The sequence below is a fragment of the Eptesicus fuscus genome, chromosome 4 (assembly GCF_027574615.1).
Source record: "Eptesicus fuscus isolate TK198812 chromosome 4, DD_ASM_mEF_20220401, whole genome shotgun sequence".
In the NCBI taxonomy this organism is placed as follows: domain Eukaryota; kingdom Metazoa; phylum Chordata; class Mammalia; order Chiroptera; family Vespertilionidae; genus Eptesicus; species Eptesicus fuscus.
In genome coordinates this window covers 12,737,512-12,794,475 of record NC_072476.1, presented here as the reverse complement: position 1 = coordinate 12,794,475, position 56,964 = coordinate 12,737,512, and the positions used below count along the sequence as shown (strand labels likewise).

Genomic DNA, 56,964 nt, shown 5'->3' with positions numbered 1-56,964 from the left:
ATGTTGAAAAAAGAGATAGAGGAAGACATAAACAAATGGAAGCATATACCGTGTTCATGGATTGGTAGAATCAACATCACTAAAATGTCCATACTACTCAAAGCAATCTATAGATTCAATGCAATCCCCATTAAGATACCAACAGAATATTTCACAGACCTAGAACAAACTGTCCAAAAATTCATCTGGAATAAAAAGAGACCCTGAATAGCTGCAGCAATCCTGAGAAAGAAGAACAAAATTGGAGGGATCACAATACCAGAAATCAAGCTATATTACAAAGCCACTGTTCTCAAAACTGCCTGGTATTGGCACAAGAACAGACATATAGACCAATGGAACCAAACAGAGAACCCAGAAATAGACCCAAGCAATTATGCTCAATTAATATTTGACAAAGGAGGCAAGAGCACACAATGGAGTCAAGATAGACTTTTCAATAAATGGTGTTGGGAAAATTGGACAGATAATGCAAAAAAATGAAACTAGACGACTAACTTACACCATACACAAAAATAAACTCAAAATGGATAAAGGACTTAAATGTAAGACAGGAAACTATAAAAATCTTAGAAGAATCCATAGGCAGCAAAATAACAGACATATGTTGTAGCAATATCTTTAGTGATACAGCTCCTGGGGCAATGGAAACCAAAGAAAAATAAACAAATGGAACATGTCAAAATAAAATGCTTCTGCACAACAAAAGAAACCATCAACAAAACAACAAGAAATCCCACTGCATGGGAGAACATATTTGCCAACGTTATCTCCAAAAAGAGTTTAATCTCCAAAATTTACAGGGAACTCATACAACTTAACAAAAGGAAGATGAACAATCCAATCAAAAAATGGGCAAAGGACCTAAATAGACACTTTTCAAAAGAGGGCATAAAGAAGGCCAAGAGATATATGAAACATGCTCAAAGTCACTAGTCATCCAAGAGATGCAAATCAAAACGACACTGAGGTACCATCTCACTCCTGTCAGAATGGCTATCATCAACAAATCAACAAATGACAAGTGCTGGTGACGATGCCGAGAAAAAGGAACCCTTGTGCACTGCTGGTGGGAATGCAGACTGGTGCAGCCACTGTGGAAAACAGTATGGAGTTTCCTCAAAAAATTAAAAATGGAACTCCCATTTGATCCAATAATCCCACTTCTAGGAATTATCCAAAGAAATCAGAAACACCAATCAGAAAGGATATATGCACCCCTATGTTCATAGCAGCACAATTCACGATAGCTAAGATTTGGAAACAGCCTAAGTGCCCATCAGCAGATGAGTGGATTAGAAAACTGTGATACATCTATACAATGGAATACTACACTGCTGTAAAAAAGGAATTCTTACCATTTGCAACAGCATGGATGGACCTGGAGAGGATCATGCTAAACAAAATAAGCCAGAGAAAGATAAATATCGCATGATCTCACTCATTTGTGGAATATAATGAACAACATAAAGTGATGAACAAAAATAGAGCCAGAGGGGGGAAAATATTCTAGAATATAATAGAAGTAATCCTGTTATTTGCAGATTTTTAATATTTCCTACAACTTTTGTGATACCATACTATGATAGTACAGTTTTGGTAATATTATTTTACTTAAAATCCTTTTATTCTTGAAATATTAATGTTTATTGCATGTAATCCTATATGATAAAAGCCTAATATGCTAAGTGTCTGATCATCCAGTTGGCTGTTCAACCATTCAAAGCGTAATATGCTAATGATATGCTAAGTTTGCTCAACTGCTTGCTATGATGTGCACTGACCACCAGGGGGCAGATGCTCAACCAGTAGGTTAGCTTGCTGCTGGGGTCCAGCTGATCCAGACTGAGCAAGAGGAGCTGAACACACCCTGGAGCCCTCCTGCAGCCCGCCCCATCTGGCCAACCTCCTGTGTCCCTCCACCACCCAGATCATGCACTGGTGGGATCCCTCAGTCTGGTCTGTACCCTCTCGCAATCTGGGACCCCTCTGGGGATGTCTTGAAAGCTGGTTTTGGCCTGATGGCAGAATGACCAGTAACTATGACATGCACTGACCACCAGGGGTCAGATGCTCAATGCAGGAGCTGCCAGAAGCTGACAGGACAGCACTAAGGATGTCCGACTGATGGCTTTGGGGAGCGGGCCTAAGCTGTCAGTCGGACATCTCCCGAGGGCTCCCGGACTGAGAGAGGGCACAGGCCACGCTGAGGGAACACCCCCCCCCCCCAAGTGCACGAATTCTGTGCACTGGGCCTCTAGTATTATTATATTTACGATAGTTTTTCTTGAATAATTGCATGTATTATTATATTTAAGATTGTTTTTCTTAAAATATTAATGTTTAGTGCATGTTAAATAAATAAATACAATAATTTTTTTTTTAAAGAAGCAATAAGGGGAGTGGATTCCACTAGGGTGTGAATAACAACAGGCAGGAATCACTGGTGGCTGGGAGGAAAAGACTAAGCTAGTGGCCTTATAGGATGCCAGCAGTGGTCAGGTAAAGAGAGAAAAGTTGGTGAAGGAGACTGAGAGGAGACCCTGGAGAAGTATAGAAAGAGAAAAAAATAGAAGAGTGTGAATTCTAGAAATCAATAAAGTTCTAAGGAAGATGAAAGTTCAATCCACTGAGAGGTCAAGCTGGGAAGCAAAGACATGGTCTATGGCTTACAGTCCAGCGGGGAAGACAGACGAATAAACAAAAAAGCAATACGTGACTTACACACTGTAACAAGTGCTATGAAGGAAATGAGAGTGCAGAGAGAACACTTTTAAAAGAGCAAACAGAAGCAGTCTTCCCAAGGAGACTGAAATGTAAGAATGAAGAGGAACTGGCCGAGTGGGGATGTTGGTGAAAGCATCCGTTCCAGGCCAGGTCGGGGAGGTAGGAACCGATAGGCCTGTTCAGGAACTGAAAGGTGATGACTGGAATGTGTCAGGCAAAAGAAAAGAGGCAGTTAGATGAGATCCATGGCAGGAAGCGGCCTTGGATGGGCCCCAGGGTGCGTGGTCTGGGTCTACTAGTAGTTCTAAGTACAATGGGAAGCCATGGGAGAGCTTGGAGCAGCAGAGTAAAAGGAGTCAATTAAATGGCTTGCCAGCAAATGGCAAAGCTGAGACTTCAGCTCAGGCCTGTGGATCCAGACTTCCTGCCAATGGGTGACAAGGAAATGAAAGCTTGAGGGACAGATAATTTGCAGACACTGAAGAAAGACTGGGCCCTGACCGGTTTGGCTCAGTGGATAGAGCATCGGCCTGTGGTCTGAAGGGTCCCAGGTTCGATTCCGGCCAAGGGCATGTACCTTGGTTGCAGGCACATCCCTCGTAGGGGGTATGCAGGAAGCAGCTGATCGATGTTTCTTTCTCATCGATGTTTCCAACTCTCTATTCCTCTCCCTTCCTCTCTGTAAAAAATCAATAAAATACATTAAAAAAAATAAATCAATCAATAAATAAATACTGGGACAGGCCAAGACTCATCTCGTGTTCTTGTCAATATCCCCAATACTTCTGTACCAGGGTTGGCCCTCAGTGAGGGGTCTGGCTATGCCATAAACACCGTGCAATTACTCCTTCAAGATTGTGACTGCCCAGAGGAAAATGCTGGGGTTACAGCTTCAGGAAAAGATATTATAAAAAATAATTATTAATTATTAATAAAGTTATAAAGTTTATTTTTTTAAGTTTTTATTGATTTTTAGAGAGAGAGGAAGGGAGAGAAACATCGATACATCAACCAGCCATGTCCTGCACACCGCCTATTGGGGATTGAGCCCACAACCCAGGCATATGACCTGTCCTGGAATTGAATCAACAATATTTTTTTTGGTTAATCCTCACCCAAGCTATTTTTTCCATTGATTTTTAGAGAGAGTGGAAGGGAGGGAGAGACAGAGGGGAGGAGGGAAGAGAGGGAGAGAAAGAGAGAGAGAGGAACATCGATGTGAGAAAGACACATCAATTGGTTGCCTTCCACACACACCCCACCAGGGCTGGGGATGGAACCTGCAAACCAGGTACATGCCCTTGACTGGGAATCCAAGAACCTTCAGTGCATGGGCCAACACGCTAACCACTTAGCAACACAGCCAAGGCTTAATGCAGTCTAGGGACACACTTAGGCTGCTGGATTAACCAGAGGCTATTTCAAGGATCAAAGGGCTTTAAAATATATATTATTGATTTCAAAGAGGAAGGAAGAGGGAGAGAGAGATGGAAACATCAATGATGAGGGTCATTGATGAGCTGCCCCCTACTGTGGATGGAGCCTGAAACCGCAACCCAGCCATGTGCCCTGACGGGGAATCTAACCATGATCTCCTGGCTCATAGGTCAACACTCAACCATTGAGCCACACGGGCTTCGCAAGCATAGGGCTTTTAATAGTAATTCTTCCCGGTGTTGGAGGAGTTCTCCCTTTGCACTGAATTATTCTAAATGGAGGAATCCTATATAAATTGAAAATATAGGAAAATTTGTTTTTCTTTTGAAATTTCTGAAGAGATGGGAGGAAAGATGAAGACTCTGTCAGTCATCCTGTTAGGTACTTCTGCTGACCTGGCTGATATTAGATTGAAATTTTTTTCACATTTAATAAATAAATGGTAAGTTTTGTGTGTGTGTGTGTGTGTGTGTGTGTGTGTGTTAAGACACCAATTACTTCCAAAAATTCTAAGGTAACAAGTAGAATAGTTGAGGTTTGCAGTTTCAAGATAATTTTAGGAGATACTGAAATATACCCCAAGTAGGTAGGTGAATATTAAAAGTCCTTTGGGGATGTGTTTATCACTTACTAAATAGAGATAAGTAATCCAGCAACTTAACAAGAATTTTTGTTTGTTCATGGATAACACTCTGGGAGAGGGGGATGTGTTTTCAAAGATCAGGACGAATTTGAAGAGAACTAAATGTTCTTTAAGCACTTTCTTCCGGCAAAGTAACTTTGGTTAATAAGATAAATCAGAAGGAATCCTGCTTCAGGGACCTAAAGCCTCATGGAGGCAGCACTTGTCCGTCCACTGAGCCCGCATCCCTGGGGTGGGGACCTTGCCCGACACACACTAGGGAAGCAAGTATTTTCCCAATGAATGAATGAATAAATGAATGAATGGCGCAAGTCCGTGCTGAGCCAGGAGCTGGGATCTTAGGCCAAGCCCATAAGCTGGCGGAGGTTCAGGGACGAAGGCCCAAAGCTAGTGTCGGTCTTGTCTCCCTCCAGGCCTTTCTGTCTGGCTGTTTGTGGTAGTTGGGTCAAGCAGATCCCTGCTTTTCTAACATATTTCCAGGAAAGGTGTGTGCCTGAGCCGGAGGCCCTGGCGAACCCCGAATCCTCCTGCTGCATTCCCAGCCAGCTCCCCCAGGCGCTCCCTCTCGGTCCAGCGCCCGGAGACAACCAGGTCGGACCCTTAACCAGACAGGCCGTGTTCCTGCAGTTCGGGTCCAGCCACGCCCACTCCCAGGGGTCAGGTACAAGGCCACGTCCTCGCAGGCAACAGCCATGGGGTCGCAGGAGCCGGGGCAGCAGCCCTGGGGGTCGGTAGAGGAGCCCCGGTCTGGGTCTGCGGGAGAAGCCTCCGCCCCGCCCCGCCCCGCCCCGCCCCGCCCCGCGCCCCCGCAGGGAGGCTGCCGGACCTCCACGACGTGGCCTCGCTGCACCCACTGCCCCCAGGACTGACCGGCCTCATCGACTGGGCTCGGCACCGAGAGGAGGGCCCAGCCAATAAAGACAAGCCACTCCTGCCCGGGGCGGGGGGCTGTGAACCCGGGGAGGAGTCGCCCGGTGGGGAGCCCGGGGTGGGGGCGCAGCAAACCTCGGAGTACCGTGGGCCCGCGGGCTGCTTCTCAGCCATCCCGTCCGTCCCGAAACGTGCCAGGCGCTGGGCTCGGAGAGGGGGATGCCGAGCGGACAAGGGAAACAGCCCTGTGGGCAGGGGGCTTGTGGTCCCGTGAGGCCCACGCCAGACAAATATAGGAACCAGATCAGCCCGGTGCTCGGTACCGGAAGACAGCCAGCCTGCGAGGCAGCCAGAGCGAGCGCAGGGTCCGGCCCCCACGGCCCTGGGCCCAGGGGCTGCCACTCTCCAGCCTGCAGCCACCACGGAGGTGGCCCCGGGTCTCCAGGACAGGTGGTGCCATGGGGGTGCACCTTCCAAAAGCACAGCCAAAAGGCCCCTTAGAACAAAGAAGTTTGAGGCAGAGGTGAGGTCACTTCCCCTCCCGGGAGCCCCTGCTCTGCCATTGGTAAGGCTGGGGCCAAAAGCCACCTGGCAGGATTCTTGGGAGGATTTTAGGTGGCAATGTGTCTGGCGCCCTCCCCTCCCCCATTACGTAGTCCTGTTCTATTTTCTTCCTAGCACCCATCACTGTTTGTTCCTGCACCCTGGCGTGTAAGCCCCTGCGCCCAGGTCCTGCTTACCTCTGTGTCCTCAGCACCCACAGCTGTGCCTGCCCTTGGCAAAGATTTGCTGCGTGGATGAAAATGCCTAGCAAAAAAGCCCAGCACGCAGCAGGCATTTTTATTTATCAGTTAATTTATTATTTATTTAATCCTCACCCAAGGATATTTTTTCCATTGATTTTTAGAGAGAGGGAAAGACAGAGAAACACATCGATTGCTTGTCTCCTGGGCTCAGGCCGGGGAGGAGCCTGCAACCAATGTACGTACCCTTGACGGGAATCGAACCTGGGACCCTTGGGTACGCAGGCTAACGCTCTATCCACTGAGTCAAACCGGCTTGGGACACAGCCAGCAGGCATTTTTAAATGGCACTTCTTGTGTCCCCCTCACCCCAAAGTACAGGCTGACAGACCCCAAGGGGCATAGGATCAGTCTTGACTAGGAGGGGGGGGTAGTTCTTACTTGAAGGGGTGGTTAGACTCATAAGCAGTTTGGGGTTGGAATCTGGATTAGCCTCTTTGTCTTTATTTCTCTGGCCCTGCCCTGCCTTCTCTCCACCCAGCTCCCAAACTGGGAGGTTAAGGGTTAACCCTAGGATGCCCCCTCATCACCTGGCTGGGGCTGGGGCTGGGAACTTCCTGTTCCATTTTCCTTGAGTCCTTCCCCAGGCTGGCCGAGCCTGACTGATTCTACGGCCCTCAGAGAACCCCAGCACCTCTGTCTCTGGAGTGGGGACCAAGTGGTAAGTTGCAGGGATGCCTGGGGTGCAGGCTGCCAGGACAAACGTGAGGGATCACAGCAGCTGGGAGAGAAAACCGGCGGAGGGTGGGGCGGCCGGGAGTTGGGAGGGTGGGTGTTCCAGGCCTTGATGGGGGATTGGGCTGGAAGACAGTCTTGAGAGGGTGCGGGTGGTCCACGCTGGGGAAGGGCCCAGTGCCAACCAGATCAGCGGACCTGTGTTATGGGGCATCAGGGAGGTTACAAGACTTGCTATGACATGGGCCTGCTGTACCCGCTGCCCCCAGGAGGACCGACCGGTCTTATCAGCTCAGTTTGGCACTAAGAAGGGAGCCCAGCCAGCAAAGACAAGCCACTCCTGCCAGCTGTGTCCAGGGAGAAAGGTAGGGCTCCTGGCCAGGGACCCCGCTCTGTGCTCTCCTGTTGTCGGGGGGCTTTCACGGCAGCAACTCCGCTCTGGGCTGGTCCAGCTTTCGCCTCCCTGGCTCTGGGCTCCAAATTAAGATGGTCAAATACTGGAGGGTGGCTGCAGAGTCTTCCCCCTCACCCAGCCCAACCCCCACAGGTGATGTGCATATTAGCAAAGCTTTTGTGTGCTCGGGCTAGGGGAGGGGGCGAGGCACGGAGGGACTCAAAGGCCAATTTCCCTTGAATTCCACTTCTTTCAAACCTTTTGGTGAGACCTCACCTGGAGGTTCCGGCACCCTGGGTATCTAGGCCTGAAGGCTGGAATTCGGAATACCCTTCTTTTTTCTGATTCACATTATGATGTTCTGCTAAGATGAGGGCAGGGGGAACCTGGGTCCTTTTCTTGGCGGTCCATTTCAGCCAAGCTTGTCTCCGCCTGGGGTGACCTTGACCAGTTTACCCATCCTGTTTGAACACGGTCTTTGCATTTGTCAAATTTACCCCGTGGGCCGGAGTGGGATTCAGCAACCCTTACAGCTAGGCACCCTGTTAATACCGGGTTCCTGATTACACGTGATTGGTTCTCTAATTATTTTGCTCTTGCTACCAAAACACAATGGAACAAAACCCCGTTTTTTTGAATATTTATCAAAGACATTTTTTGTACCATTTTGGATGCATTCCTCAAAAATTACAACTGCAAGGTAGCCCTTATAATCTCATTTTGTTATTTCTATTAACAAACATTGAAGCCACTGCAAGTGCTGGGTGAACAGTTACTGAACAAGAGCCAGTTTGTGGCTCAGCTGGTCCGGAGCGTCGTCCTGTGCTCGGAAGGGTAGCAGGTTTGATTCCTGGTCAGGGCACATACCCAGGTTGTGGGTAAAATCCCTGGTAGGGGCTCCTTTCTCTCTCACATTGATACTTTTCTCTCTCCTTCCTTCCTCTCTCTAAAATCAATTAAACAAAACAAAACACAAAAAGAAACAGTTCCTACTCGCAGGCCAAGGGAAGAAATACACTCAGAATGACACTGGAGGGGGAGAGACACGTGGCTGGTGTGTTGTGGAGTTCCACAAGCGAGGGGACAATGGGTAGAGGAGCCAGCCATAAAAGGAAAAGCCCCAGATGACACAGTGCAGGGAAGAATGGAGGTTGGAGAGGCTGAGGGGAAACTGAGATGCTGGGGAGTCTGGGGAAGTGCTGGAGGGAGGAGGGGGAAGAAGGGGAGAGTATGGAGGGAAGGGGAGGGGAGCTGGGGAGATGCAGGACGGAGGGTGGGGGAGGCTGGAGAGAGGGGCCGGCCTGGTCAGGTGGTCAGGATGTAGGCCTCTCCCCTCTCCTTTCTCCTCTTCTCTGAGGCAGGAAGTGTAGGACCAGGCTTTTAAAAACCCAGATTCCTTCTGTTCTACCAGTTCACACCCCGCTCACCCCACCTGAAAACGAGGTTTACAGAACCCTCAGCCCCTTGGCCCCTGAGTCCCATATCAAGAGGGCTCAAACATATTGTTCCAAGCTCTGGACCAAACTGACTTCTCCCTGGCTCCATGGCCAAGGTTGAGTTGCCTTCTGTACCTCGGGGCATCGGTGTCCTCAGCCATAACATGGGACCAACGGTTATCTGTGCTCATTTGTATTATTACCCAGTAATAATGGGATGAGAATTAGCACACCCACCGTCTACTCCCTTTAGGTGGTGGAAAGTGGTGCTGAACTCTTTCTTCTGATCGCCCTGCCTGGATGTCCATGGGGTGGGGGTGGGGAGGCAGGTTTGGGAGAAGCTCATTTTTAACCCTGAGGCTGGACAGCATGGAGAGCAGAAAGAGATTCGGACTTGGGTTTCAATATCCATAGAATAATTTCTGCGCAAATTAAAATATAAAAGTGCCCCAAAGCTCTGTAACAAAAGTACAGGTATGTGCTGGGTTGTGCTGAAGGACTGAATTGAGTCCCCTGTGAGTGGGGCAGCTCCCACTTTGGTAGCTGGGCTACCCCCACACAAAAGACTGAGTAGCCCCACAGAACCCTTTGGGGCTTGCCAGGAGAGGGGGAGCGTTGTCAGTCAGTCGCATGGATCCAGTGCCCCCTGGTGTCCAGTAGAAACACTTTATTGCTGGCAGACTCAGGATGGATTCCTCCCAGAGGGGTAGACCAAGAAAGAATCCAAAATGTAAAAAAAAGAAAGGGAAGAAAACTGCCTCTCCTGCCCATAACCCAGCTCCCAAGGACACACCCACTACAGGCCTCTGAAACGGGCAAGGAGTTTTGGCCTGCCTTGGGGACCCGTCTGTAAAGCTTGTGCAAGCTGTAAGCTGACCTCTCACCTGGAGACCCATCCCAGCTCTTTGTCGGCCCATAAATTTGGTTGAACCCTCATGCCCCTTCACTTCCAAACCCTTCAACAGCTAAGAATAAAGGCATTTTCTGCACACCACAAAACTGAAATTCCACCTCAGAAATTCATCTTCATTGTCATCTAGTCCCCATCCATGTTCAAGCTCCCCCAATGAATCCCGAAGTATCTTCGAGAGCCTTTTTAAAAACATCAGAATCCAGCCCTGGCCAGTTGTTCAGTGGTTAGAGCGTCGGCCCGAGGACTGAAGGGTCTCGGGTTCAATTCCAGTCAAGGGCATGTACCTTGGTTGCAGGCTCAATCCCTGGCCCCAGTCCGGCCTGGCCAGTGTCACTCAGTGGTTGAGTCAACCCATGCATCAAGAGGTTGCAGGTTCGATTCCCAGTCAGGGCACATGCCTGGGTTCCCCCTGGGTTCCAGGGGGCCTGCAGGAGGCAACTTATTGATGTTGATGTATCCATGTTTCTTTCTCTCCCTATCCCTCCCTCTCTCTCTAAAACCAATTAGCAAAAGAATATTTAAAAAATCAGAATCTGGCTCTACCTGGTTTGGCTCAGTGGATAGACTGTTGGCCTTCGGACTGAAAGGTCCTGGGTTCCGTTCCAGTCAAGAGCACATGCCTGGGTTGTGGGCTCGATCTCCAGTGGGGGGCGTGCAGAAGGCAGCTGATCAATGATTCTCTCTCATCATTGATGTTTTATCTCTCTTTACCTCTCCCTTCCTCTCTGAAATCAATAAAAAATATATTTTAAAAAAATCAGAATCCAATCAAGTTTCATGCTTTTGGTAGCAAGAGGAGATGTTAGTCTCAAGCAATTTGCCCCTACAGGTACTCACTTTTTATAACAGACTAAAGAACCTGGGCCCGCTGTTTCCGGGAATATCCTGTCTTTAGGCTTTATTCAGTTTTTCCGTGAGGGATCCTTTGACTTCTTATGCCCTACATGCCCTTTATACTGAGAGTTGGGTCTGAAGAGCGGATTGGATTGCGATGGAACATCGTTGGTAAGGACCCATCCTCAGTACTGCCAGGTACTGGAGACCACACCTTTAAGCATCTCTCTCTCTCTCTCTCTCTCTCTCTCTCTCTCTCTCTCTCTCTCTCCTTTTCTTTTTCATCTCTTAGCACAGGTGTGGGAGCAGAGAGGGAGAGAGCCTCAGAGTGGCAGCAGCTGCGGTGAGGTGTCCCCGAAGGTGAAGGATGCTTGTGGAAACGGTCCCGGCTGAGAGGGAGCCAGAGCAGCTCAGTGCAGTGAAACTGGAGGAGGAGGAGGCTGCTGGCCAGGAGGACCCCAGGCGGCCGGAGCTCAGGCTCCGGCCCGAAGTGGCTCACCAGCTCTTCAGATGCTTCCAGTATCAGGAGGACATGGGGCCCCGGGCATCGCTGAGCCGCCTCCGGGAGCTCTGCGGCCACTGGCTGCGGCCGGAGCTGCACACCAAGAAGCAGATCCTGGAGCTGCTGGTGCTGGAGCAGTTCCTGAGCGTGCTGCCCCCGCACATCCTGGCCCGGCTCAAGGGCCAGCAGCTCCGGGACGGCGAGGAGGTGGTGCTGCTGCTGGAGGGTGTCCCGAGGGAGTCCATCGATGTGGGGCCGCTGGTAAGCGGGTGGCGGCTCGATGGGCTGGACAGCTGGTGGGAAAGAGGGACTTTATGGCCCCATTAAGAAACCACCCCACTTTCCTCCCTGTGCCAATTCCTTCTCAACCTCCTCATTTCTCCCCCATCTGACTCTCCTCTGTCCTTGGTTTCGTGTCTTTGGAGTCAGTAGGACATGGGGTACCACCCTGTCTGTTGCCTCACGTGGATTTGTTCTGAACAGGATTTTAGTTTCAATGCTGGCAAGAACTGCCCCCGTGCAGACATCGCCGTGGAAGAACACGGGCACCCTTCCCAGGTCTCTATCCATAGCCCCAAAAAGGAAGCGCCCTCAGAAAAGCCTCCAGCCCTGGAACCATCCACGGAACTCCTGCCATCCCAGCCAGGGCCCTCCAAGCCTGCTGAGCAGGGGGCCTGGAGACATCCCCCAAGTTCCAAGCAGCCACTGAGCCCAGGTCCCAAGAGGACATTCCAGGCCCTGCAGGATAGTGGTGAGGAGCTGGGGCCAAGGAAGGTGGGAGCTGGGAGGCCAGGTGGGGACAGAGGTGGGCAACCCCTAATCGGCAGGAGTGGATGAGAGCCAGGAAGTCGCAGAGACTTAGCAACAGGCGCATGTCCTCAGCCTCGTGGTGGATAAGGCTGGCTTCTCACAGCTCTTTCTCCCCCCGATGCTGCCAGCCCCCCAGGGCCCCGAGCTGTGGTCTGAAGAGAACTCCCGTGATCAGGAGCTGGCAGCTGTTCTGGTGAGTTGGACTGGGCCCCTCACTCCAGGATGTTCTTCTGTCCCAAATGTCGTTGCCTCTGCAGTTTTAGCAAGTCCATGTCTTTGAATTTAAGCCTAGTAAGCTCTTCAATCCCCTCAGGCCCCCGGCTGAGTTCCTTACTCACTGAGGGTTTCTGCCCCTCCTTTTGTTACAGGAGTCCTTGACCTTTGACGATGTCCCCGTGAAGAAGGCGTGGCCTGTGTACCCTCTGGGTAAGAGCCCCTTCCAGGGCTTACAAAGCCCGAAGCCTCTTTCTTTTCGTTGGGATGTGATTCCTGAAGCTCCAGGCGCCCTACCTGATACTTGAACCTTGTTGGCTGAACATGGGCTATTGTGAAGAAGAGATCATATATATGGTGGAGCAAAAGTAGGGTTACAGTCCTGCCAGGGGGGCCCAGTGGTTGAACCAGGAGGTTACTGGTTCGATTCCCGGTCAGGGCACATGCCCCGGTGGGTTGCAGCCTCCATCCCCAGTTTGGGGCGTGCAGGAGGCAGCCAGCCAATCAATGATTCTCTATCATCATTGATGTTTCTATCTCTCTCTCCCTCTCCCTTCCTCTCTGAAATCAATAAAAAAATATTTTTTAAAGTAGGTTTACTCTTTTAAAAAGTGAGTACATGAAATAGAGTTTATTCTTATATTATCATTTATTACTTATTATTTTCCATACAAAAACTGTGAACCTACTTGTGCCCCACCCTGTATATATTAAAAAGCTCATAGTGTCTGGTCTAATCATCAACCTCTTTAACTCTGGGCTTTTTTTTTTTTTTCATAAATATTTTTATTGATTTCTTTAGAGGGGAAGGGGGGCGCAAAACATCAATGTGATATCGATGGGCTGCCTCCTGCACACCTCCTACCTGGGATCCAGCCTGCAACCCCACGTGTGCCCTGTCTGGGAATTGAACCGGCAACCTTGCGGAGCAAGGGATGACCAATTGAGTCACACCGGCCAGGGCTAACCCTGAATTTTTAAAATAGGTAGTTTGGCTCAGTGGATAGAGCATCCACCTGTGGACTGAAGGGTCCCAGGTTTGATTCCGGTCAAGGGCACATCCCCAGGTTGGGAGCTCAATCCCAGTATGGGGAGTGCAGAAGGCAACTGATCAATGATTCTTTCTCATCAATGATGTTTCTACCTCTCTCTCCCTTCCTCTCTCTAATATATATATGAAATATATTATATATATATTAGGTGGTCATGGGAGTGCTTGCTAATAGGTATGGAGTTTCCTTTTGGGGGAATGACCAAGTTCTGGCACTGGATAGTGGTGACAGTTACACAACATTGTGAATACCAGTGTATCTAAGGACTAGAATCGCACACTATCGAACAGTTACAGTAGGAAATGGTTTGTTACTTGTATTTACCCCACGCCCTCTGCCCCCCCCCCCCCCCCCCCGCATCTTTACAGGATCCTGGGTTTCCTTCTGTTCCCAGGCAGTGAGGTCCTGGCGATGCCTAGGAGCCCCTTGGAATAGGCCTGATCACTCCCGTTTTTTGCTCCTTTTACAGGATTTACAAACACAATCCCGGACGAGGACTTTAAAGAAGACCCCAAAGGGGTTGCCTGGTCTGCTGCTTTCGCCGCAGAGTCTCAGGATAGTCCAGGGGCGGCAGGAGAGGCCCACGAGCAGCCACTCGGCCAGGGCCCTGCGGTGAGCGGCTCCCGCGGAGGAGAGCCCTCCGACAGCAAGAGTGACCTTCTCGCCGAGGGCAAAGCGGCCGAAGGGGCCCCCCAGCCGGAGCCAGAGACCAAGTTCATCTGCACAGAATGCGGGGTGAGTTTCACGAAGCTGGCCCGCCTGGAAGGGCACCTGCTGCGCTCCCACCCGGGCAGGCGGTCCTTCCAGTGCCTTTGCTGCGGGAAGACCTTCGGCCGCAACTCCATCCTCAAGCTGCACATGCGCACGCACACGGACGAGCGGCCGCACGCCTGCCATCTCTGCAGCCACCGCTTCCGCCAGAGCTCACATCTCAACAAGCATCTGCAGACGCACTCGGAGCCCGCCTTCCTGTGCGCCGAGTGCGGCCAGGGCTTCCAGAGCCGGACCAGCCTCCTGCAGCACCTGCTGGCGCACGCCCAGGACCAAAAGGGGCCCCGTGCCCCGGAGCCCAAGACCAAGCAGGCGGAGATGACCGTTGTGCTGTGCTCACACTGCGGCCAGACCTTCAAGCGCCGCTCCAGCCTCAAGCGTCACCTGCGGATTCACGCCAAAGACAAGAGCCACCAGGGCTCCGAGGGCCCAGCCGGCCAGCGCCCAGCCCCGGAGCGCAGGCCCTACGTGTGCAGCGAGTGCGGCAAGGCTTTCCGGCGCAGCGAGCACCTGGCGGCCCACCTGCGCGTGCACACGGGCGAGCGGCCCTTCTCCTGCCAGGTGTGCGGCCGCCGGTTCAGCCAGAGCACCCAGCTCGCCTGCCACCAGCGGGTGCACACGGGCGAGAAGCCCTACGGCTGCCCGCAGTGTGGAAAGCGCTTCGTGCGCAGAGCTAGCCTCGCCCGCCACCTCCTCACCCACGGCGGCCAGAGGCCCTACCGTTGTGCCCAGTGCGGCAAGACCTTCAGCCAGACGCAGGACCTCGCCCGCCACCGGCGCAGCCACACTGGCGAGAAGCCCTGCCGCTGCAGCGAGTGTGGGGAGGGCTTCAGCCAGAGCGCCCATCTGGCGCGCCACCAGCGCATCCACACCGGGGAGAAGCCCCACGCCTGCGACACCTGTGGCCACCGCTTCCGCAACAGCTCCAACTTGGCCCGCCACCGCCGCAGCCACACGGGTGAACGGCCCTACGGCTGCAAGACGTGCGGCCGGAGCTTCCGGCGCAATGCCCACCTGCAGCGGCACCTGGCCACCCACGCAGGGTCAGGGGACCTGGCATCCGGGCAGGCCGAGCCCCCCCAAGAGTGCCTGGAGTGCGGCAAGAGCTTCAGCCGCAGCTGCAACCTGCTGCGTCACATGCTGGTGCACACGGGGGCCAGGCCCTACTCCTGCACACAGTGTGGCCGCAGCTTTAGCCGCAACTCCCACCTGATACGCCACCTGAGAACCCACTCGCGGGAGACCCTGTACTAGCAGGCTTGCCTGGCAGGCCTCTCCCTGGCCTCCTGGCAGCCCGGGCTTGCAGGGGAGGTCCTGGCCTCACCCACCCTTGCCCCGGCCCACACCACGTCCCTCTGGCGCAGGTGAACCCTGCATTCGTTCTTCCCTTCCCCAGAAGCATCTCTTCCTGGCCTCGGGAATGTATTTCAAAATGCCCCAAGTAAAAGAGCCTTTTAAAAAAATCATTTTGTACTTAGGCATTAATTTTACAAAATGTGGTGGCATAAAGGTGAAGTAAGTTTACAACTTAAATTGTTCATATAAATTGTCTTCAAAATATAGTACACCTAAGAGGTTTATAAGATTTTATATGCATTTTGGGAGAAATCACACCAAAGCAGCTGCTTTTTCAATAAACTTGGCCAGTTTCACACCTCTTTTGGTCAGTCCACCACCGCCATGTGAGGTGAGAGTGAGCTGGACTTTTTTGTATACATTGAACCATTCCCAGTGATTGATTTTTTCTGCTTGTAGGGCAACTCGAGACAGAAAGCCAAATGCTGGATTAAAATTTTTGAAGAATTCTTTGTAGATGGCATCTCTCATTTAATTCTGACCCTCCTGCTGCTTTAAGGTCAAGTATAACGTGGTTCCTCTCCTCTGCTGTCAACCAGTGTGCCCAGGGCCACAGGGCTGGGACTTCAACGCCACAGCGCCACCAGCAGGCACGGCATTGCCCCCAGCCTCACAGGGGCCGGCCCTAAAACAGCCTTCCTCTTTCTTCTTCTTCTTCTTTTTTTAATCCTCACCCGAGTATATTTTTTTATTGATTTTTAGAGAGAGGGAAAGATAGAGAAATATCAGTGTGAGAGAAACACATCGATTGGTTGCCTCCAGCACATGCCCTGACCCGGGGGGGCTCAGGCCAGGGAGGAGCTTCAAGCATGGTTCGTGCCCTTGACCAGAATCAAAGCCAGGATCCTTCAGTCTGAAGCATCCATCTCATATAAAAACTGCTGTTTGAAATTTTAACCCTGCTATTTAGGCTTCTGTAAATGCTTGCTTGCTTAAATAATAAGGAAAACAGGAGTCCTCCAGAGAGGCCATAAAAATTCCCCCAGACGAAGTTATCGGTGCAGGCACCAGGCCACGCCTTTGGTTGAGGTGTCAAAGCCCCAGCACATAGGGCTCTTTAAGAACTTGCAAAGGGGACCGGAAACACCCCACATTTGGGAGACAAAGAAGGTAAAAACATATAAATAGGGCAAGTTCCTCCATGTTGGGTCCCAGAATTTGAAATACAGTTTTCTCTCGGTCCACGATGTAATAATAAAGTGTAACTCCATCTCTAAGCTTTGCTTTGTTCTTCTCCGGTTTTCTGTAACAAGTCTATGGGCTGAAGCTCTAGCACTGAGCCAAACCAACTAGGGCTCCTCTTTCTTTTTTTTACATTTACCCTAAAGACATCTACTACCCTCCTGACTGTCACACTGGTGGCTTTCTCCCTCCCCCACCCCAGCACCTTCAAAGGCAGGCTGGATGGGAACAGGCCTGGGGAAAGTCTCCCCACCTCAGAAAGGCCTGGAGTGGGGTGTGTGAGAGGAGGTGGCTCTGTCACAGCCAGCCATGGGTAGGTAGGGCCAAGGAACCTCACCCTGGAATTTCTCCTGCTCTGGAGTGGACCCTAATCTGTGCTGTCCAGTACAGTATCCTCTAGCCATAGGTGGCTCTTTAAATTAATTAGGATTGAATAACATTTCAAGTCCCAGTTTCTGGATGATCATGGAAAACTGTTTTGGAATGTTGGTAACTAATTCAAATGGGAAATGCTAGCAGGTGAAATGAAACCTGCCTGCAGCTAAGTCAGTTTATCAGCCGGGGGCCCCTAACCATTTATAATCCCCTAAACCCAAAGCTGGATTGTCAGTGTGCCCCCACCTTTTTCTTACTCAACAGGCATTCTTGGCCTGTCTCCCCCTCCCATGGGCAGTATTTTTACTTTAGTTTTTTTAGAGAGAGGAAGGGAGAGAGATAAAAACATGGATATGAGAGAGAACCAGTGATTGGTTGCCTTCCACCAGCACCCTGACTAGGGATTGAACCCACAACCCAGGTATGTGCCTTGACCAGGTGTACGTGGCTGTTAGATCTGATGGAATAATTGAATGGATGGGCTGTGCCAGCACAGCCAAGGGTTCGGTGAGCCTGAGCGGGGGCAACGAAGGATGGAGAAATGATAGACAAAGAGAAAAAGCTGGGTCTAGGTGGATCTTATCCAGACTGCAAAGCTGAGGCTTTATTTATAATCAGGGACAAACAAGGCAATTGACAATGTTCTTATAAGTTTCACTTGTTTTGGCAGCACTTGCTGCCCCTCCCACAGCCCACTAGCTACCCAGGAAAGATCTAGGGAGCAGTCACAAGATCAAGCTGGGACTTGTTTGTGTCAGTCTGAGGCTTAACTCTATAACCGCTCCCAACAAATGGAAACCCCCCATCCTCTGGGAAATGACCTTTAGACCACTTCACAACAGACATTCCCTTTTGCTTAGCACTTGCTAAGACCATTATCTTTCCCCTCAGGACCCGCCCAGAAAATGCCTGCCTAGAGTCCTTTAGAATTGCTGACTCCCAGTCCCTGGGTGCTGGTGCCATTTTGGGGCTCAGCCCATCTGGTTTCCCAGATGACCTAATAAATTCATAACTCTTTACCCCTTGGGGCATCTTGCGTTCATCCTTCGGTGACCCCAACAGTGATGATGTTCCAACCAACTGAGCCAGGACTATTTTCTTTTTTATTTGAGAGAGACAAAGGGAGAGAGAAACATGGATTTGTTGTTCCACTTATTTAGGCATTCATTGGTTTATTCTTGTATGTGCCCTGACCGGGGATTGAACCAGTAACCTTGACATATTGGGCTGACACGCTAACCAACTGAACTACCCGGCTGGGCTGGACAGTTTTCTTTTTTAAATATATTTGTATTGATTTCAGAGGGAGAGAGAGTTAGAAACATCAATGAGAGGGAATCATTGATCGGCTGCCTCCTGCACGCCCCATACTGGGGATCAAGCGGGCAACTTGGGCATGTGCCCTTGACGGGAATCAAACCTGGGACTCGTCAGTCCACAGGCCGATGCTCTATCCACTGAGCCAAACCGGCTAGGGCTGGACAGTTTTCTTTGTGTGTGTTGGTTGTGTTGTTGTTTTTTAGTAAAGCTGACACGTGTACTTAATGAGTGTTAAAGTTCATCATACATTAACTAGCTATTAGACCTTAGTATCTGTTACAATACTGGTAGTTTTCTCTTAATCGGGAATAAAACAAAAAACAGAAGAGAAAAATATTTGATCAAAAGAGAGACAATTGGATAAATGTCTACTTGTGACCAGAAGTGTGTAGGCCAGTGATCTTCAACTGGTGTGCTGCAAGAATTTTAAAAACGTGCAATACCTGACTCTTTAGTCAGGGGCACTGACCGCTTTTCCCTTACGTTGTCAAATAAAAAAGTGACAGCATCCAACACACTAGCCATCCAATGTGAATGAATCAAAATTATACCTATTTTTTGGTCAGAAGGGCAAAAAATATATTTTTGGTGTGCCGTGGGACTTTATATAATTTACGTGTGCCATCAGATAAAGAAGATGAAAAATCGCTGGTCTAAAGAAAAAAATTACAGGCATGGTGCAGAAAGAGCTGGGGATGAAAAAAGGAATTAAATTCACTAACTTGATGATAATGCCAGAGAGGAAAGCAAAATGAAGTCAGCTCTGTATTGATAACAGGGATTGAAAGAAACAAATAATTGCAAAAAAATCATCCAAAATATTAAAATGTCTTTATATTTGCCTCAGATGCTGACTTGAGACTAAAGCAACAAGGTAAAGAAGATGGCTTTTGTGGGCATCGCATTCCTTATCTTCAAAGTGAAAGCTCCGGATTAGATTAGGGATGTCAAATGCAAATCTTCCTCTGGCCTTCCTCTCCAGCACCCTTGGCGAGCAACAGCTCTGGGGATTTCCTTGATGAGACCAAATGGAGCCTGGTGACCCTTCTCTCCACTGCGAGGCGGCCACTACCCATGAAACCCTTCGTTGCTCAAATTGAAACCAATTTGCTCTTCTCAGTTTGTTTTTTTATTTTTTTATTTTTTCTCTCTTCTCAGTTTTGATATTACATTGCACGCCTTCCAGGGATAGAGTTCTATATTCATATAACAGCAGTAGTCAATTAATATAATTTTGAAATGTTTTATTTTGAAATGTCTTCCCATTTAAAAAACATATACTTTTATTGATTTCAGAGAGGAAGGTGAGGGAGAAAGAGATAGAAACGTCAATGATGAGAGAGAATCACTGATTGGCTGCCTCCTTCACGTCCCCTACTGGGGATCGAGCCCACAACTCGGGCATGTGCCCTGACCAGAAACCGAACAGTGACCTCCTGGTTCATAGGTCAATGCTCAACCACTGAGGTATGCCAGCTGGGCTAAATCATGTGATTTCTAATAAAAATACAGGAGATCCTGGCCAATGGTTGGTGTGGGTCAATGGTTGAGTGTTGGTCCATGCACCAGGAAGTCACCAGTTCAATTCCCTAGGTTGCAGGCTTAATCCTCAGGAGGGGGCTGTAGGAGGCAGCTGACTGATGTTTCTATCTCTCTCTCCCTCTCCCTTTTTCTCTCTGACATCAATTTTAAAAAAACATTACAATACACAAATTGTGAAAAAGAAATACAGGAGAGGAAGGCAGCCCACCCCAGCTCCAGAGCACATGAGAACTTCCTGTTGTTGTCTGTGGCTTTTCACCCACAAAAATGCTGTGTCTGAGTTTCTGTGGCCCCTCCACCCCACTTGACACATAACTGCTCTTTAACAAGTTTTTGTAGAAAGAGAACTTATTCACCAGGGCTCAAGGGACTAAGGGAGGTGGGAAGGCTCTGAGTCTAGCAAAGGTCAGCACTTTGGGGGTTGGGTGGGAAGATTGGGGTATAGAGAGCCACCAGATGTCACACAACAAATTCAACTCATGGAAAACCCCGGTGGGGGTGGGGGGGAGGAATTTCAAAGAGGAAGGATTGGTCAATTAAGAGACTGAGAGGAGCTGGGAGAACCCACAGCATTGAAAGCTTATTCTTTATTGAGCACCTACTGTGTGCCAGGGACTGTGTGGGCTATTGAGGGGAACAAGGACTACAATAGAAGGAGGGAGGCAGCCTCAGGAGAGTGGAAAGGGCCTCCCAGACAGAGGGAACAGCATGGGCAAAGGCCCTGAGATGGGAGAGGCTTGGCAGGCAGCTAAAGAATGTTGTCCAGGAGGGCGATCTGCAGGGACCTATGATGCAGGCAGAGCCTTACAGGCCAGGGTTGGGCTTCATTCACATTGGGAACACAGGAGATTTTTAGGCCGTGAGTTACTTCATTTTTTTTTTCTTTAATATATTTTATTGATTTTTTTACAGGGAGGAAGGGAGAGGGATAGAGAGTTAGAAACATGGATGAGAGGGAAAATTGATCCAGCTGTCTCCTGCACAACCCCTACTGGTGCCCGCAACCAAGGTACATGCCCTTGCCTGGAATCTAACCTGGGACCCTTCAGTCCGCAGGCCGACCCTCTGTCCACTGAGCCCAACCGGTTAGGGCAAGTTACTACATTTTTAACAATGTAATCATTTAGAGCTTGGCTACCGGACTGAAATAGCTTAAAAGAGGCAAGACTGGGAGATGAGCTAGGAGGTGACCTCAAGGGATTGGTGGGCCACAAAGCTCCTGGTGGCTTTAGCACAGGGGGACAGTTTTTTCTGTTGGAAGAATTAAGTGGGAGGGCATGAGGAGAGGTCAGTGGAGGTTTGATACAGGGACACTTGGGAAATTCAGGGACAGGGTTTGAAAAAAAAAGAATGGTGACTGATGCCCGGTGTGGCTCAGAAGTTGACTCATGAACCAAGAGGTCGCCTGTTCAATTCCCAGTCAAGGCACATGTCCAGGTTGCAGGCTCCATCCCCAGTAGGAGGTGTGCAGGAGGCAGCTGATCAATGTTTCCTTCTCACCGATGTTTCTATCTCACCCTTCCTCTCTCTCTAAAAAATCCATAAATCTCTAAAAGAGCCCAGCTGGAGTGGTGTGGCATGGCTCAGTGGTTGAGCATCGACCTATGAAGCAGGAGGTCGCGGTTCGATTCCTGGTCAGGGCACATGCCTGGGTTGTGGGCTCGATCCCCAGTAGGGGGTGTGCAGGAGGCAGCCGATCAATAATTCTCTCTCATCATGGATGTTTCTACCTCTTTCTCTCTCTCCCTTCCTCTCTGAAATCATTAAAAACATATATTTAAAAACAAAAAACAAAACAACATAGAAACATAAAGAAAATAAAATAAAAAAAGGTGCCTGGGATGTGAGGTGAGGATATGGCCAAGGGTAAGTGAAGGCTGGTCAGGACCTGCAGTGGGCAGCCCTTGGAGCTGGGGGATTCAGGCCAGAGATGGGCCTTATAGTGTGAAGGCATGCCAGAGGGGTCCCCTGGAAGTGAAGGGGGATAGGATGTGAGCACCAGTGGGGCTCTGCTAAAAGGAACTCTCAGATGGGCGGGGCCAGGCCAAAGGTAAGGAAGATCCTTGCCACTAGTGCCCTCCCCTGCTGGGGCAGGGTCCCTCCGGATTATCGGGACCACCGAGAAGCTACTGAAAGGGTCCGGGTCCAGCCATTGCTCCTCTTGCAGGACTGACAGCTGGCCCTTATGGAGAGCTCCTTCTAGGAATCAAGATTTCGTTCCTACCATCCAAAGGGCCTGAAGCTGGCAGAAGAGGGTGCAGGATACTGACCCACAGAAATGTCCCCATCCTGCAGGTCTCCTGGCTCCCAACCCCCTCCCCACATCCACCGCTGGTGTGTTTGCTCTTCATCAGGCCCACTTCCTCCCTTTTCTTCCTGCTTCAGCTCAAAGCCCCACCTTCATCTCATCTCATCTCAGCGGCTGCTATCTGCTGCCAATCACCCCTGAGTGAAAAGCTGGTCTTTATACTTCTGCCTGGAGCAGGGAGTCAGGGCTGGGGGTGGGAGGCCTTGGGCCTCACAGATGGTGAGCAGCGCTGGCCCTCTCAGGCCTCAGGCCTTGCTCCAGGCTCTCCCAGTCTCTGCATTTGCAGTCCCAGGTCAGGTGGCCAGCCCAGAGATCAGATGGTTGCCCCCTCCTTACTCTGCCTTCCTTCCAGGCTCACACAGAAGTGCACTCTGCCCACTGCCTACCACCACCACTGCCCCAGTCCCTGGGCCTCTGATTTTGGAAGCAAGATGGAGTTTCAGAGGCCCAGCCCAATCCCAGTGGTGAAGGCCCAAAGAGGGTGGTCAGGAAAAGAAAAGGGGCCAAAGTCCCTCAGGCCTGAGCTCCTTGTGGTCAGGAACGGGCAGCTGTTGAGCGCTTACTGTGTGCCAGGCACTGCCAGAAGCCGTGCACAGGCTGAAATCCAGGTGCCCATTATAAGTCCACGGCCAGTGTGACCAGTGCCCTATTTACAGATTAGAGAGGTCTGGTGGCTTCTCCTTTTTCACCAGAGCCAAGATCCAGGCCGAGGTCCATCTGATTCGTGCACAGCCTCTCCCTCTAACCACTGAGCACCCTGCCACCCATCCAGACAGGCACTCAATTTGGTTCAATCAACTTTTGAAGCAAATCACCTTTATTGTTGAAAGTATTACAGATCTCCCTTTTTCCCCATTGACCTCCTCCACCCCACTCATGGCCCCTCCCCAGGCCAACCAAGTTTTATTAAAATGCTTAGCAAGAGACGGAAACCCAGGCAAGCTAGGTGGAGAGGCTGTGAACAGGGTGGAAGTGAGGGAGGTTGTCGAGGATGGGTCAAGGGTGAGCAGGAAAGCAAATGTTACTTCAGAAGATTCTTTCTGGGAAGGGGGGGAATCAAAGGGCTGGGAGGTGTGACTGAGCTCCTCCAGGACCTCATGGGACTCCTTAGAACTGGAATAAACTGGCGAAGTACTGTGCCACACTGGAGCAGAAATCCTTAATCGCACTCCAGACGAACTTCATAGTTCTGACAAAGGAGGCCCACTTCTTCTGCAGCCAGGCCAGCAGGTCCTGCCACTTCTTCTGCAGTCGACTTAGCATCTCTTGGAACAACCTCAGTACCCGTTCCCAAAAGCTCTCCCCAGGCTTCTGGGCCCCTGTGAGAGAGACTAGTTAGCAAGCCAGGGCAAGTGGAATAGGGAAGCTGAGACAGATGGTTAAACGACCAAGCCTTTACAGCCATCTAGTACATTGCAAAATCCTGTCTTCCCTAACCAGGCACATAAGAGTGAATGGTTTAGTTTAGAGTAAATGGTTTAGCTTAGAGCATTGTCCCGTACACCAACACAGGTTGTGGGTTCGATTCCCAGTCAGGACACATACCTAGCTTGCAGGTTCAATCCATGTTCAAAGCAAATACAAGAGGCAACTGATTAATGTTTCTCTCTCACATAGATGTTTCTCTCCTTCTCTCTCTCTGGCTCTCTCTCTCTCCCCCTTCCTCTCTATCTCTAAAATCAATAAACATATCCTCAGGTGAGGATTAAAAAAAAAAAAAAAAGACTAAGTGGCTCATACTTCTCCCCCGCAAACAGGGAGTAAATAGCTTAAATTACCCTACTAGGGAGGTAGATAGCTCAATCCAGTTAGTGCCAATCACACCCAAGCACAGCTAAGGTAAAGGAACACATCTCATTTTGGCACAGCAGCATAAAGCTGATGAATATTCCATTGAGAGCCTTCCCCAAGACCTCCTCTAAACTCGGCCTTTAAACCCCTCAAGACAAAGGACCCAGGAGCAAGCCCACACCTTTCTTCTCTTTCAGGCATGCATCGCCTAAATCTGGGTCCCCGGGAGATTTGCAACCAGAGGAGCAATGGGCAGCAGCAGCTCGTAAGGACTGACCCCCCAAACCTGTCTCCAAGGCCCCCCTTTTCCCTAAATTTCCAGAGAGCCAAAGCAGCCCCGCCTAGGCTCTCTGCTGGTGCTGCTTCTATCCTAAGCCCTCCTGGTTTCACCGTCCTCAGAGTTAATAAACATCCTCTCAAAATCACCTGGACTTTCGTTGTGCGATCCTTCCGGCTCAGAGTCCTGCTCCGGGCCCTGTTTCTGTCCATGAAAACCTGCATCCTCATGTCCAGGGAGGGCTCTACTACGGACTCTGTTACGTAGTTCCTGCTGCTGTTCCGGAAGTAAGGGAGCAGATTCCTGTGGGGATGGGGCATGTGTAGGGTCCGACCAGGTCCTGACAGAAGCTCACACATGGAGCTGACTGCTTTCCTGCCGGCAGTCCACACACAAAGACCTCTTGCGGAGGTTCAGGCCGCAATTCCCCTTTGCAGCTAAACCACGATGGTCGTACCTGCTTGTTGGCTGACTGGCCTCTGAGGCCAGCACCAGGCCCAGGGGGTTCCCCATTAATGCATGAAGTTGAGGGCCGGGATTTGGCCACTGTGTGCTGGGTGGGGAGGTCAGGAGCTGGTGCCAGCCACCCCTCCACCCCACTCAGGGGCTGTGTGTGCACAGGGCAGCACCAACATCCAAAGAGATTAGGGTGAAGGGAAGTACAGAGGGCTGGGACAGGTGCCTCAGACTCACCTGGTCGTTGTTCTCCCAGTGATCAAATAGGATTTCAAGCGAGGCCTCGTCGATGCTGTTCTGAGGAGAGGAGGGTGGGAGGTTGCAGACCTGCTCCTGCCTGCTGTGGTCTGTAGTCCCCACTGTGACCTCCAAGGGAGCCAAAGCTCACCCCAATAACCTGGCCCAGCCAAACTCCTGGGGACTAAGTTTTGGGGGAGGGGCGAGGCCAAAACTCACCTCCAGCTCTTCTAGGCCTAGGTGGACCTGTTGGGGAAAAATGACTTGGTTTAAATTCCCCCAGCCTCCCTCACTGTCAGTCTTATCCCCTGTTCTCAGCTCACCGTCTCCCCATCACTGCTCTGTCATCAGTATACCTATGACGTGGACACCTCTCAGGCTTCCTGGGCCTTCCTATCCCCTGCCTGTGTACTCACCCGCCACACAGGTGTGAATTCTGTCCAGTGTAAAGAATGAGCCAACCTGAGGCGACACCTTCATTATCATCATCATCATCATCATCATCACTGTCATCATCATCATTATCATCATCGTGAAACCACCCCACCCAAATTGTGCAGAGCACAGGAGTGGGAACCCTGACCCACCTGGTCCTCTTCTTCGGGTTTGAGTTTATCACAGAATGTGTCTAAAGCCGTGTGCTGGGAAAAGAGAGAGAGTTGGGACAAAGAGATGTGATCCTTCTCCCTCTTGGACCCCAGGAGGGCCAGAACATTCTTACCCTCCCACAGTAAAACCCAGGCCCCCACCCACACCCTATCTATACATGGGCAAGAGCTTCTTACCATTTTACTCCTCAGTTTCTCAACATCTTCTTCGAATGTCCGTGGAGGTAACTGTGAAATTGATCTTATATGACTTATCAACCCCCAGACCTGTTGTACACATGCTCACACACTCACACTTACCATGACACTCAAGCGTACAAGTATGAACATTGTTCTGGAGTGTGCAGGGCAACCTGGTTCCCAGATACCAACCCTCTATGGTACCGGTAAGAGTTGGCTGAGGGAGGAATTGGCAGTGACCACTGCTCTCTGAGGAGGGACAGACACAGCGGTGCCTACATCCAGCTGCTCTTCCTGACTGCTGACCTTGCAGGCCCACAGCACCCCAGGCCCTTTTTCACCCCTAAACCCTTGGCTCAACCAACGAGGCAGGGAGTTCCCCATAGACTTCCTCATGAGCCTCCACCTTATGGCCCCAATCTGGTCACTGAGCCCTGGATCACTTTATTCCTCAACGATGATTCCACGATCCCTTGGTCACGACCCAAAGCATCCTGGAGCATCAGCTCAACCTCATGCTTAGGGTGCGGGGTGGGGCTGAGGGCGGTGGTAGGGTGTGGGGAGGTTGGAAGGCACCACAAAACGAAGGAATAGACACTGAGGCCAATGCCAGTACTGGGCTCTGGTCCAGGCACCTGAGAGGATTGTTAAGTTCCCAGGAAAGCACTGCCCACCTCCCACCTTCAGGGTATTAGGATATAAAGGGTCTACTGGGATTGGTGTTTCTTCTCACCAATAGACCCTCCATTCTCCAGCTCTTCCCACAAATACGGCAGGTCTTATTGTTAAAGTAACACTTTGTCCCATAAGACTCATTTTTTCTGACACACACACACACACACACACACACACACACACACACACTCCCCTTTTCTCATACACACAGAGTTGCCCCCATGATTTCTCTCCCAGACATGAGTTTTGGCCCCACAACCAGAACCGGCTACATGAAGTAAAAGGCTGAGCACAAAATGAAACTGTGGGGCCTTTGTCAGAAATTACTCGGAATTTTAGTTTGGTGCCAGGATAGCTTTCACCCAACCAGGCTCTGGGCCATCACGATGACCACACAGGTCACATTCTCCTGACACCCTGCTTCCAGGGGTCTCCCATGGCCCAGGAGGATGGGACAGAGCCGGGTGCATTAGAGATCAGCTAGGGTGGGGCTGCACTGGTGGGAGAGGGAACAAACACACAGTGGGAAATGGGACTCCAGGGCCTACCGTCCCCTCATCATTTGCTCTCACTTACCTTGGAGTAGCACATGGCTGCTCGGGGTTCAGAAGGCTGTGGCCTGATGTTGAGGAACAGGTATGAGAAGTGTTTCAGAGGAGCAGCCTCTTCTACAGAATCCCTGTGGCTGCAGCTGCTTTTGGGGTCCCCACTGAGCCAATCACCTTCTGCCACATCATCCCAGCACAGAGCTAGCTGAGGTTTCTGCACCAGAAGGTCAGCTGATTTCAGAGCACCGAGGATGACCTGGGTGGTGGAAAGGGGGGAGGGTGACCTGCCCTAGAGAGTAAAGTATGGCTGATAGTGTGGGGGTGGGGGAGGGGATGCAACAAAAACAGAAAGAGAAGGAGGAAAGACAGGAAGCGGGAGGTCGAAGGGCTCTGGGAGGGGCAGGCACATTCCTAAACTCTGACCACGGCTCCTCCACTCTCTGAACCAGGGAATCTCCGAAACCAGAAATGGGCCTCTTCCTCATCCCCTCATCAGCCCGAGACAGAGGAGGGGCAGAGGGAAAGTGCAGATTTCAAAAGCAGGTTGGAGCATTTCTCAGAGCTTCCAGAACAAAGAGCTTCCAGCTGGGGAGTCTAGGTGCAGCGGAATGTCTGGAATGTCCACCAGGTCCCGGGAACAGAGTGCACCCCAGCTTCATCGTCCAGAGGTTCTAATGATTGGGAGCATAAGACATTTTGGGGGCTAGCAATCTGATTTTGATCCAGTAACCTGCTTTCTACTGTACACTCTTTTTTTAAAAAAAAAAAAACACACAAAAAAAACAAAACATTGTAGAATTAGAATTCTTGGTTTCTTTTCTTAAAAAAAAATAAAAATATTTTATTGATTTTTTTACAGAGGACGCGAGAGGGATAATCAGAAACACAGATGAGAGAGAAACATCGATCAGCTGCCTCCTGCACATCCCCCATTGGGGATGTGCCTGCAACCAAGGTACATGCCCTTGACAGGAATTGAACCTAGGACCCTTGAGTCCGCAGGCCAACATCCACTGACCCAAACGGTTAAGGATCTACTGCACACTCTTTTTTTTTTTTAATTTAATAAATCTTTATTGTTCAGATTATTACAATTGTTTCTCCTTTTTCCCCCCATAGCTCCCCTCCACCCGGTTCCCACCCCAACCTCTGCCCTTACCTCCCTCCACTGTCCTTATCCATAGGTGTACGATTTTTGTCCAGTCTCTTCCCGTACCCCCCACACCCCTTTCCCCCTGAGAATTATCAATCCACTCCCATTCTATGCCACTGATTCTATTATGTTCACCAGTTTATTCTGTTCCTCAGATTTTTTTTTTTAAATATATTTTATTGATTTTCTACAGAGAGGAAGAGAGAGGGACAGAGAGTTAGAAACATCGATGAGAGAGAAACATCGACCAGCTGTCTCCTGCACACCCCCCACCGGGGATGTGCCCGCAACCAATGTACATGCCCTTGACCGGAATCGAACCTGGGACCTTTCAGTCCGCAGACCGACGCTCTATCCACTGAGCCAAACCGGTTTCAGCTGTTCCTCAGATTTTTAATTCATTTGATTTTTAGATTCACTTGTTGATAGATAAGTATTTGTTGTTCATAATTTTTATCTTTACTTTTTTCTTCTCCTTCCTCTTCTTAAAAAATACCTTTCAGCATTTCATATAATACTGGTTTGGTGGTGATGAACTCCTTTAGCTTTTTCTTATCTGTGAAGCTCTTTAATTGACCTTCAATTCTGAATGATAACTTTGCTGGGTAGAGTAATCTTGGTTGTGTGTTCTTACTATTCATCACTTTGAATATTTCTTGCCACTCCCGTCTTGGCCTGCATAGTTTCTGTTGAGAAATCAGCTGACAATTGTATGGGTGCTCCCTTGTAGGTACTAACTGTTTTTCTCTTGCTGCTTTTAATATTCTCTCTTTGTCTTTTGCTCTTGGCATTTTAATTATGATGTGTCTTGGTGTGGTCCTCTTTGGATTCCTTTTGTTTGGGGTTCTGTGTGCTTCCTGGACTTGTAAGTCTATTTCTTTCACCAGGTGGGGGAAGTTTTCGGTCATTATTTCTTCAAATAGGTTTTCAGTATCTTGCTCTCTCTCTTCTTCTGGCACCCCCATAATTCAGATGTTGGTACGCTTTAAGTTGTCCCAGAGGCTTCTTACACTATCTTCATATTTTTGGATTCTTTTTTCTTTTTGCTTTCCCGGTTGAGTGTTTTTTGCTTCTTTGTATTTCAAATCTTTGACTTGATTCTTGCGTTCCTCTAGTCTGCTGTTGGGTCTCTGTATAATATTTTTTTATTTCAGTCAGTGTATGTTTAATTTCTAGTTGGTCCTTTTTCATATCCTCGAGGGTCTCGCTAAATTTATTGGCCTTTTCTAGGAAATTCTTGAAAAACCTTATAACTGTGATTTTGAACTCTATATCCAGTCGTTTGTTTTCCTCTATTTCTTTCATTTGTGATCTGTTTCTTTGTCTCCGCATTTTCGCTGCTTCCATGAGTTGGTAGGGTGGCTTTGTCTGAGGCCACCCAACAGGAGCTACAGCGAGAACTACAGTTTTCTCCTCTTTGATTGGGGTTTGGAGGTTTTGGAGCTGTCTGACCAGAGCTGCAGTTTGTTAGGTTAAGCTGCGATAGGGCAGGCCATTTATATGCAAAGCTGCTGCGTGGAGCTTGGGTGGGTTTGTAGATTGTGCGGGGCAGGGTCTCAGGGAGTCACTAGGCTAGCGCGTGGCAAACAGCGATGACTGTCAGTCAGCTGTCTCTGCGTTTCCGCGTTTCCAAGTCCTCGCGTCCCGCGCCCCAGCGCAGTAAACAATGATTGCTGCGCGCACCTCTGCAAGAAAATCACCCTCACTTTCCAACCCGATGGCAGACAGTTCAGCTTCTCCCCATAGGAGTTTGGGTCCCCAGCATCTCCCCAGAAACTGGAGTTCAGAGTAATCAGGAGCTTGTCTCCCTTCGGGTTGAAAGAAGCAGCGCACCCAGACGCCCGCCGCCAGCCCGATTCGCGCACCTCCGTACCTCAGCTTTTTCAGCGCTTGTGCACGTCTCAATGCTCTTTTCTCTTTCCTTCTAGTTGTAGAACTTCCACTCAGCCAGCTTTCCCGTGGTTCTGGGTGATAGACGTTTTGTCTTTTAGTTGTAGTTTTGAAATTGTTTTGCAAAGCAACAGTTTAGGTGTTTACCTATGCTGCCATCTTGGTTTCTCTCCCTGCACACTCTTGCTAGCTGATAATTAACTCCATTTGTGAAAGAATGTAGGAGACTAGCAGCTGGACTCTGTACCTAGTTAATCACTGTCCCTAATGCACATTCAGAAAATCAATTCCCTTCCCTTAGTTATCTGGTCCTGCAAGAGCTATTTATCTAGATACTCCCGATCTACAAGGGTCATGAACCAAGGATGTAATAGCTTAATTAGAGGGAGGTCACTGGCATCATCCATGATGGACATTAGATACGATCTAAGTTCACCATTGATTCTCGAAGGCGGGGTGGTTGAGGGTTTGGGGGGGGGGGAGGAGCTGTGAGAGTCCACTATAGAAGCATAGTAATTAGGGAACAAAGAAACTCAGAAATATATAAAGAGAAAAATCTCATTGTCTAAGATGTTGTTCAGGATCTGGATCTCAGAGTCCCCTGAACCAGCAGTGCTGCTTTGAATAAAGGCTTTTCCTGAAACCTCAGAGTGTCCAGCTCTCTCTTCTGCACCAATTCCATAAATTGCATATTCCATAACACTATAGCAACAGCAGGCTCGGGAGATGGCAAGACCTGCAAGACCCCTGAGGCGGCTTTTTCACGCATAGCCCCACACAGCTCAGCATAGCCACTGTCTTGCCCTCTGTATTAGTGTCCCAGGGCTGCCAGAACAATGCACCACGGACTGGGTGGCTAAACCACACAAACTGATTTTCTCACAGTTCTGGAGGCTAGTAGTCTAAATCAAGCTGTTGGCAGAGTTGGTTCCTTCTTTTTTTTTTTTTTTTTAACATATTTTACAGAGAGGAAGGGAGAGGGATAGAGAGTTAGAAACATCGATGAGAGAGAAACATCGATCAGCTGCCTCCTGCACACTCCCCATTGGGGATGTGCCCGCAACCAAGGTACATGCCCTTGACCGGAATCGAACCTGGGACCCTTGAGTCTGCAGGCCGACGCTCTATCCACTGAGCCAAACCAGTCAGGGGGAGTTGGTTCCTTCTGAAGCTGCAAGGGAAGGCTCCTGGGTTTGTAGATGCCGTCTTCATGTTCACATGGCATTCTCCCTGTATCCATGCCTGTCTGCTAACTTCCCACTTTTATGAGGACTCTGGTTCTACTGGATGAGGGGCTGCCCTAGTGACCTCATTTAACCTGGCTCCCTTCATAAAGACCCTGTCTCCTAGTAAGGTGATATTCTGAAGTACTGGGGGTTAGGGCTTCAGCATACGAATTTGTGGAGGAACACAATTCAACCCCTAAGATCCTCAAAGAGAACCTGGCCCCTGAGAGGCCACTCATGATCCCTATAAGGACAGACCTACACATCACACTTCCTTAGTGCAAGTCTCACTTGGGTTAACTGGACCTCAGCTGACATCTCCCTGTCCCTTAAAACCCCATTCAATTGTCTGAAACCCCCTTTCCACACTAGGAAGTCCAGATCCTTCCTTGAGCTGTCTTTGAATGCCAGGGTGGGAGTGAAGGGAGCTGCTCCTGTTCAGGTGCAAGTGTTACTTCTGCACTTTGTCTGCAGACGCCCGGCTCCCTGACCCCCCATAACACTCCACTCCTCCATGACTGTCGCACAAAAGCCACCATCTGAAGACATTTTGTGTTGCATTGTGCACTGTACCACTTTAAAAAAAAATGTTTTTATTTATTTATTTATTTTTAGAGAGAGGGAGAGGGAAAGAGATAGAAACAGTGATGAGAGAAATACATCAGGGCTCATTATACAGGGTTCGAGGTGCTTTCCCTTTAGAGAGAGTTAGATGGCTGCCTCCTGCACACCCCCCACCAGAGATTGAGCCTGCAACCAGGGCATGTGCCCCGACAGAAAAGCTACCTTTTTTTTAAAACATATTTTTATTGATTTCAGAGAGGAAGGGAGAGGGAGAGATAGAAACATCAGTAATTAGAGAGAATCATTGATCGGCTGCCTCCTGCATGCCCCCTACCTGGGATCAAGCTCGCAACCTGGGCATGTGTCCTTGACCAGATTCAAACCCGGAACTCTTCAGTCCGCAGGCTGACGTTCTATCCACTGAGCCAAACCAACCTGATAAGCTTTTAAAATACAAATTTCCCCCTCCTTGTACTTAAAAAGCCTCAGATGGTTTCGAGTACTCAGGTCATGGACTGACTGGCCAAAGATGTGCGTGGCTGTTGTCTTCACACGGGTCTGCTTGCCTTGATAAACAGCAGGCACTGTCTGTGCTCACTGGGACTGCAGCCCACAGCCTCAGCCCCAGGGAGCACTGGGGAGCAGGAAGCTGGACAGCAACCCCAAGAAAAGGCCCCTAAGTGACTCCAACCATGGGGGTGACCCCTATCAGCTGTGGCCATCAGCTTGGCTCTGTAGGAGACATGAAAAGGTTGGCTCCTGGGGGAACACGGCAGAGACACAGCAAAGCCACAAGGCAGCCTCCTTGCCCATCAGGCCATCCCACCCCCACCCCAGCTTGCTCAAATGCAGGCTTCTGGCCCCATCCCAAGTGAAGATTCAGGGTGAGGGCTTGGGATTTGCTTTTTAAAGTTCCCTGGTGATTCTGATGTGGAATGTTCCAGAAGCACAGTTCCAGAGGCACTGATTTAGATCCTGAGTTCTGTGGAGAGTGGGAAATGAACGAGCTGGCGCAGGTTTCACCCACTCATCACCCAGGAGTGCTGAGGGAGCAGTGACCCAGGTTCAGAGAGCACTCAATCTACTGTCTTCCGGTCAGCATTGAGCGGACAGGAGCCAAGGGGTTCTCCTTGAGGGAACTGCAGACATGTTGACTGGGACCTGGTGGAAGCCGTAGCGGGTGAGAAACTTCGGGAAAAGTGAGGGGGGGAGGGCGTGCTGGGGTTCAGTCTCCCAATCAGGCCTGTCCCCTAAAGACCCTGGCACCTGAGCCGCTGTTGCCAGGCAGGGCTTGCGCTGCAAGGAGTCAGCAGGCTGTGTTCTGAGAACAGCCAGCCATTCCGGGAAAAGCACAGTCCTGGGGCGGCCAGAGCAGGTGGAGGCGGGGGTGGTGGTGGGGAGGGAGGCTGAGCACTTCCTTCCTGGGTGCGGTTCCAGGGCCCGCCTTTGTCTCCCACCCACCCCACCCCCTCTCCCCAGGGCGTAGCTCTACCCACCATGCGGGGCGCCCTGGGAACAGAGGATGGGGCCTGGCAGCGATCACCACCCCCTACAGGCCGGCGGTGGGAGGACAGGCCCCCCTCAGCGGGAGGTGATGTCCCCCACCAGCAGGGGCAGAAGGAGCAGCAGGAGGGACACCGACAGCGAAGACGAGGACAACCGCCGGGCGGCCTGGTTGATCTCGCACTGACAATTGCAGGGTCCGGGCTGGAGAGTCGCTCTGGGGGGCCTGGGGGCGTGAGGGCCGGCGCTGGGGGCCGGGCAGTCCAGCCACTGCGGGCCCATGGGCTGGGGGGCGTCCGGCTCGGCCTTGACGCTGCCCTTGGGAAAGCGCCAGTAGTGGGCGCCCTTGAAGAAGTAGGTGTCCCCTGCAAGGCGGGCGGAACGCTGCTGGGCTGGTGCGGGCTGCCCCGAGCCCCGCCCACCCGAGGGCTCCCCGCAACCCCCCCCCCCCCGGGAGGACCCCGAGTCCCAACCCCAGGGCCAGTAGCTTGCAAGCCGGGGCGCGCGCTCTCCTACCGTCGTTGCTGACGGCGACGTCGTCGGGGCTGGGAGGCGCCCCCTCCCAGAGACTCAGGTCGCGCGGGTAGCCGGGGTCCGGGCGCGCTGCCGCCTCGTCGAACCGCCAGTAGCGGTGGCCCCGGACCAGGTAGGTCTTCCCGTTGAGCGGCCACGAGAACACGGCGTCCACCTCCTCCCCGGCGGGCAGCCCCAGCTCGGCCAGCGGCCGCGCGGCGCCCTCTAGCTGCCGGTCCTTGAACACCCAGAACTGTGGGCCTGCAGGGAGGGAGCCCGGTGAGCCACTGCGCCCACGCCCGGCCCGGCCCGGCCCAGTGGGGCTCCCCACTCACCACTGAAGAGGAGGATTCGGCCATCTCGGTGCCGGGTGTAGGCAGCCTGGATGACATTCACCTTGGGGGGCAGCCCCTCCCAGAAGCGGTGGAGCCTGGCAGGCCGGGGGGACACCAGCTGTCCTGAGGGTTGGAGGCGCCAGAACCAGGGGCCTGTGGGAGAAGGGATGGGCCTGGAGCGTGAGATGGCAAATGGCCTTGTCCCCCAGAGGGTGCGGCTGGGACTCAGTGCCGGGTGGGAGGTCCATCTGGAAATCAAAGGGTCCAGTGGCTCTAGGGTGACCAGCTGGCCCAGGACTTTCCTTCTACCTCCACCTCCAATTTGTTTGTTTGTTTTTCGAGTACATGCAAAAGGTTACATAGAAAGTCACACAGGTAGAAGAAGTGAGCCCTGGGATAAGTGAGCCAGCTGAGCTGGGTGGGCTCAGGAAGCAAGTTACAGAGGCAGAAGTAGGGCTTAGGAGAAAAGGCAAGGATATAGCCTGGGGGAGGTAGGGGCGGAAAGGCTCAGGTGAGCTTCAAAGAGTGTGCACTGGGGAAAGAAAGGGATTGGGGAAGGGCAGTCACTGGTGTGCTCCACGGAGAGCCACTCCCACCCAACTTGAAAGTCTGCATCCTGGGAAACCCCACAGGCCTGGTGGGTCACCCTAAGTGGGTAGGAAACCAACTCTATGGGGCCGGGGAAGATCCCAAGTGACTCACCTTTAAAGAAGAAGGTTTCCCCACGGATGTTGGCGACAGCATCAAAATTGCCATCACATCGATCGGGGACAGGAAGGGAGGGGCTGAGGAGGAAAGGAGAGGTGAGGAGAAAGGGGTCAGGACTCCTCCTCTCGGTACTTCACCTTGAGGACAGCCCTGGGGGGCAGGGACTCTTACCAAGCCCCCTCACCAAAGAGGATACCACAGGGAGGCAGCTCACCCAAGATTGCAAAGCTGGAGGAGGACTCACCTGCCTGGGGGCAGGGCAGGGGGCGGGGGAGGAGGAGCCAGGGGTTTCCTTGTGGGCTCATCATACGGGGATTGGGGTGCTTTCCCTGTAGAGAGAGTCAGAGAGACATGTGTTCCCGGACCCTGCTGCAGAGGCCACATGGGGAGCACCCCCCCACACACACACACAACTCCCTGTACCGTAGAGCTGCTGCAGGCCTTCACGGTCGTCTTGGGACAGGCGGTACTTGGTGGGATCCCCGATGGGACCCTGGTAAAAGGGCCTCATGATGGAGTCAGGGGCAGAGGAGTGGCCCAGGCCCAGTGCGTGGCCAAACTCATGAACTGCCACAGCAAACAGGTCTGTCCCCTCACCATCTGGGGAGGAAGGGAGACTGGGCTGGAGCTGTAGCAGCCAGGAGCGCGGCAGTGAGGAAGCCCCCGGGAGCTGGGCCTGCTGGCAGCCAGGAACAGCCAGGAGACCCTCAGAGGCGGTCACAGCGTCCTCTGCCCAAAAGCCTCCCTGAGCCACGTCATCCTTCCTGTGTGAGTTGACTTATTCAGCAACTGTTTTTGCTTGGCAGTGCTAGACCCCGGGATACTGGGCTTAAAGGATCCGTAGAGCAGGTCAGGGAAAGGGCAGGAGGAGACAGTCTGGCCCAAGGAAGACTCGCCTCATGACGTAGGCCTGCCCACAGAAACATGGGGGAGGGAGGGGAAGCAGGAGCCTGGGGTGCACACAATTCTCTCCAGGAAGTCCCAGCCCTTTGAGATTCCCTCTCCCAGCTCCAGCCAGTGGTCAGAGGTCCCCACCCCTCGACACCCTCCCCACTCCCTCCCACGAGGAATGCTGCTCAATCACCTCGGCCTCTGCTCCCGAGCCTTCAGAATCCCACTCCCACCCCCATGGTCCTTCCACCTCCCCTCCTCCCATCTCTATGGCCCTTCCCCATCTCTCCCTCCCACAGCCTCCACCACTCCCCACCTCCCTGGGGTCCTGGCCTCTCCTCCCCACCACTGCAGCCTTCATCCATCTCCTCAGAACCCGCAGCCTCAGCATGCACTCTCTGACCACAGTCTGCTGGCCTGGGTGCTCAGCCTCACTCCCAGCCTCTCTCGGAACACGGAACACGGAGGCCTCTTCCTTGGGGACCCAGCCCCGGCGCCAGAAGCAAGCCTCTTTCCGTTCCCAGTTGCTGGCCAAACCTCAGCTCCTCATCCATCCACAAGCTTCCTGCTGGCTCCTGCTTAGCAGGTGAGAGGCCAAAAGAGACAGAGACAGTAAGAGGGGTGAGCAGCCCCCAGGAGGCATAGATTTCCCCCAATGTCGATTTACTTCATGGAAATCTCTAACGGGCATCAGCAGTGTTGAACATGGGTTAATTGGACATGGCCTAGGGAACTGAGAAGCAATTTTCTCTCAGCTACTAAGTGAGAGTCTAAGAGTGAAATGTGTAAGTCATAGGAGGAGTAACAAACACTTGTCCTCATTTACTTCTCACAAAACCTCGACCTCCACCCACAGTTTACAGGCCAGGATGCCGAGGCACTGAGAGGTCAGGTGAATGGCAGCTGAAACCCAGGCTGAGGACTCTGGCTGTGCTGGCCTGCCCTCAGCAATGACTTCAGATGGTCTTGTTCACACTCATATGTCCTGATGAGTTCCTATGTTGCCTGTGGGTTTCCCATTGCTCTGAGCTCTTTTTCTAAGAAATGAGGAAGTTTGGTGGTTTTTGTTGTTGTTGTTGTTGTTGCTGTTGCTGTTGTTCTCACATGACGGTATTTTTCCCATTGCTTTTCAGAGAGAGTGGAGGAAGGGAGGAAGGGAGGAAGGGAGGGAGAGGAGAGAGAGAGAGAGAGAGAGAGAGAGAGAGAGAGAGAGAAACATCGATGTCCATCGGCTGGTTGCCTCCCCCACTTGTCCTACTGAGCAAACCCTGAAACCTAGGTGTGTCCCCTTGACTGGGAATCCATGCTTGGGCCAACACTCTAACCACCTAACAACACTGGCCAGGGCAAGTGAGGTACCTTAATCAGGTAGAACTCTTTCATCTTTCACCCCCCCCCCCCCCCCCCACCGCCCTGTCTTGCCTCTCCTTTGGCCACACCCCTTCCGTGCACTCTTCTCATGCTATGCAGCTGGGGGAAATTACCCAACAGAGCCAAATATCAACAGGACAACCATTGAAATTTCTTTTGAGAGACAAATTTTTTAAACTTAAACTTCTTCTAACGCCACTTCTTCAAAATAGACTCGCCCAGGCCGTGGTATTTTGTGGAAGAGCCACACTCAAGGGGCCAAAGAGCCGCATGTGGCTCGCGAGCCGCAGTTTGCTGACCACGGGTCTAGGGGGGGTCCGCAACACCTCCTCTTAAACTTGCCTTGGGCCCCGGCTGGAAGCTGCTTTGCTCTCAGGCACTCAGCCTCAATTCCAAGCCCACAGCCCCTCAAGTTACCACCCAGGTCCAGCCCCCAACTCTTAGGTGACAAATGCTGACAAATGCATTTCCTATTTCAAGACAGGCCGTCCTATGTAATTTCCTGTGTACCCAGAACGGATAGCCTCATCTTGCCCATGCTCACCTGCTGCCCTGCCCTGTTCCAGGACCCTGCCTTGCTCAACTCCTCTAGGACAAGAACAATGCCCCACCCATTCGCCCATGCCTGCACCCTCCCATGCTTCCATCCATCCATCTGTCTGTTTATCCGTCCATCCACCAACCCTCTCTTTCTATTAACTCATTCGGCATCCTGAGTGCTCTCAAGACCCCCGCCTCCTAAGACACCCCCTAGACCCGTCCATCCACTTCCTCAGTTCCTCTCACGCCTACCCCTACTGTGTGGTCTGGATTCTTCCCCCACCCACCAAGCCTACAGGCACTAAGGTCACTTCATTCCCAGATGGCCGAATCCAAGCCCATGTCACACACGGGATTGGTTTGCCATGCTGGCCGCTTCCTCTTTCACTCTTGTTCTTGATCACCTTTCGGCCTGTTCTTTTTTTCTTTGATTCCCACTCCCCTGCCGCCTTCCCCTTTGCTATGGGGCTCTCCACAGCTCTATATTCGACCTTCACATGCCACACTCCCCTCCTTACCAACCCCCCAGGACCTCTGACTCTTAAATCTGCCATCAGGCCCAGATCAGACAGCAGCTGGCAACCAACAGAGCACTACTCTGTCAGGCCTTGTGCAGAGAGCTGGAGGCAAACTGCTCACTTAATCCGTAAGTCCACGCTACCAACAGGTAATATTATTCCCATTTCTCTGTGCAAAAACTAAGCACACTGAGGTCAAGTAACTTAATACACATAGCAAACAGAGGACCCCAGCCTTGAGTTCTGCTTCAAGCTTGCAATCATTTGTTGTGTTTTGTTTTTGAGAGGAAGAGAGAGAGAGGGGTAGGGAGAGAGAGAAAGAGAGAGAGAGAGACATTGATAGGCTGCCTCCAGCATGCCTTCTACTGGGGATCGAGCCTGAAACCCAGACACGTGCCTTGGGAATCAAACCTACAACCTTTCAGTGCAGGGGATGACACGCAACCCACTGAACCACACGAGCCAGCGAGAGCTTGTGTTCTTAAACGCTGTGTCGCACAGTCTCACTCTCGTGGCTGCTAGCTGCCCCTTGCCCCAAACCTGTCTGAGCCTGTGTGCCTGTGCCCTGGCTGCCCCCTTCCTCAGAAAATGGCCCTCTCTCCCTCCCAGGCCACCTCTGCCCAGCAGGTCACAATGGCGGACGGATGCAGGACTAGGAGAGCTGGGCACTTCGCCTCCAGGGAGGACCAACCTTGTGGCACCATTTGTGCTCCCGAGCTCCTAGTGGGGTCAGGCTCCTCTGGCCGAGACCACATCCTTGCTCAGCTCTTTCCCCAGTCTCCCCCCGCTTCCCTTTCCCCTGAGAGCGTACCCCTGAGAAACCGCTTGCGTAAGAATTTACATCGGGAGCTCCCGTTCTGGGGAACCTGACCTAAGTCAGAGGAGTCCAAGCCCAAAGCAGTGGTCGGCAAACTGCGGCTCGAGAGCCACATGCGGCTCTTTGGCCCCTTGAGTGTGGCTCTTCCACAAAATACTACGTGCGGGTGCGCACGTACAGTGCGATTGAAACTTCGTGGCCCATGCGCAGAAGTCGGTTTTCGGCTCTCAAAAGAAATTTCAGTCGTTGTCCTGTTGGTATTTGGCTCTGTTGACTAATGAGTTTGCCGACCACTGCTCTAGAGCAACATACTGAACCACCATTGCTTGCACCGACTGCCCATAAGCACTACAGACACACACCCACGTAAACTCACCCCTACCTTCCCGCGGCCTGCTTCTCCTGCTCCCACACTTCCCACCTGCGTTAACAGGACTGTCCTCCAGGGGCCAACCTCCTATACCCTCTGCCCCCAGGATGCAGTCAGACCCCAACCTTTACCCATCCTGATTAAACTTCCCTCAGGGCCACCCACTGCCCTCCATTCACCAACCCCCTTCTCCCACCACCATCCTCACACTGACTCTGTAGCAACCTTCTGCCTTCCTGCCCTATCTTGCCCTGCACCGCAGCCAGTGGCATTTCTAGAATGCAAAACCGTCCACATCTATTCCTTCAGAATCCTACAATTCAGACTCCTCCCGTGCTCTCCAAGGCCCCTTGTGTGACATGAAACCTCCCATCCATCCTCCATGGTCTCCCTCCTGATACCGTATTTTTTGCCTTCGAGCCCCCACTGTCCTAGGCCATTTCCCACCCCAGTGCTCTCATCCCTGACCACCATGACTATCCTGCACTCAGCCAGCTCACTGGCTTGCGCTTCCATATTGAACCTCACCCCCTCCCCCTCCCTGTATACTCCAGGGGAGCAGGACCTTGTGTGCTAGTTGGCACTCAGTGTGTGTGTGTGTGTGTGTGTGTGTGTGTGTGAGAGAGAGAGAGAGAGAGAGAGAGAGAGAGAGAGAGAAATCAGAGTCACTGCTTCCGAAGTCTCTTGCAGCCCAAAGCCTCAAATCAGTCCTCTCTCTGACCACCTGCAGGCTTGAGGACTTCCCTGTTGTAACTCCTGGTAGTTGTGTCACGATGTGGAGCAACCGCCACTTACTCTTCTGACTCAGCGGCTGCACAGAACTGCGTTTTTGCCTTTTTAAGTTCTCAGCCCCAGCTCGGAGCTGGGCATCCGACAGGCCCCTTTGATGGTCATTTTCTATGTCAGAGTGACCAGACTATGGCCCCCAGTGGCTTGGTCAAACGCCAGCCTCGATGTTGCTATGGAGGTTATTTTGTAGGTGTAATTTCAAGTAAAGCAGATTACTCTCCATACTGTGTGGGTGGGCCTCACCTAACTAGCTGAAGGGCTTAAGAGCAAAAAACTGAGCTCTCCCCTGAAAAAGAATTCTGCCTTCGGACGGCAACATAGAAAGCCTGCTTGGGTTTCCAGCTAGCTGGCTGGCCCTGCAGATTTTGGACTCAACATGGCAACATCAATTCTCACCTGAACTTCCAGCCTGTGGGCTGCCTTGCAGATTTTGGACGTGCCAGTCCCACAATTCCGTGTACCAATCCCTTAAAATAAAGCATACCCATGTGCACACACACACATCTTATTGGTTCTATTTTCCTGGAGAATCCCAACGGATCCAGCCTCCATCAATCAATGTAATTTAAACCTAGTTCTTAAGGACAGACAGACCTGGGGAGAGGACTTCTCAGAAGAAGGGACATTGTACCTTTTGACCCAAAAGTCCAGATTTCCTCATCGTCGAAGTGAGTGTCCCCAGAGATGGAATGCTCCCCGGGGAAGAAGGCGTGGGCGAGGGTCCCCCCCTGCCCGTCGAAAGGGTAACTGTCCTGGTGGTAGGCCCGGACAAAGTCGATGAGGATGTCCGGCTCTGGTGGGCCCTGAGAACCCACCTCCTGGAATTTGAGGCCTGACTCAATACCCCAGGTGGTCAGGGCATGGTGCATGAGAATCCGCACAGTCTCCTGGCTCAATGCGGAGCTCCGGGGGAAGGAGTGTATCCTGGGGAAAGAGGAGTGGGGGGTAAGGATAGCCTGGGAGACAGAGACCAGGGCCCAGCAGGCCAGCCCAGGGTGGGGTCGGCACCAGGACCTACCTCCAGGTCAGGGTTCGCTTCTTCCAAATACTGCCGCTCAGAGCATAGCGACGGCGGCGCCGCCTAACCAGCTCTGCCACCCCCAGCACGTCGGGCAGAGAGCAGCGGGGCTTGTGCATGGCGGCCATGGTCTCTGGGTCTGTGGGGCAGGGTGGGGGAGCGGGATCAGCAGGACAACCTGCCCTAATCATGGTGCCAGCTAGCTTCCCACATGGGAAACAGGTTCAGGGAGATTAAGAAACTCGCCCCCACTTGGATTCGAACCCAGGCAGCCCGATTCTGTAAGCCAGCTCATACAAAGGAGCACCTGGCCCAGGAGGGACTGGCTGCCTCCAGGTGGTGCTCGGAGCCTCAGGCGGGGCGCTTCCCTGAGCCCTGGCAATTGGACTCAAGAAAGGAGCCTGGGGGTGCAGTGCAAACTCCTCCCTCTGAGGCTGGAAACCCCTAGGAGGGTGCCCACACCCCACACCGTAAGTTCCAAGACCCTATCGTGTCTAGATATAGTCCAGAGTCCCCATGCTGGTTGGGTCTCTGGTTTCCTGTGACTAATCACCCCTTCCTGGGTGAGAGCTGCCTGGAACCCCCTTTTCCAGCTGAGCTCAATGCCCGGCAGTCTCCTCCTCCTCAACAGAAAGTCAAACCTCACCTCGATGGCTGAGGCCACGATGTGTAATTGAGCACATGTAGATGCCAAGCACTGCTGGGCAGTGGCCAGGGCAGGGAAACACCCCGCCTTCCCTCACAGCTAGCCAGGAACCCACCACTTCTCTCTTCTTCCCCATTTAACCCAACAGATGAGCTCCTCAGCTCTGCCTCCAAAACGGGCACTCGGATTCAGCCACATCTCATCACACGTTCCTCCATCAGCCCTTGCCTGGACGCTGCATGACCTCCTTGCTGGCCTCCGTGTTCCCCACCCACCATTCTCCATCAGCAACCAAAGGAAATAAATGTAAAACTGCAAAACAGTCCAAGTTGCCTTCCTCCTTCAAACCCTTCCATGGTTTCTTACCGCGCTTTGGAATCAAACCCAAACACCTTTCAAGCCTCCTCCCACCGGGCCTCTGCTTAGCTCCTTAGCCCTCTCTCCTCACAGGTGCACAGCCTGTGCCGGCCACAGGGCCTTTGCACTGGCCTGGTACACTCTTCTCCCTCATCTTCCTGTGGCTCGCTCCTCCTCTTGGTGTCCTATGAGTTCTCTGTGTTACAGGAATTCCTCCCGACTCATATGACACCTGTCAGAGGACCCTGACCTGACCAGCCCAGCCCCTCAACACCATTAGCATTTTATTTTCTTCGAAACACCACTATCTGAAATTATCTTGCCTGTTTCTGTTTCTGGCCTCTAGAATGTATCTGTCTCCCGAAGGTTAGCTCTACGAGAGCAGGGACTTATCTACTCTGTTCACTCGGGGTCCAGGCCTGAAATGGCGTCTCACGTAAGCGATTCCCGATACATACTTATTGGAAGAGGAATGCTTGAGGGTTTCTTGGGTGAGGGCCTGAGATCAGCACCGTCATAACCCCCATGGCCCAGGCGCACGCTGAGGTTTAAGAACAGCTGGGTAATGGGCAGGCTGGGTGCGGGGCAGGGCTGGGGCACCTACCCAGGAGGCCGGTCTCAGGCAGCCCAGCGAACCTCTGCATCACCTTGATGGCGTCCCGCAGCTTTTCGGGGCTCTGCAGCTGGGCCTGGGCTGGGTGGGGGGGTGGCAGGTAGCCATAGCGGGTCAGCCAGTCCTGGGCGGAGAAGTGAGCAGGTGAAGCGGGAAGGGCGGGAGCCACGGGACTCTGCCTTCCCTCCGCCTTCGGAAAGCCGCACCGCTCACCGGTCAGGAGCCCAGGGCGCCCCCTCCAGGTCCTGCCCTCCCGCCCTGGGCTGGCAGTCTTCATCTGGACCCGAGTCCTGCCCCCCCCCCCCCCCCCCAGTCCCATTCCAATCTCCAAATCACGGTCCCAAACCCGACGTTCCCTAGAATCCGGGTTCCCAGACCCCATGCCCACTCGGTCCCTCTGCGGACATTGGAATCGGCGCTCAGCCTGACCTAGGTGTCCGGCACCAGCTTCCCGCTCCCCGCGCCCCTGCAAACCCCAGAGGCCGGAGACCCCACTCACCAAGCCCAGGCTCACGTCCTGCGCCGCGGGCTCCGGGGCGCGCGCGGGCAGCGGCGGCGGGAGCAGCAGCAGCAGCGGCGGCACCAGGAGCCGGAGCATGGCGCGCTCCTGCGGGGCAGCGTGGGGCTCCCGGGGGCCTGACCCGAGCCGCCCGGGGTCCGGGGGAGGAGACCGGAGAGGCTCGGGCGGGGCACCTGGTGCTGGGCAGGAGGATGGGGGGCCGCCCAGGGGTCAGGGGCCCCGGCAGCACGGAGCAGGGGTGTGTGGCGTCCAGCGGAGGGTCCAGGGGCGCTGGGCCTGCTGCGACGGCTTCGAGGGGTCCCGGCCGGTCCGGTGCCGGCGCCGCACGGCCCCGGCGGCCCCTCCCTCCGCGGGGGGTGGGGGGCGCCGGGCAGGGCGGGGCGGGGCGGGGCGGGCACACCCCGGTTAGCGGTGAAAGCGCAGCCGGGAAATGGCCCAATTTTCCGACATCCAGCGAGACGGGGCGGGCCAGGTGGTGGCCCCGTCCCGGGCCCGGACCTAGTGGACCTCCTCCAGCTCTGGGCGGGCCCGGGTGCGGGGCGGGGCGGGGGTGGCGAGGAGCCCCGGCCGCAAGTTTCTCTTCCCAGGTCCCGGCGCCGGTGGGACTCGGGGGCGCGCGGCTCACTTCTGCTTTCTCAGGCCCGCAGCCGGCTCCCGGGAAGGAGCGGCTCCCCCTCTCCTCCCCTCCCCTCCCCTCCCCCAGCCACCGTTCCCCGGACCCCACGCCCGGAGGCGGGCGGAGCGCCGGGTAGTTCCGGGCCCGAGAGGAGGATGCTGCTCACCTCCGCGGCCCGGCGCGCCCCAGGCGGGCGGCAGCCAGTGCTCCCCGTGTGCCCGGGCGGCGCCGGTGGCCCCGGGTTCATTCCCGCAGCCGCCTGGGCTGCGCGGGTCTCAGCCTCGGCGCGCGGGGCCCAGGCACCCCCGAACCCCGGACCTGGAGCCGCCCGGGGCCGTGCGCTTTCTCCGCAGACAGGAGACATCCTAGTCCAGGAGCGTCCACGGGAGGGCTGGAGCGCAAGGGAAGCAGATCCCAGCGGCAGAGGTTTGGGGACCCCGCCTCGCCCTCGCCACGCCGCCCGGGGAGCCCAGGGCTCGGAGGCCAGGCAGCTAGAGAAGAATTCAGAGGAAGCGTGGGCACCTTGCCCGGGAGGGGCTGGTGTGAGCGGCACAGCGCTGTCTCTGGAGCGGGGCAGCCAGAAGACCCAGGTGTGTTTTGGACAAAGAGCAGGCAGGACAGCGAGCCAGAGGTCCAAACTGCACCACCTGAGCTCCTGCGCCGGTCCTCTGGGCTGCCGGAACCAGCTATTGCAGACTGGGTGACGCAAGCAACAGAAGTGATTCTCTCACAGGCCTGGAAGCTGGAAGCCCAAGGTCAAGGAGCAGGCAGGCTTGGTTTCTCCTACCATTTCAAGGCCTCTCTGCTTAGCTTGAAAGTGGCTGCTTCTTCCCTGTGTCCTCACGTGGTCTTTCCTCTGTAGCCCGGATGCCTCTGTGTGTGTCCAATGTCCTCTTCCTTAAAAAAAACACCTGTCAAGCCCAGCCGCGATGGCCCAGTGGTTTGATTCCCTGTCAGGGCACATGCCCAGGTTGTGGGCTCGATCCCCAGTAAGGCGTGCAGGAAGCAACCAATCAATGATTCTCTCTCATCATTGATGTTTCTATCTCTCTCTCCCTCTCCCTTTCTCTCTCTGAAACCAATAAAAATATATATTTTATTTAAAAAAAAAGACACCAGTCAAGCCCTGGCGGATGTGGCTCAGTGCTTAGGTCATTGATTCAATTGGGAAGGGGGGGTGCATTCAGGTGGCATCCAATTAGTGTCTCTCTCACATCAATGTTGTGTGTTTTTTTTTTCTCTCTCTCTCTCCCTTCCTCCCTCCCTCCCTCCCTCCTTTTCACTCTATCTGAAAATCAATGGGAAAAAAATATCCTTGGGTGAGGATTAACAACAACAAAAAAGACACCTAAAGATTTTTAAAAAAAGACACCAGTCAGTCAGATAAGGATCCACCCTAAAGGCCTCATTTTGCCTTAATCACCTCTGTGAAAGCCCTGCCTTCAAATACAGTCACATTCTGAGGTCCTGGGATGGGGGTTGGGAGGGTTCAGTCTGCTACAGATCCCACACTCCTCCTGGGTGTTTCCCTCCATTCTCTGACTTCTACCGCACTCACAGCACTTCTCACAGCAGCTGTGTGGGCTCCTTCCCACGCCAAGTCATTCTCTGACACCAGCTCAGGTCCCGAAATTCACTTCCAACACTAACCAGACTTAGCACACACCCCACAGGCTAAGGGCTCAGTCCCGGGAGACTTCTCCCATTTTCAGATGCCAATTGCAGACAGTGGACCAAGTTTACCCACAATTTCTATTGACTTGACTACAAAGCGTAGGTTCCTATGACCAGCACACGTTATTTGCTAGAACAGCTCACAGAACTCAGGGGACTATAACAAAGGATTCAGATAAACAGCCGGACACATCGGGTGAAATCTGGAAGGGTCCCCACCAAGCACAAGAGCTTCTGTCCATGTAGAGTTGGGGCGCCACTCTCCCGTCATGTCAATGTTCACCAACCCTTAAGCTCTCTGAACCCCATACTTTTGGGATTTTTATGGTGGCTCGTCGCATCGGCTTGACCAGCTACTAACTCAATCTCCAGTCCCTCTCCCCTTCCTGAAACATGAGCTGTGGGGCTCAACGTTCCAAGATACTAATCATGGTCTTCTGGGTGACCAGCCCCCATCCAGGAGGTACAGGAACCCACTAAAGTCGCCTTGTTAGAACAAAAGACACTCCTCTATGACCCAAGAAATCCCACGGGATTCAGAGCCCTGTGTCAGGGACTCGGGGGGAGAGACCAAAAACAGAGCCAGAGATGCCCTTAGTGCTCTTATCACTTAGGAAATTAAAAGGGTTTTAGGAACTCTGTTCCAGGAACTAGGAGCAGAGACCAACACCTATATTTTCTATTACTTCACAGCCCACCCCCTGGCCTCTGGCCACAAAACACAGCAAAATGACATACGACTCAAAAGATATTGGCACATTACTAGAACCACACACAGTCACTAGTATTCATTCCAGTCAATCATCATATCATATGAAAATGTCCCCCCCAGAATGAGGCCACTCAGGTTTGCAGGCTTCCGTTCAATCTTGCAAAAGCAGAGGTTTCAAAAGCAGAAGTGGTCTCAGCAAACGTGGGTACACCCTTCAGGTATCCTATATAATAAGAGGGTAATATGCACATTAACCATCACTCCAAAGATGGTGGCGCCCACAGCGCCAGGACCGGACGCTAGCGTTCCATGCCCAGGCCACGGAGGGAGGGAGGGCTGTGGACAAAATGTGGGACTGCTGGGCTGGGGGCGTGCTCCGAGCTGCCGCCGCGCGGCTCAGGGCACACCCCCAGTCCAGCGGACAGAAGCCCAGCGGACACAATGCAGGGGGTCCTCTGTGCATGAGCTGCAGAGGAAACACCTTTTCTGACGGCTCATTGGCTAAGCTCCCTGTAAGCCACTCTCAGTGTTCTTGGTAACTTGGGTAATAAGAATCCAAGAGGACCAAACCAGAGAGAGTCGGACCTGCATTACCACCATTTGTCCACCATCCAGAACTGAAATGTCAGTGCTGACATGTACACATAAGGAACTGTTGGACATTGAAATTGGGTCTCAAAAGAACTGTTGGCCCAGAAAGAAACTCACTACACACTGATTCATTTGCCTGTCACCATAACCATTATTGCTTATCTCATTTTCAGTTCTTATAAGTGTATTTCTAATAACACATGATCTCACTCATCTAGGGGAAATAATGAACAACATAGACTGATGAACAAGAACAGACCCAGAAACAAGGAGGCATGGATCAGACTGTCGGGCCTCAGAGGGAGGGTAAGGAAGGGTGGGGGTAAAGGGGGAGATCAACCAAAGGACTTGTGTGCAGGCATATGAGCCTAACAGGCAGTTAAGGACAACAGAGGGGTGGGGGCATGTGTGGGGAGGGGGGTGGGATGGGAATGGGGGGACGAGGACAAATATGTGATACCTTAATCAATAAAGAAATTAAAAAAAAAAAAAAAGAATCCAAGAAGGTGATCTAGGTTTTTCCACCTCACTCCTGGAGGAAAAAACTAAGGTGTGCTGCTGGAGGGCTAAGAAATGTCATATCCTGCCCTAGCCAGTTTGGCTCAGTGGATAGAGCCTCGGCCTGCCAACCTCAGGGTCCAGGTTTGATTCTGATCAAGGGCATGTACCTAGGTTGCAGGCTCCTCCCTGGCCGGGGCCCAGGTCAGGGCTCATGCAGGAGGCAACCAATTGAAGTGTCCCTCTCACATTGATGTTTCTCTCTGTCTTTCCCTCTCTCTTCCAATCTCTCTAAAAATCAATGGAAACATATCCTCAGATGAGGATTAAAAAAAAAAGAAAGAATGTCATATCCTATGAAAGACACATCCTGAAAATGCCTAAAGAAAGTTGTCATTTTTTCATGGTGAAGGGACTGGAGTCCATGTTGATGAAAACACCTTGGCGGCTGCGACAGTGGCAGCAGCAGCGGGGTAATGGGGCTGGCACCTTCCCCTGATCAGCCCGGTCACCTCCTGCAGTGTGAGGCCAGACTGTGGCTTAGGCCCGCTCCCCATCAGTAGGACATCCCCTGAGGGCTCCCAGTCTGTGAGAGGGGGCAGGCTTGGCTGAGGGACACCCCCCCCCCAGTGCACCAATTTCGTGCACTGGGCCTCTAGTCTGATATAATTGTGCTAAGAGACGATATCATCTCTTGCTCTGAGCCTCTTTCGAGGTGTTAATGTAATATTGGTCTCTCATTACATAACCCATCTATTCATAATTTTTCCGTTAGCTGCTGTTTCTCCTCTTTATTTATACCCAGACTCTTACTCTGTTGGAAGAGACGTTAGGTTTGGCCATTGTGCTGGTCTAGATTGCAGGCAGCAACACTAGTCTATCAAGTGCCTCCCCTTCAATCCACTCCTGTTCACATAGGGTGAGGTTACACAGGTGCAGATCCTGTGAGCTGTTCTTATCACCAGGTATACAGCTGCATTCACTGTTAACACCAATTTTGGCAGATGGAGCAGATGAAGGCACATCTTGCTCCATCAGGCCCTTAGGAATTCTGACATAAGGTTTAAAATGTAGTTGCAGGAGCCGGCAGCAATGAGCGGGGACAGTGGGGCCGATGTCTGCAGCACCCCATCCCGGGGAGATGGAACCGGGCAGTGGGGTCCGCATCGTGGTGGAGTACTGTGAGCCCTGCGGCTTTGAGGCGGCCTACCTGGAGCTGGCGAGCGCCGTGAAGGAGCAGTACCCTGGCATCGAGATCGAGCCTCGCCTGGGGGGCACAGAGGCCTTTGAGATCGATATCCATGGACAGCTGGTGTTCTCCAAGCCGGAGAATGGGGCTTCCCTTATGAGAAAGACCTCATTGAGGCCATTCGAAGACCCAGTAACGGAGAACCCCTGGAAAAGATCACCAACAGCCGTCCTCCCTGCGTCATCCTGTGACTCCATGGGATTCCAGGTTCCTGTGTGTTCTGGGATACAAGCCTTGGTCTCCCCTCTGGTCCTGCTGAGGGTTCCCCACTGCCTCTTTCCCCTCACGTGGCTCCAGGTAGCTGAGACCCTGACCTCCACTTTGCCCCTTTGGGTCCCAGGAGGGAATAGAAACTTCTATTGGTCTGGAAGGTGGGAGAGCCTCTCCACTGATATTATCACAGCCACCTTGCTGGAAGCTAGTTCCAGCATGTCATAAATGCAAGAGTTTCATCAAAAGGTTGATGGAACTTGGGGATTCAGCAGGGCTGAATACATATTACCTGCTGCTGTAATAGCAAAGGGCATTTCCCCAAACCTAAAGATTTGCCTATATTATTACCTTCTACCAGACAGCTGAGGGTATTTTAATCTACATGTTATTGCCTCCTGCTGGCCAAACACCTGAACATCCAAAGGCAGTTCCCCAAACTGACAATGCCTACTGTATACCAAATTTACCTTTGATATGTATATCTACTTTGCTATAGGGCGAAATGTGGGAATAAAAAGAGCCCTGGGTCTGGAGATAGGGAGAACTTGGTTCCTATAGCTAAGCTTCCTCTGGCTCCCCCATGGATTATAAATTTATATTATATTTCTAGTCTCTTTATTAATTTACACGCAGCGCCTTCTCCAGATTCCTGAACCCTTCCGGATGCTGGGAAAGAACCCCAGCATTACCACCTTGTACCCCTTCTGGGGATCAGTGTCCACAAAAGCTTGCTCCCCTCTCCAGCCTAGCTATACCTGTAAGAGGCCACTGTAGTTCTAATTTATTTTCTACTAGCCCCGGGCATTGTCAGCTATTGGCAATAAACTGGCACTACAAAAAAAAGAAGAAAAAAAGTAATAAAATAAAATGTAGTTGCAAACTCTTTTATTTAGGAATTATTGCTGTTTCAGGCACTTGCATTTGCAGCCCTGGTTATACAACCACTGAATCAGGTATGAAAAAACAATTGAGGCGGTGTGGGGAAGAAGAAAGAAAAAGACTGAGTCATTATACCACCATTTTCTCCTCTTGGGAAGAATTTCAGTGTCCTACCAGCATAATTCTCCACCTCCTTCCCCCAGATCCAGTGGGGAAACTCCTTTAGCCCCACTCATGTTCCTGTTGAGTGTGAGCATACACTCATGAAGGTGTGTAAGCCTTTATCTCCTTTCATTTTAGACAATGTTTTTATTGCCCATTCCAATTCTCTATCAAATAAAACTCTGAGAAGGACATCTCTCTGCCCATTGTTGGACATCATGGTCTATAAAGTGTGGTCCTTGGCCTGAAGAAATGACAAATGGCCATAATAATTGGTGCACTATCTTCTGTTCTGTTTTTGTTTTGTTAATCCTCACCCAAAGATATTTTTCCATTGATTTTCAGAGAGAGTGGAAGGGAAGAGGGAGAGACAGAGAGAGAAACATCGATGTCAGAAAGACACATCAATTGGTTACCTCCCATACACGCCCCACCAGGGCTAGGAATTGAGCCTACAACAGAGGTATGTGCCCTTGACCAGAATTGAACCCGGGACTCTTCAGTCCACAGCTGACGCTCTATCCACTAAGCCAAACCAGCTAGGGCTGTTCTGGTGCGTGTGTTTTTTTTAATAGCATCTGAGCATTTGCATCTATCGCTGAGTAAGCAAAGCCCAGTCCAGATTCAGTGTCTGTTCTGATCAGGACCCATTTTTAGCCCATTAGGGCCACCAGCATCAGTCTGACTTGCCAGCTATGATCAAAGCCTTTGCCCCAGGGAATCTGCCACAGAGCCACTGCAGCCTTCCTGTACACTTAGTTTATGGGCCCAGGGGCCACCTCGAGTGAGCACAGAGATGTCTGCTGGCTGATTTCAATCATCTCCCAAATCTGGAAGGGGGTTCTTCAGATGGACATTGCGTGTCCTACTTTATTCACTCCTCAAGTTCCCATAGGGATTTCCACAGGGACCAAGTTTCCATTGCCCTCCTGCCTGCTCAGATGGTCACAAGTTTCCATTGCCCTCATGCCCTGCTTGCCCTCCTGCCTGAAGATGGTCACTACCGATGAGCTGGCAGAAACAAACACATAGGGAATTTTACTGTTCAGTTCTTCCATCGCTGCTGGGAAAACAGCATGCAATCAGTCCACTGAACTGATCTGTCCTTACCTTCTTTGATCAGAGTAGTGGCCTCCCAACCAGGATGTTATTCATTCACCTTGGAACTGCCGTCCACAAACCAAGCAGCTCTTTGTTGGTCAGTTAAGGGCTATTTATAGGGCACTGTCCAGTGACAACAGAAGCTAGGAGCTCCTCACACCATCCCGAAGTTGGTTGTAGGGGGAAAGGTTCATTCAGTGAACCTGCTTGTGAGTATGTCTTTGTGTTCCCAGCAGCATGAGCCTGTACAAACCATTTCCATGTCTTTATCCAACTCTTCTGGGCCCTGCAGTACCCATTAGAGCATTTCTCTGACATCACCCAAGACCCTGTGGGTAGTTCAGGTTTCAAGATCATTTTATGTCCTTCAGTCTTATGAGTAGGTTCGATTTATGTCTGATAGCAAGGTGGGAAATACCCCAAAATGAAAATTCTCTTGTCCAACGTACCCGTAGTCGTCACTAGGAGGTGCACATGGGGTGTTGTAATAGCCCCAGCCCACACTCCACTTGGGCTATTTCTGTTCCAGCTTCTCTTCCACACTTTGTGGGCTCAGGCAATTGCCCAGCTGCCCATTCAGCATGTCCAATTAATGTGGCCAGAAGGACGCGTTTACATGCCTGTTTTACAAGGCTAGGTAGGGAACCGTTCCCCAGTTAGATACAATGTCCATCCCATAACACAACCAGGTAAAAGAAACACAACTTCACATAAAGCCTGCTCAAACGTACCAATTCTCCTGCTAACTTTTACCTGAGTTCCATCAACCCTCACATTTCTAACTGTAGGCCCTTATTGGGACTTACCAACTGGTCTTGGTTTTACAATACAAGGTAGGGGCAGTGTGCCCCAGTAGGACATAATATCCACTCCCATAAAACATTAGTAAAAGAAGATACAACTTCTTTACACAACGCCTGTTTAAATAGTCCAGCTTTCATAATCTTATAGATTCTTATATTTTTAATCTCAATCAGTTGTAGCCCCAGTCAGGGCTTCACCAATGGGTTTGGTACCACAGTGTTTGGGGCTCCTGTATCAAGCAGTCCTGGGAACTGTGCTTCTTCAGTCCCTGACCAATTAACCCACTCCTATGCAAAAGGCCTTGGGTTAGAGAGAATTCTGGGAAGTTGGTGGAGTAGGAAGCACCAGGAATCTGTCTCCCGAACTGGAAAGAATCTGTAGATGGAACTGTTACGGAACTCTGAACACTTACAACTTCTGGGGGAAGGGTTGGACAGTAAATTGTGGTAAATTTTATGTCTTAGCAGAGTAGCAGCTACTCAGAGCACACACCTAGGCATGTGGCAGGCAGCTGTGCATGTTCACCAGAGCAGCGAGCACACAGCTTTTAAGAACTTCTCAAAATGTCAGTACTACCCAGAACAATCTACAGATTTGATGCAATTCCTATTAAAATCCCAATGATGTTTTTGCAGAATAGAAAAACCCATCCTAAAATTCATATGGAATCTCAAGGGACCCCAAATAGCCAAAATGATCTTGGGGGAAAAAAAGAAACAAAACTGAAAGACTCATACTTCCTAATTTTAAAACTTATTACAAAGCTACAGTAATCAAAACAGTGTGGTACTGGCATAAAGATAGACATATACCGCCGAAACTGGTTTGGCTCAGTGGATAGAGCATCGGCCTGCGGACTCAAGGATCCCAGGTTCGATTCCGGTCAAGGGCATGTACCTTGGTTGCGGGCACATCCCCAGTAGGGGGTGTACAAGAGGCAGCTGATCGATGTTTCTAACTCTCTATCCCTCTTTCTTCCTCTCTGTAAAAAAAAAAAAAAGATAGACATATACCAATGGTATAGAATAGAGAGGCCAGAAATACACCCTCACATATACAGTTAAATAATTTGGATAAGGATGCTAGACCATTAAATGGAGAAAAGATAGTCTTTTCAATAAATGGTTCTGGGAGCCTTGGTCAGTGTGGCTCAGTTCGTTGGGCATGGTCCTGTGCACCAGGAGGTTGTCAGTTTGATTCCCTGTCAAGTCCCCAGCAGGGAGCATGCAGCAGGCAGCCAACTGATGTTGCACTCTCACATCGATGTTTCTCTCTCTCCCCCTCCCCCTTTCTCTCTAAAAATCAATAAGCTATTATTTTAAAAAATAAATGGTTCTGGGAAAATTGGATGACACATGCAAAAGAATGAGATTGGATTCTTACCTAACACTGTATACAAAAATTAACTCAAAATGGATCAAGGACCTAATGTAAGACCTAAAACAAACTCTTTGAAGAAAACAGGCCAAACACTTCACAACACTGGATTTGGCAATGATTTCTTGGATATGATACCAAAGGCACAGGAAACAAAACAAAAATTTGACTTCACAAAAAAATTAAAATTTTGTACATTAATACTATCCATGGGGTAAAAAGGCAACGCACAGGATGGGAAAAAATATTTTCAAATCATATCTCTGATAAGGGATTAATATCCAGAATATATAGAAAATTCCTAAAATCAACAACAAGAAAACAACCCAATTAAAAAATGGGACTTGAGTGGATATTAGTCCAAGGAAGATACACAAATGGCCAATAAGCACATGAGAATGTGCTCAGCATCACTAATCATTAGTGTTTCCGCTTTGTTTCACTCCCATCAATATTTGCTTAATTTGTCCTATTTCTTAATAACTTTTAAAATTTCCACTCTGCTAAGACCAATCTGTTGATTCTCTCCTCTGCCTTCCCCCCATTTTCTTATTAATTAACCTAATATTTGTATTAGTAGTAAGACCCATGAAGGAAAGCAGAGAGAGCAAATTCTCTATCTTCCTGAACAGTCCTTCAGGTTTGTAACAGTAAGATTACGTGGGGTGCCTATGGAGCAGGGCCCCCTGAACCACAGCATTTACCATGACCCGGGTACCGAACATGTCCACTGGGGGAAGCCAGTCCCACACGGCTGGCATACAGAGCATTTCAGCTGTGGCGCTCCACTTGGCATTGATGGGAAATGAACAGCACACCTTCTCAGGGGATTTTATCCAATCCACCAAGCTGGCTGTTCCCTTGGGAATAGCTTCTTGTGCGTCCGGATCCGGGGAGCCATCTGTGAGAGCTCCATAGGAGCTTCGGGTCCTGTACTAACAAACATGCTCTCCCACTCACTCTGCAGCATCAAAACCGGAGACACGGCCTCCAACCTGGTTCCTCTCACAATCCACTTCAGTAAAGGTTCTTCAGGAAGCTGGTGATACTGATCTACCCTCTGGTTTCTGTGGTTTCTTGGTTTTGCCCTTCCCTGATATCGACTACCTTCTTGGCAACCACAGATCTTAGAGGTTCTTTCTGTGCTTCCTGCAGTTTTCACCTTGAGCAGCAGCTGCGAGGCCAGTGGCTGAAGCTCAGCCTCACTAAAGTCGGAGCTTGTCCTTAGCATCAAAGTCCAACCCCAAACTCTTTTTAAATTTTGCTTTAGTTATTATAGCTAACAATAACCAAGAGATGGAATATTTTACTTTTTTAAAAATATATATGTTTTTATTTATTTTAGAGAAAGAGTGAGAGAGAGGGGGGAGGGGGAGAGAGAGAGAGAGACTGCATAGTTGCCCCCCATATGCATCCCGACTGGGGACTGAGCCCACAACCTGGGTATGTGCCCTGACCGGGAGTCGAACCAACGACCCTTTGGTGCATGGGATGAGCCACACCAGCCAGGGTTTACCTCTTTTTTTATTAGTTTGCATGTCCTTATACATCCCCTGAACCAGCTCCTCAGGAGAAGACTCATTTCTAAATTCCGTTGGTAAATTTGCCGTTGGCAACTGAGCACAACACAGCGGCGGCTCATCCGTGGGTAACCATGTGGCCACTAGGAACCAAAGGCTCCTTCTCTTCATCCTTTCTCTCTCCCAACCACATGTTTCTATGAGCCAGAGCCGTACTAGCAAATCCCACTTTTCTCACACCAATGGTAATGAGAACCTCATTTCTTGTAGCACAGGTGTTTTCAGAGTCCTGTGCCAGGAAATGGGGTCAGAGACCAATATATACTTTTTTTTCTCTATTATCTCACACCATGTTTGTCATCAGGTTGACAAAAATTACAAAGCTTGATGATGCCAAGTGTTGGGCAGGTGTAGGCCAGATGAAATTCACACTTTGCTGACAGGAGTGTATTTTGTTGCTTCCACAATGGCATCAACCCTCCCCACAAAATTTGGTTCAGATGTGGAGACTGATGAGGCCACTCACACCAAGAGAATATGATGAGAGAGATGAGGTTTTCATGGGGAGCAGAAAAAGCAAAGAGGGCCCTGACTGGTTTGGCTCAGTGGATAGAGCGTCAGCCTGCGGACTGAAGGGTCCCAGGTTCGATTCCAGTCAAGGACATGTACCTTGGTTGCAGGCACATCCCCAGTAGGGGGTGTGCAAGAGGCAGCTGATCGATGTTTCTCTCCCATTGATGTTTCTAACTCTCTATTCCTCTCTGTAAAAATCAATAAAATTATTTTAAAAAAGGAAAAAGCAAAGAGGAGCTTTTCTGGTGGTGAGGGATGAGGCTGGCTGAGGCCCCTACACACTGCCAGGGCTTTCCTGGTTTCCGTTTCCTCAGCATCGAGGCCTTCTTTTCAGCCTGCCTCGCTGTGCAGCACAAGGCGAGGAAGGACGCATGGGGCTTTACGTCTCTCAGCAATCAAACATCAAAAACGGAGTCAAACTGTTTATTACAGAGTGTAAATTAGTACCTACACTTTGGAAACCAGTTTGGCAATATTTAATAAAGCTGAAGAGCGTAGCCTCTGTGGTAGATAAAAGATGGCTGCAAATTCTTTGCTACTCCCTCCACTGAGAGATGGAATCTCTCCTCTCCTCTTGAGCCCCAGGTGGGCTCGGTGACTTGTTTGCCCAGTGGAATGCCCTGGGAGTGATGGTTCTGGGACCTCAAGGCTGCATCTGAAGACCTGCAGCTTCTTGGAACCTCTCTTTGGGGGGAGTCAGTTGCCATGCCAGAAGTCTGGGATGGTCAAACTGTGAGGAAATCCACGCAGGCCACAGGCAGGGGCTGCGTGGAGAGAGAAACGCTGTCTGGCCCCAGCTCACACAGCCATTCAGCCCAGGCATCAGACGTGAGATGACTCAAGCCCTGGTCACCATTTACCTGCAACTGCATGAAGTCCCAGCAGCAAGACCCTCCAGCAGAACCAGCCAAGCCTCAGAACATAATTGTTGTTTTAAGCCTCTAAGTTGTGGGGTGGTTATTATGCAGCAAGAGATCATGGGAACAGCTCTCACCACTGACTGCACTTCTAGATGGATGGGACGCCCGCCAATGTGCCCATGGAAATGGGAGCACAAAGGATGTGCATTAGAATGTTGGAAACGTGCCAACAGTGTTCCCTGATAGGAGCGTGGAGGAATAAAGTAAGGATAAACATGGGATGAAATGCCATACAGTTATTAGGGACAAACAAAACCCAAATGCATCATCCTGGATAAATCTCAGAAACCTTCTGGAAAACAGCTACCTGGATTCTTTAAAAATAAAAATAAAAAGTCAGTATTGTAAAAGACACAGGAACTACTTTAGATTAAAAGATACTAAAGAGAAATGACAGCTAGATGCAATATGTGATCTTTGAACTTCTCCTGGATTTAAAAAAAAAATTATTTAAAAAGGGCATCCCAGCCCTGACCAGTTTGGCTCAGTGGATGGAGCGTCGGCCTGCGGACTGAAGGGTCCCAGGTTCGGTTCCGGTCAGGGGCATGTGCCTTGGTTGCGGGCGCATGCCCAGTAGGGGGTGTGCGGGAGGCAGCTGACCCATGTTTCTCTCTCATTGATGTTTCTGACTCTCTATCCTTCTCCCTTCCTCTCTGTAAAAAAATCAATAAAATATATTTTAAATAAATAAATAAATAAATAAATAAATAAAAATAAAAAGGGCATCCTGTCTGGCCGGTGGTGCTCAGTGCTTGAGCATCAGCCTATGAACCAGGAGGTCACTGGTTGGATTCCTGG

General features: G+C 51.3%; 3 protein-coding genes, 1 long non-coding RNA gene, 1 other non-coding gene and 1 pseudogene across 9 annotated transcripts; 4 read left to right on the top strand and 2 right to left on the bottom strand.

Annotated features, from left to right (window-relative positions):
• Positions 1 to 11,212: 11,212 nt before the first annotated feature.
• On the top strand, positions 11,213 to 15,334 carry ZSCAN10 (zinc finger and SCAN domain containing 10). Its single transcript, XM_008141664.3, has 4 exons — positions 11,213 to 11,495; positions 12,173 to 12,237; positions 12,413 to 12,470; positions 13,779 to 15,334. Exons 1-4 carry the CDS (start codon positions 11,243 to 11,245, stop codon positions 15,332 to 15,334), a joined length of 1,932 nt encoding a protein of 643 aa, XP_008139886.2. The 5' UTR covers positions 11,213 to 11,242.
• Positions 15,335 to 22,968: 7,634 nt separating this feature from the next.
• IL32 (interleukin 32) lies at positions 22,969 to 27,236 on the bottom strand. The gene is made up of 7 exons (XM_028145689.2): positions 26,964 to 27,236; positions 25,710 to 25,760; positions 25,512 to 25,565; positions 25,144 to 25,170; positions 24,925 to 24,984; positions 24,381 to 24,534; positions 22,969 to 23,482 (listed from the first exon to the last, which is right to left on the bottom strand). Exons 1-7 carry the CDS (start codon positions 26,976 to 26,978, stop codon positions 23,271 to 23,273), a joined length of 573 nt encoding a protein of 190 aa, XP_028001490.2. The 5' UTR covers positions 26,979 to 27,236; the 3' UTR covers positions 22,969 to 23,270.
• Positions 27,237 to 31,991: 4,755 nt separating this feature from the next.
• On the bottom strand, positions 31,992 to 43,640 carry MMP25 (matrix metallopeptidase 25). 3 transcript variants are annotated; one of them, XR_008555765.1, is made up of 11 exons: positions 43,257 to 43,640; positions 42,749 to 42,881; positions 41,142 to 41,280; positions 40,755 to 41,047; positions 35,251 to 35,427; positions 35,072 to 35,156; positions 34,822 to 34,904; positions 34,120 to 34,272; positions 33,788 to 34,045; positions 33,035 to 33,636; positions 32,877 to 32,929 (listed from the first exon to the last, which is right to left on the bottom strand). XR_008555765.1 is itself a non-coding variant. In XM_054714644.1 (10 exons), the coding sequence occupies exons 1-10, from the start codon at positions 43,353 to 43,355 to the stop codon at positions 32,850 to 32,852; spliced, it is 1,500 nt and encodes a 499-aa protein (XP_054570619.1). In that variant the 5' UTR covers positions 43,356 to 43,640; the 3' UTR covers positions 31,992 to 32,849. The 3 variants fall into 3 exon arrangements, 2 of the variants coding, with proteins under 2 accessions (XP_054570619.1, XP_054570618.1); XM_054714644.1 differs by lacking the exon at positions 33,035 to 33,636 and having other exon boundaries at positions 31,992 to 32,929; XM_054714643.1 differs by having other exon boundaries at positions 32,861 to 33,636.
• LOC129148797 (uncharacterized) lies at positions 33,871 to 42,103 on the top strand. Of its 3 annotated transcripts, none has more exons than XR_008555768.1 (4): positions 33,871 to 33,917; positions 36,092 to 36,304; positions 38,187 to 38,275; positions 41,936 to 42,103. It is a non-coding gene; the product is annotated as an uncharacterized LOC129148797 (long non-coding RNA). The 3 variants fall into 3 exon arrangements; XR_008555766.1 differs by lacking the exon at positions 33,871 to 33,917 and adding an exon at positions 35,514 to 35,595 and having other exon boundaries at positions 36,127 to 36,304; XR_008555767.1 differs by lacking the exon at positions 33,871 to 33,917 and adding an exon at positions 35,514 to 35,595.
• Positions 35,107 to 35,188, top strand: MIR9344 (microRNA mir-9344). Its single transcript, NR_129187.2, has one exon. It is a non-coding gene; the product is annotated as a microRNA mir-9344 (primary transcript).
• Positions 43,641 to 45,996: 2,356 nt separating the features above from the next.
• On the top strand, positions 45,997 to 48,824 carry LOC103286173 (migration and invasion enhancer 1-like; annotated as a pseudogene).
• Positions 48,825 to 56,964: the final 8,140 nt, after the last annotated feature.

What these genes read in the sequence shown, in the direction of transcription:
- IL32 (XM_028145689.2), bottom strand. An exon ending in AACCCGAAGAAGAGGACCAG is followed by an intron (nt 25,171 to 25,511) that starts GTGGGTCAGGGT and finishes TTTCCCCAACAG; the next exon opens with GTCCACCTAGGCCTAGAAGA. An exon ending in TAGGCCTAGAAGAGCTGGAG is followed by an intron (nt 24,985 to 25,143) that starts GTGAGTTTTGGC and finishes TCCTCTCCTCAG; the next exon opens with AACAGCATCGACGAGGCCTC.
- ZSCAN10 (XM_008141664.3), top strand. Translation starts at nt 11,243, where the DNA reads ATGCTTCCAGTATCAGGAGGACATGGGGCCCCGGGCATCGCTGAGCCG. An exon ending in CCATCGATGTGGGGCCGCTG is followed by an intron (nt 11,496 to 12,172) that starts GTAAGCGGGTGG and finishes CGATGCTGCCAG; the next exon opens with CCCCCCAGGGCCCCGAGCTG. An exon ending in AGGAGCTGGCAGCTGTTCTG is followed by an intron (nt 12,238 to 12,412) that starts GTGAGTTGGACT and finishes CTTTTGTTACAG; the next exon opens with GAGTCCTTGACCTTTGACGA.
- MMP25 (XM_054714643.1), bottom strand. Translation starts at nt 43,355, where the DNA reads ATGCTCCGGCTCCTGGTGCCGCCGCTGCTGCTGCTGCTCCCGCCGCCG. An exon ending in CTGGACTTTTGGGTCAAAAG is followed by an intron (nt 35,428 to 40,754) that starts GTACAATGTCCC and finishes CTTCCTCCCCAG; the next exon opens with ATGGTGAGGGGACAGACCTG. An exon ending in GGAAACCTTCTTCTTTAAAG is followed by an intron (nt 34,273 to 34,821) that starts GTGAGTCACTTG and finishes CTTCTCCCACAG; the next exon opens with GCCCCTGGTTCTGGCGCCTC.